Source organism: Thamnophis elegans, chromosome 12 (assembly GCF_009769535.1).
Source record: "Thamnophis elegans isolate rThaEle1 chromosome 12, rThaEle1.pri, whole genome shotgun sequence".
NCBI classification, from domain to species: Eukaryota; Metazoa; Chordata; class Lepidosauria; order Squamata; family Colubridae; genus Thamnophis; species Thamnophis elegans.
This window is the reverse complement of record NC_045552.1, coordinates 32,797,896-32,869,984: the sequence shown is the minus strand read 5'-3', so window position 1 is coordinate 32,869,984 and position 72,089 is coordinate 32,797,896. Positions and strand designations below refer to the sequence as shown.

Sequence of the window (72,089 nt, the reverse complement as noted above, 5' to 3'; positions counted from 1 at the left end):
TACCAAGGGGGAAGCTACAGAATGGATAGCGGAACAATGTGATGAGGCAATTCCTAAGTTTAGAGATTCCTTTCCTTTCCTCATGGGCGCCAATAAAATGCCACCATTGCTGTCAACTTGGCCATAAAGCATCAGAATGCTTGGCTCCAGCCCCAATGCCACAAACATGCGCACCAACTGCCACGGTGGTAAAGAGAAGGCCCCAGATGCTACCAGAAAAGAGTCATCTGGGGCAACAACCTCTGGAAGAGGATCCCCAACTTAAGGTGACAAAGAGTCCTACCAAGGGGGAGGCCTCAGAGGAGGAAAAGAGCAAACAACCTTTGGAAGAGGATCCCCAACCTAAGGTGACGAAGAGTCCTATCAATGGGGAGGCCTCAGAGGAAGAAAATGCTGAAGATGACCCAATGGTAAATGTACTCATCCGCCCCTTCGCCTTCCAAGTCAACCTCCAAGTACCTGAGACGGGGTGGAAGGGGAAGTTGAAGCAGTTGTGGACACCGGTTGCACTCGATGCTTAATCAGCATGTCGATTGTAAAGCAATTGGGCATAAGCACAAGACCTCTAGCCTATCCCATTCGGGTTGAGCAGGTAGATGGAACACTAATTGGAGGGGCCCAAGCCACGCTAGTTACTGAACTAGTGAAGTTACAAGTGGGCTGCCACTATGAGCTTCTCAGATTCATTGTGGCTCCAGAGATGCCAGAAAAAATAATCTGGGGGTTTTCATGGCTTGTCAAGTGGAAGCCTACGATAAAGTGGGAAGATGGTGGTAGGAAATTGATGATAGCAATAGCAATAGCAGTAGACTTATATACCGCTTCATAGGCCTTCAGGCCTCTCTAAGCGGTTTACAGAGAGTCAGCATATTGCCCCCAACAATCTGGGTCCTCATTTTACCCACCTCGGAAGGATGGAAGGCTGAGTCAACCCTGAGCCGGTGAGATTTGAACCGCTGACCTGCTGATCTAGCAGTAGCCTGCAGTGCTGCATTTAACCACTGCGCCACCTTGATTGTGTTCGAGCTGCTACCACCGGGGGAGGAAAAGGGCCAGCCAGGTAATGATTGAATCCAAGAGCCCAGAACCTGCAGCACCTGCAGCAGGGACAAAAACCCCAGGGGTCCAACAAGTACCAAAAAACTTGTTGGGGGAGCTCAGAAGTTCATCCCAGCATGAACTGTGCAGCAGTGAGAGCCAACGCGGTGGTGGAACAATACCTCCAGTGTTATGTTGACTATCAGCAAGACAACTGGTCAGACTTGCTACCCTTTGCTGAAGAGGCGTACATGATGCGGTCCACAGCAGCACGGGATTAACGGTTTTCTGGATTTCCAGTGACATGGAATTTGTTGCCATGCCTGAGATGCCTAGAGTAGCTCCCTTCTTCATGTCTTTGAATGAATGGATGGACACGTTAAAGAAAGGATGGGAGCATGCGAAGAAGGCTCTAGCAGATGCGGCAGAAGCCTACAAGAAGCAAGCTGATAAACACCACTTGCTCCAAACCCCCTTCCATGTGGGGGATGAAGTTTTTGTGTCTACCAAATACATAAGATTAAGAATGCCAAGGAAGGAATTTGATCCAAACTTTAGGTCCATTCCCAATAGTGAAGATAGTTAACCCAGAAGTCTAGGGAAAATTGGCCCAGAATTTCTTTGTAGCTTGTTGAAACCAGTAATTGGGTCTAGCATAAGACCATCCACCCAAGCTTTCCCACCTCCTGTGGTGATAGAAGGGGAACCACAATCTGAGGTGGAAAAGATTCTAGACTCCAGGCTGAATAGGGGTTGCTTACAGTATTTAGTGCATTGGAAGGGTTACCATTTGTCTGGTTTGGGTGAAAAGCTGGAACTTAAAAGTGTAGAAGTTAGTAGAACAATTCCACAAGAAGTTTCCTGATAAGCCAAATGGTCCCCTGGGAGGGGAAGAGGTAGTTAATTGTGTTATGTTAACTTTTATGTTATTCTCTTTTCAGGAAATGTTTTTCTTCTGAGGAGAGGCTGCCTGTGAGGTCTGCAGTTATATCCCTTTTAGGATCTGGGGCCTGCCACACTCTCTTATTTCATTATGCTGTTTCATTAGTGTAGTAGTTGGGAGGGGGGAATAGAAAGGAGTAGAATTGTGGAATGTGTTGTTGTCATTCTTTTCTAGAAGCCCAAGGTCATCTTTTGTTCTGTACCTCTGCACCTGACTGGAACCAGCTGGGTGAAGATGCCAGTGTGGAAGAAGAAGATTGGACCATGTGATGGATTTTTGGGTGTGGGGACAAGATCATGAACTTTCAACTGGGTAGGAATCCTAGGTAATTCCAGAATTGGGATTCCACAGATGTGCTAAGATGTCTGACTTATTAAATTGGAACTTTAAGGATCGTTTTGCCTTGGACTCTGATTTAATTCTGCATGATACTTGGAACGCTGACACATATACTGCATAAAGTCCTACCTGTAAACGACTACTTCAACTTCAACCACAATAATACACAGGCAAACAATAGATGCAAACTCAAAGTAAACCGCTCCAAATTCGATTGCAGAAAATACAACTTCAGCAATAGAATGGTCAATGCCTGGAACACTCTACCTGATTCTGTTGTTAGTTCCTCAAACCCCCATATCTTTAACCTTAAGCTGTCCACCGTGGACCTCACATGTTTCCTAAGAGGTCCCTAAGGGGACGTGCATAAGCACACCAGCATGCCTACCATCCCTGTCCTACTGTCCCCCTTGATATGTACTCATTTTATATGTTCATGGCCATGTTATACTTATTTATACTTTATTTATTCCATTTCTATAACTGACAAACTCAACCAAGTGACTCTGGGCAGCTGGACTTCATTTATTGTAGCACAGAATCTTACTTAGTGATTTATGCTGTATTGACTATGGCTTTTGATATTCATGTTTAACTTAGTGCCCAAAAGCAATTGTATACAGCAATATTTAATATTTTTAAAAGATAATATATCTTAATATATATTGGCCATTGGGGTTTGAAGGCAGGATAGAGGACATTGGGATTGTGTAAATAATGAATCAGCCACTGTTGAACATACCTGACAAAATATTCTTCTTTTTTTTTATTAAATGTTTTTTAATTTTAATTTAAAACAGGTACAGCATCTTTCTTTACATCTGTAGAAAATGTATCAATCAATTACAGATAAGTTTTGGTACATCTCCTCCACAGTCAACCAACATAACTCATATTAACTCAAGCATTATTATATATCCATTTTCATTTAACTGTAATTATTATTTAGAAATATTAATAAAAGTAATAATCTTGAACAATACCTGCCCACACCGGTGGGAAAAGAAAAAATCAAAAAAAAAAAAAAAAGGGCAAATAAAAAATAAAAAATAAAATAAAAAATAAAAAATAAAGATAATACAAAAAAAGACAAAAACGACAAGAGACAAGGCAGGAAAACAAAACAAAACACAGGTGTCTATTATGAAAAAAAAAGAAGTATATCAACTGGTTACAACATGCTTTGGTGCTTCTCTTCCATTAACTCATATTAATTCAAATATCTTAACTCGGATATTTACCATATCAACATCATTATACCTCCAGTTTTAATTACCTATGGTTATTTAAACGTCCTTCATCCTTAGCTATGCTAAAGAATTAATCCATAACACATGCTGACAATTCATTTACTTATTTGTAGAATCCTCTATTATCATCAAATCCTCATGTCCTATTTTAGCTGAACATCCATAATATTTAATTATATCATATATCATAACATTTTCCCAATATTGATTAACATTTGATTGTATGTATTTTATTTAGTTTTTTTAATAGTGATAATTATTGTAGTTAGTACTCTTTATGTATAATCTAAAGATGTTTTCTCATATCCAATTGTTAGTTATCATATCAACTCCACATTATATACATTACTATCAATATCAATTATTATTCAACTATATCTGTTACAAAAAAAAAGCAATTAGGTTTAGCTAGTTTTCAATTGTATTCTTCAATCTATCAGCCAGTTCCAAATTATATATATTACTATCCATATCAGTCATTATTCAGCTATATCTATTACACATTAAGGTAATCAGATTTAGCTAATTTTAAATTACGTTCTTCCATCTGTCAGCCAGTGTCTCTCCAGTGTCCATCTGTGTCCATCTCTCCAGTGTCCATCTCTCCAGTGTCCATCTGTCAGCCAGTGTCTCTCCAATAGCAAAATCTTCTCAAATCAATTGCCACGCGTTGGATAAATTTACCAAATGTTTTCATAAGCAAATCCAGACAAAGATATTTTCGCACCTTTGGACTCTGAATGCCAGTGATGAAATAATAATGTTGTCCTGGGCTTGTAAAATTTTCCAAATTAACTTTGATTCTCAAGGGTGGATTTTCCATTCCTCCTGCACTCTGTCTCTTTAAATGAGTCTTCTTTATAGCTCCCCCCCTCCTTTCTTCCTCTGAGATAGACCAGACACCATTTCTCACATTTTCCATTTGTATTTCAGGAACATTTAAACATTCAACAATCTCAGTTTTTACTTCATATTTTAAAATCAGATGATCCAATTTTCTTTCCAGCCTTTGATAAGAGTCAAAAAGCCCTCTACATGCGGAAAAAAGAATCTGAAATGAAATCTTAGAGGTATTTTGAGACGCCATGATGTGTCGCAGTTAAAAATTGCAAGCTCTTTTTTTTTTTTTTCCACAGACTTCGAAGCACTTTTCTTATTCTCTTGCAGGCTGTGCAATCTTATCTGATCGTAAACAGAGCCAAGTAATAAAGTAATAAAAATGTCAAATCGTGACGGGCTAATTAGTAGAAAATAAATTTTACGATCCACTTAGGGAGAGTCAGAGGGGGGAGGATGTCGTGGAGTTTCTTGAAGCATTTAAGAAGTAAAGTAACCACCAGCCATAAATCCATTAAAAAAAGCCAATTCGCCGCTAAGTTTTCCTATTCTTTGGTTTAGGTTAGCTTAAGTTTTTAACGCGAACAGTCTCTCTTGGATAATAAAATCAGCTTACCAGATGACATCACTTCTACCATTCTTAGGGGCAACCTGCAGTTTCAGTTAGCACGCAGCTAATCCAGAAAGGAATTGGCACGAGGAGTTAATACCCCCCCCAGAGACTTGCAGGTGTCTCTGAGGTCCTGGGTCTCTCCTCACCTTCACTGTCGTCTCCGGGACAGTTAGAGTTCAAAGAACCCGTCCAAAAATCCTTCGGTATAGAGGAATTTCAGGAGTAGCCTGAAACTCCATCTTCTCACTGCTAAGCCCCGCCTTCTTCTCACAAAATATTCTTCTATTCTCTCATTAGCATAATACTAACTAGGAACAGACTTTTATGTGCAGGAAAGGTGAGTATTTTAAATTATTGCAAAAAGATCCAATTAGATGGGTAGCTTTTTGCCCATGGCTGTTTTTGACCTCTAATCATAAATGTTTGAAGAAAATAAATCAAAACACTAGAAATCCATAATTATTTTATGGAAATATTTTATTCGTGTATCTATTTTATTGAGTTTGATATGGCTGTCCACTCCAATAGAAAATATAGCATATTTGTTTTCATACTAAAAAAAAAATCTCCACTGTCTTACTGTTAAATGGAGTTTTTAAAGCTGAATTTATTCTAAGGTGAGTGTATTGTTAGGGTTTGATTGCAGTGACCAGAAATGAAAATGTTCTTGTTATGGCTTTTGGTGCCAATAATAGGCACAGTTTCTTTTTGCTTTTTAAAAAAAATCTAAACTATAGCATCAAAATAGACTCAGTGAGTTTGCTTGAATTTAGCTGGAATTTGTGGTATGCAGCATATGATAGGTGCTAAAAGTCTAATTTGAATGTACCCTGAAAACTGGCATCTATCAGCTTCATTCACATTTTTACAAAGAACAGATGCAAAGAATAGATTACATAGATTACAATTGATAGTCTGATAGATTACAGGATGATAGATTAAAGTCTGATACTGTAGATTACAAACATGAAATCTCCCTAAAACAGGAGCATCTGGTTTTGGTTAGTAAAATGGCATGAAAAGCAAATTATGCTTTCTCACCTAAAACTCAGGGAGTCCAGTTTGAGAAGCAAATAAAGATTGCTGTGGCTTCTTCTTGGACCTTATTTGCAGCTGAATGTAGGGAGAAGAAATATGGATTTAAATCAGCTACAGTTGGCAATTGGTGTGTCATTTCTTTTTAATTATTTTTGAGAAGAGCTCGTGGATGTATTACAAGACTGCAACAACCTTGTTTGTTTGTTTGTTTGTTTGTTTACTAATTTAGTTATTTTACATGCCTCCCATCTTGTCAGAGATAACTGGGGGCAGGTTATAAATATTAAAAGCAACATGCATTAAAAAAATAAAATAATAAATAACAACAATAACTGATACCATTAAAATATAGGAAGAATGGGAACGCAAAGCATACAAGCCACATCCAGCCAGCTTTTCACCAACAGCTAATTTATCTCCACAAGTGGGGAAATTGAGTGGAACAAGACAATGGCACAAAGGTTGTATTGAAATCATAGGCTGTGGAGTTTTATTTTATTATTTATTTATTTATTTTGGCAAATAACTCAAGATGGCAAACATCCAACATGTTCCTCCTAGTTTCTGCATCACAACAATCCTGTTGGATGAGTTAAGCTGACAGAGGGTGTCTGGCCCAAGACCGCCAGCCCTACTTTCATGCCTAAAGTGGGACTAGAGAGACCGCCTGCTGCCAATTACCTCCCACAGACCCATTAGATCTCACAGGGTTGGCCTCCTCCGGGTGCCATCTACCAGCCAATGCCATCTGGCTATTACCCAGGGGAGGGCCTTCTCTGTGGCAGCTCCGGCCCTCTGGAATGAACTCCCCGCAGGGATTCAGACCCTCACTTCTCTCCAGGCCTTCCGAAAAGCCATCAAAACCTGGCTTTGCCGGCAGGCCTGGGGGTGATGAGTTCCCTCCCCTCTCGACATGTATGGTTGTGCGACTGTTGCTTATTTTTATTATTTGTATTTCGTTTTTATGTTCCCCCTTTTTCCCCTTTTGAATTGTTCGCCGCCTTGAGTCCTCCCGGAGAAGGGCGGCATATAAATAATAAAATTCTATTCTATTCTATTCTATTCTATTCTATTCTATTCTATTCTATTCTAGAACCCTCCATCTCCTGTTGATTGGCCCAAAGTCACCCTGCCAGCTTTTGTGCCTAAGGTAAGACTTAAACTCTCTTGCTTCCTAGTCTGGTGTATTAATTGCTAGACCAAAGTGGCTCTTACAATACTGTTACCCATAAAAAACATCAAGATGGCAACTGTGTGGTCAATCAAAGATCCCCTTTGAAGGTGGCAACACACTTTCAAGTGGCAACATGTTTTGTTAAAAAGTGGCAGAACTTTAAACACTCTATTATGATTGTCATGTTGACTTTTTTTTTTACTCCCCCCAGATTAATCTGGTTTGCTGGCAGTCCTCAATTTATGACCACATTTTGGGCCAGAATTTCCATTGCTAAGCAAGAGGGTTATTAAGTGACATGTGCCTGATTTTAGGACCCTTTTTTACCACAGTGGTTAAATGCATCACTGCAGTTGTTAAGCAAATCCAGCTTCCCCCATTGTTTTCCCTTTGGAAGTGGGCTAGGAAGTCACAAATGACAAACACATGCCCGCCCACCCCTAGGTTATTGCAACTGTCATAAACATACCATGGTTGCCAAGTGCTCAAATTTTGATAACATGAACTATGGGGATGATGAAACTGTCATAAGTGCGAGGATTCATTGTAAGTCACTTTTTTCAGTGCTGTTGTAACTTTGAATGGTTGCTAAATGAATGATTATAAGTCAAGAACTACTTGTACTTACCTTTTCATTATTGCCAACTGCTTCATTCATTCATTCATTCATTCATTCATTCACCTCAGCTTTTCATATGTTCCCTTTTTGGAATGTGTACTTTTTAGACTTAAAACAGCAGTGAAAAATCCTTGTGCAAGAATATTTATAGGAAGCACAGTGTGAGCAGATTAAAATGAAGACAGTATAGTAATTCAAAATATTTGTTTCCCTGGGGTTGGCACTAAAAATATTAGAGCAGACACAATCTGGCTTTCAGAAATGTTGCTTATTGACTTCCTGGGTGGAGCCTGCTGATGGTGGCAGCTTAAAATCAGCTGCCTCCGAATTCCTGGCTACGTACCTGTTTAGATGATCATCCATCTGACGTCTTAACAGGTTTTCTTATCTTTCAGGCAAGAAAGAAAGAAGAAATAGTTTTGCTGGCAAATGCTCTTCGATTTTTGCAGCTTTTGTGCCTGCAGAGAGAGGGGGGCTAGCCCAAAGCAGAACGGCGTCTGTGCTGGGAACTTCAAACTGCCTTGTGCAGAACAAAGTAGGTCTCCCCCACTCAGTTCAAAGCTTATCACGAGCTGAATCCGTTTGCGTGGACATTAATTGTTTATCAAGATTTTAGCTTCTTTTTTTTTTCTCCTCTGAAAATCTATTTACTTAGAGGCTTTTAAAATGGCGCCGAACAGGCTGGATTCTCCGGTAATAATGATTACTTTTTGTTAAATGTTACAAGAACACTAAAAGTTCAAAGGAGCATCCTTATCACTTGTTTTACAATCGGCCAGCAGAAGCTTTTTAATTAGTTTCATTTTTACAAGACTTTCACTCTCTCATTAATTTTGCTTATCTGGAATTTAAATGGTGATGAATCTGCTGAACTGTCTTGTTACAATGCTTACTCACTGAAAGTTTTGCCAAGCCTCAAATTTCAAAGTAAAGGGAGAAATTCAGCATCTTTACTTAAAGCTGCATAGTCAGGTAGCAGAGTTTTATTAATTGCAGAAAGATAAATTTTGAAATGGCTTCAAAACCAAATCCTAACTTGAAACTGTCGCCCTCTATTCCCAGGGGCACATCCCCAGTGCCTGGCACAAGGTTGCAGCCTCCGCTCCCTACGCCCCCTGCTGGAGATTTGTTAATGAAAGAATTCTTCTTGAGTGAACTAAGCCTGGCTCTTAATGCACAGACAATTAAAATGGAAGATAAACTTAGAGATCATAGAGAGGAGATAAAACAGGAGAGAAAAGAGGAAATAAAAGAAATGAAAGAGGAAATTAAAGATGAAATAAAAGGACTTAAACAGGAATTGTATGAGAAAATCGATGCCAGGGTTGTTAAAATTAAAGATGAAATGCTGAGACTTGTAACTGTATTGACAGAACATGTTTCTGGAATTGAAGATAGTCTAGAGGATCTTAATGAGGCCAATACCAACTTGACATTGAAAACAGAGGCGGTGGAACAAAAAGTGGAAAATGCTGAAAAAGAAATTATTATGATACAGTATAGACAAATGGAGTTCGCATTAAGGGTAAGGGGGCTGCGTGAGGAGAAACAGGAGAACCTGAAACAGATCCTATCAGAAGCCTTTGACCGCCTGGTGGGAAGACCAGGGACCAATTTCCACTGGCAAATCGACAAAGTTTATCACGTTAACTCTTGGGTGGCAAAGCAGAAGCAGCTTCCTCGAGACATCGTTATATACTTCACTACAAGAGAGCTTAGAAATATGGTACTACAAGCGTCTTAAAACACTAAGCTTCAAATTGGCGGTCAAGACCTGATTGTTTTGAAAGAGATACCACCTCAAATGTTAAGAGCCAGGAGAGACTACGCTTTTTTGGTCGAAGAACTCAGAAATCGTCAGATACAGTATAGATGGGATGCACCATTTGGCATTATATTTACATTTGATAGGCAAAGATATCGCCTCAACTCTGTATGGAAAGCCCAAGATTTTTATTATAATATTTTGAAGGCTGGATATCCTGCACCATCTGGACCTGGAGAAAGACCACAAGAAGGACAGGATAGACAGCAAACTACACAACCATCAGATAAGATGGAGCATCTCTCTCTTCTAGAAGCGCAAGGCGTTATGGAACAAAGACCTAGCCGCATGATTACTAGACGAATGGAGAAACAAGCTAAAAAGCAACAACATCAACAATCACCGGCCATCGATCAAGGAACTACAATAACAAGTCTGGAAGCAGTGGGAGGAGCTAGGCCTAAGGTCAAACAGGCCATGCAGGAAGCTCTAAAAATGCTTCAGCCAACCAAAGATGACAACTAAGATTTTAACATGGAATGTCAATGGACTGAATTCTCCACAGAAGAGAAAGAAAATATTTCACTATCTCAAACAGTTTAAGAATGACGTAATTTTTTTGCAAGAAACTCATATCAAATCAACTGATCAAAAATATTTTATGCGAATCTTTTAGAATGGCAGAAGGGTATCAACAAATTTGTATGGGCAGGAAAGAAGCCGAGGGTAAAGATGAAAATAATGCAAGATGTACGTGAGAGAGGAGGCTTGAAACTACCTAACTTAAAACTATATTATGATGCAGTGGCACTATCTGTAGTTAGTGATTGGATTCATTTAACTAATGTTAGAATATTGAATATTGAGGGACACGATCTGGTATATGGTTGGCATGCTTACCTGTTATTCAACAAAAAATTGGATAAGAATTTTAAAAGTCATATTTTAAGAAATGCTTTACTGCAGGTCTGGAAAAAATACCAATATAAATTAAATGACAAGATACCCATGTGGGCAATTCCTAGACACGCAATTGAAAATATGAATATAGCACAAAGACAGGATAGAACCACCTACAGACAACTTCTCACTTTGGAAAGGGGGGTTCTACAACTAAAATCTTTAGAGGTATTAAAAGAGGAGAAGGTAGTTCAAACATGGTTCCAGTATGGGCAATTACAGGCTAGGTGGAAAATAGATCAAAAAATTGGTTTTATCCAAGTTGAGGATAATCGGTTTAAACAAATAAGAGATCAAAGCTTAATGCATATAAAGAGGATATATAATGTATTAATACAGATGGATTCGGAAACAGAATTAGTTAAAGATTGTATGATAAAGTGGGCTCAAAACATTGAAGAACCAATAATGTTGGATACATGGGAAAGAATCTGGGTAAGAAATGTGAAATTTACACAAGCTCAAAATCTGAGAGAAAATTTTTATAAGATGTCCTATAGATGGCACTTAGATCCTAAAAAGCTGGCTTCTATGTATCCGAACTTACAGCCTAAATGTTGGAGATGTGGCTCTCTCGATGCTACATATTTTCATATATGGTGGACCTGCCAAAAGGTTAAGGCATTTTGGATAAAAATATGGTGGATTATGCAAAATATCTTTAAAAGAAGGATAAAGTTTACTCCTCAGCTATTCTTACTAGGTATATGTACTGACTTTACAGTGGTAGAGACTAACTTGATTCTGCATCTAATAACGGCAGCAAGACTGTTGGTGGCGCAATACTGGAAGAAGGAAGACTTGCCTACAACTCAAGAATGGACATTGAAAGTTACAAACTTAGCCGAGTTGGCTAAAATATTGGCATATCTTAAAGATCACTCAAATGAGAGATATAAACGAGACTGGAAAAAATGGATTGACTATATACAAAATAAATATGGGACCAAGAAATTCCAGTTAGCCTATGCTTAAGATCAGAAATGATTTAAATTGTTTAAAGTTGGTTCAGCAAGAAGAAGCTAAGGTCAATGTAGAATGTTATTAATTTTTTTTATTTTTATTTTTTTCTCAACAGATTTTAGACTGTGTTTGTTAGAAATCCATACTGTGTACGGGTTCTGGGAAGTCGGGGGGGGAAGGTGGAGGGGGGTTGGGGGAGAGGGTGGAGGGAGGGAGGGGTATATATTAGGCTAGACAAGAATTTGGTGGTAAACTAGAATTATTTTGACATACAAAAAATTGTACTTCGATGTCTTACTGATTGAGGAATGATGAAATGTTTGTCTTAAAAGAAATAAAACTTTTGGGGAAAAAAAGAAATGTTGCTTATTATTTGAGGACATTTTCTGCATTGTAGAGCAAAATGGGCTGACAATGCAAAATGATTCTCTGGCATTTCACTGAATCCATGAAAAGGTGTCACCCATAATGATGTTGAAAGCTATTTTGAAGACAGGGAGACCATACAGACAGGAAAGCATCACAGGAAACAGTGGCCAACAGTTTTGAGATGTCGTCTTGAGTGTAAAAGGAATCTTGGACTTATCAGCAGGACTTCAAGGTTTCCAAAGAGAAAGGTTTGGCTTCTTGGAGGATTTACTGACCTATATTCTCACTAAATCACCCAGGGGTATCCACAGGGTATGTCTAAGGCCCAAAACCAAGAATGACATATGAACATAAAACGAAGAATAATAGGGTTGGAAGGAGCCTTGGAGATCTTCTAGTTCAACCCACAATTCATCTGAGCTGAGTTCTTTTTTGTTTTCATACCTATAGACCAGAGTTCCCCAACATTTCCGGCTTTGCGGAACAGCTGGGGGTGGGATAGAGAGTACGGTTCCACACGAGCAGCCAGCAAGCACATGTGCACGTGCAGCTCCATTTGCATACATGGCATACGCACGTACATGCCAATGGTGGGCTGCCAATTTTTTTACTATCTGTTCAGGTGCACTCCTGTGCATGCTCGTGCACATATGACACTTCTGCACATGTGCAGAAGCGTCTGGGCGAGTGGGTGGAGCGTCCCGATGCTGCTACTACTGATTTGCCTGATCCGGGCTGAACCGGAAACAACCCACCTCTGGTACATGCACAGAGTGTCAAAAATGGACACTCTGGGCGGGTGGGCAGAGCCTGCTACTGAGCACCTGCAAAGGTAAGTGAACAGCAGGAGAGGGGAATCTGCTGTGCCATGCAATTTAGATTTAAATTTAAAATATAAATCGCATGGCACAGCTGATCATCGGAAAAACCGGTTCACCTGAACCAATAGCATTTTTACTATGGTGAACTGGTCCAAACCAGTAGCATTTCACCCCTGATTGTGGGGCCCGATGCTTGTCTGCCTGTTGCTTATAGGTTTGTGCTGCTTTAGCTAGCGCTTTCTTGACATTTTTCCATGCCACTTTTAGGGTTGATAGCCAATCAGTTGAACTGAAAGTTCCCTTGGGTATTCTGGCATAGGGACGAAGTCCATACTGCTTACTATTTTGAAAGGGGCTAATCCTGTGCTACTGTGAACAGCATTATTGTAAGCAACTTCTGAGAATGACATTAGGTGAGCCCAATTGGACAGTTGGTAGTTCACATAGCATCTCAGGTACTGTTCTACCCCACATTAGTACTTGGATGGAAAGCCAAGCTGAGGCCCTGAGATGACCCAATGGATCACAAGAACTCCCTCCAGAACTTAGCTGTGAACTGGACTCCTCTGTCTGAGATGATTCTGTGCAGTACAGAATGCAGGTGGTAGATGTGCTTCAGGAAGAATTTGGCTAGCTGGTGCACTGAGAATAGTCCACTGAAGGGTATGAAGTGTGCCTGCTTGGAGAATAAGTCAATCATAGTCTAGATCACTGTGTTCCCCCCACTCTTAGCCCCGCTCTTTGGCAACTCAACTGTAAAGTCCATTGTGATTTCCTCCCATGGCCTCATTGGCTCTGCCACCAGTTGTAGCAACCCGGAGGTTTTTCCTGGTTTCTTTTTCATAGTGGCACAGATGGTGCAGCTTTTTACGTAACTTTCCACATCTTTCTTTGTGCCAGCCACCTGAACTGCTTCTTCACTAAGTATAAAGTTTTTAGGAATCCAATGTGGCCTGCTGATTTGACATCATGGCTTCTCCAAAGAATTGAGATGCAGGGGGACTCGGGGACATAGAGTTTTGTCCCCTTCCAGAGTAGGTTCTCCCTTTTTTTCAAGATTTGTTGGTTGTCATGGAACCAGGAGTCAACTACTAGCTGGGGTTTTAGGTTAAATTGCTTGTGAGCTGTCCTTTTTGGTTGGTTCATTGTTGACAAGTGGTCACTAGGAGGGGATGCTTGGGGAAGGGGAATGATGACATCTATTACCTCCTTCCACCTGCTTTTGTATTGGAGCATGCAGTAGAGAGCATCAGCAGACTTGTTTGGGAGGGTTGTTCAGGATCGGGATGTTTCAGTACAGGTGTCAGGCCTGCAGCCATATTTCTTTTGGATCTTTGGCACCATTTCAGATAACTGGCCTAGGGCAACCCCAGGGACAGAACCCCTAACCGGTTCCAGCCCCAGCCACAATGCCCCAGCAGGGAGAACCAGAAGACCAAGAGCAGCAGCTGAGCTGCCCTCTTCCTCACCCCCATCCACAATGGAGTAGCCCTTCACAAAGCAGCAAAGGAGAAAAGCTTGGAAAGGTCATAAGGGGGGAGCTCCTCCTCCCAAAGATGATACCCTGCCAATAGCAAGACAGGGAAAAGTGCTGAAGGGACAGCTCCTCCAGAAATGGTGGGTGGAATGCTAATTGGAGGGGCCCCTGCCAAACTAATTACCGACTTGGTAAAGTTGCAGATAGGGTGCCACTATGAACTCCTCAGATTCATCATAGCTCAAAAAATGCATGAATCAATTATCTTGGGGCTTGCATGGCTGGATAAGTGGACACCTACCATAAAGTGGGAGGACGGCGTTCAGAAATTGATTATAAGCTTTGGGCTGCTATCAACTATCAAACTATCGAACCCAATAAAGCAGACCGCCCAGAGCCTGCAGCCCCTGCAGCAGACACAAAAGCCCCAGCCATCCAGCAAGTGCCAAAAGAGTACTAGGAATTGGCAGAGGTCTTCAGTGAGGAAGATTGTAACCATCTCCCCCTCATTGGACCACTGATTGTGCGATAGAGTTCATACCTGAGGCTACCCTACTGAAGCTGAAAATGTATTCCATGACTGAATTAAGGAAGTACATTGACCTCAATTTGAACTGGGGCCTTTATTAAACCAGCTAAGTCAGAAGTAGCAGCCCCCATGCTCTTCAAAGAGAAGGAAGACAGTGGGGTTCACCTCTGCATTGATTTGCGAGGGATAAATGCTTCATGCATAAAGAACACCTACCATCTACCCCTCATGAAGGATATATTGAACCACTTGGCTAAAGGCAAAGTGTTCACCAAACTGGACTTGAGAGAGGCACATTACCGCATACTTATCAGGGAGGAAGATGAATGGAACACCATCTTTAACTGCCCCTTTCAACCTCAGCTTCGCTACTTGCTTTCAGCTGCCATTGAAACGGGGAGGGGGAGGCATGGTATTTGGGAGAAGTTTTCAGTACAGGAGTGATTGTAAAAAGGGAGTTGTTCTCACTATCTACTGTGCATTGCTGCAAGGCCAACTGTCCGGCATACCAACCTGATGATACTTTTTGAACATGACACCCAAATGACACCTGAGGGATGTGAGGATTGGACTATGGGATGGGGTTACCAGGGGGAAGGAGTTGGGTCACATATTGATATCTATGATTACGCATGCTTTTGCCTCAGACCTTGTTTTGCTTAGCTGCTATCTACTCATGACCAGTAAAAGTACTCTTAATTCTGCAAAATGGAGTTGAGTGGTTTCTTTCTTGGTTACTGAGGGAGGCTTCCTTGACAGTCCCCTTGGCAGTTTCCAATTCAAAGTTATGCCATTTGGGCTGCAAGGGCCCTCTGTAGTCTTCATGCAATACATAAATGAGGTGCTACATGAGCACCTATACCAAGGGGTGCTCGTTTACCTTGATGACATCCTCGTTTTTTCTGAGACTTTGAAGAGCATGTGAAGCTGGTACGACAGGTCCTGGGAAAACTAGCTGCCAAGCTATAGGCAAAATTATCAAAGTGTGAATTCCACAAAACTAGATTACCTTGCCTATCACATATCCAGCGAGGGGATAGAGATGGACCCAGGGAAAGGGAAAGTGGTGTTAGACTGGAAACCCCCAAGTACTCGCAAACAGCTACAAAGCTTTCTTGGATTTGCCAACTTCTATAGGCAATTTATCCTGGCTTTTGCAGAAATTGCCCTGCCATTGACTGAACTGTGAAAAACTGGGCCTTCCCTGACAAAGCCAAAGGCAAACCAACTTTTGGACAATGGACTGTCAAAAAGCATTTGAGAAATTAAAATGGCTCTTTGCCCAGGAGCCCATCCTGCAACACCCAAACCCAGAACAGCAATTCATAATCCAGACAGATGCTGATGATGTGGCTGCAGCAGCAGTGTTGTTGCAAAAGAACAAAGAAGGGCACCTCTTGCCATGTGCTTATGTCTCCAAAAAACTCACTGCTACTGAAAGGAGGTGGGCCATTTCGGAGAAAGAAGCATATGCAGTCAGGTGGGCCCTACTCACTTGGAGACATTTCCTAGAATATGCCATTCAAGGTCTGGACTGACCATAAAAACCTCGAAGCCCTCAAAAGCCCTCGAAGACTGTCTCCAAAGCAAGTTCGCTGGGCACAATACTTCCGAAGGTTCAAATTCAAACTGAAGCACATCCCTGCAGAGAAGAACTTGCTGGCAGATGCCTTATCAAGAAAACTGCAATACAACAGTAAAAGGGAAAAAGTAGTTCACCCCATCCTTCCCTCTTCCCACCAAAAGGCAGCCCAAGTCACCACCAGAGGTCAGACTAACTGGCTGCCTACCCTCAGCCAGGACAAACTGACTGCAGCAATGAAATCAGCACTGCCAGCAGACCCCTGGCTCAATGACAACAAGGATATCCTGATGATGAGAGATGGCGTAGCCTGGAAGGGATCCAAACTACGTTCCTGTGAATTTGAGGCTGGAAGTACTACATCAAAGCCACAACACGAAATTAGGAGGCCACTTTGGATTCCTAAAAATGCTCCACCTCACCAGGCATCAATTTTGGTGGCCAAAAATGAAAGCTCAAGTGGAAGACTACATAAAAAGCTGTGCCATTTGTGCAACGATGAAAATACAGCCAGGCTGGATTACTGCAACGGGTGGCCAACTCTAGCCGATCATGGGAAGAGATCACAATGGACTTGTAGAGATCCCAGACAGTGGCAGTAATAAAGTAATTTGGACAGTTATTGACTTATATACCAAGCAAGCCCATTTCATCGCTTGCTCGGGACTACCATCCGCAAAGAAACTAGCAAAAATGCTTGTCAAACACATTTACTACCTGGATGGAATACCCATTTCAGACCGCAGAGTTCAGTTCACTGCCAAGATCTGGAGAGAGTTCCTGAGGTTCATTGGGTGGGTTTAGTGCAGCTTTTCATCCAAGTACAAATGGGGCAGCAGAAAAAGTCAATGAGATGGTGGAGCAATACATCTGTTATTATGTGGATTACCAGCAAGACAACTGGTAGGATTTGCTACCTTTTCCTGAAGTCACATATAATGACGCTGTCCACAGCAGCACTGGATTAACTCCTTTTCAAGTTACCAGTGGCATGGAATTTGTTCCCATGCCTGAACTGCCCAGAGAACCCGCTCTTCCATGTCTTTGACTAAATGGATGGATGTGCTTAAAAAGGGGTGGGAAAATACAAAAAAAGCTCTGGCAGAAGCAGTAGAAGAGTACCAGAAACAAGTTGATAAATACCGCTCACTTCAACCCCCTTTCCATGTGGGAGATAAAATTTTCTTGTCTACCAAACACATAAAGTTAAGAATGCCTAGCAAGAAATTAGGCCCTAAATTTCTAGGTCCATTCCCAATAGTGAAAATAATTAACACAGTTATGGTTCAGCTCAGTATGCCAAGAATTCTAGGGAAAATTCACTCAGTCTTTTATTGCAGCTTACTTTTTATTTTTTATTTTATTGAAAATTTAAAAAGCTTTTACAAATATTTACCTCACCTTCCCCACCCTCCCCGCCCAAACCCATCTCCCCCCACCCCACCCCCCGACTTCCCAGAGCAAATACAGGGTATTTGCAGGATATAAATCTTTAACAATCATATTCTAAAGTAAACTAAAAGAAACTTTAGCATCATCTTGCACTTGTACTTTAACTCCTCTTTTGTTAAACTAACTCTAAACAAATTATGTCATTCCTTGCTTTTTCAATCATAGGCTATCTGGTATTTCTTAGTCCCATATTTATTTTGAATATAATCAATCCATCTTCTCCACTCCAGTTTATATTTCTTGTCTGAATGATCCTTAAGATATGCTGATATTTTAGCCATCTCTGCTATGTTTGTTACTTTTAATGTCCATTCTTTTTTTTTTTGAGAATTTTTTTATTGTTTTAATTAAACAGAAAGAAAAAAAATCATCTTTCGTTACATCTTGTTGAAAGTGTATTGATTGGTTACAAATATATCCTGTGCGTTTCTTCCACAGTCCTTACATATACTTCATTTAAATCATGTTGTACATTTTAAATCAAGGAAGAAAAGTTATACATTTTATTATCCCTGTACCTTAATTCTCATTTGGTTACCATTGTTTAAACATGTTTTTATCTAGAATCATTTATATTAGAAGACACAACCATCTACTGGCGTTCATTTGCAATTTCAATATATCTCCAATACCATTACACCTTTATGACATATTCTAAAATTAATTCGGTTAAGAAGGATATCTGAGCATTCCCCCCCCAACACACCTGTATGTATCATTAAATATTAATGTCCATTCTTGAATAGTAGGCAAATCTTCCTTCTTCTAGTATTGCGCCACCAACAGTCTTGCTGCTGTTGTTAGGTTCAAAATCAAATTAGTCTCTATAACAGTACAATCAGTAGTTATACCTAACAAGAATAACTGAGGGGTAAACTTTATCCTCTTTTTAAAAATATTTTGCATAATCCACCATATTTTTATCCAGAATGCTTTAACCTTTTTACAAGTCCACCATATATGGCAATATGTAGCATCAACACAATCACATCTCCAGCATTTAGGTTGTAAATTCAGATACATGCAAGCCAATTTTTTAGGATCTAAGTGCCATCTATCTTGTAAAAGTTCTCTCTCAGATTTTGGGCTTGCGTGAATTTTACATCTTACCCATATCTTTTCCCATGTATCCATCATTATTGGTTCTTCAAAATTTTGTGCCCACTTTATCATACAGTCTTTAACTAATTCTGTTTCAGAATCCATTTCTATTAAAACGTTATATAACCTTTTAATATGCATTTGACTTTGATCCCTAATTTGTTTTAGTTTTATTGCAGCTTACTGAAGCTAGTGATTGGGTCCAGCCTAAGACTGTCCACCCAGTCTCCCCCTCCTCCAATAGTGATAGAAGGAGAAACACACTATGAAGTGAAGAAAATTTTAGACTTTAGGTTGTACAGAGGTCGTTTGCAATATTTAGTCCATTGGAAGGGGTACCTTTTGTCCAAAGCCACTTGGGTGAAAAGTTGGAATGTAAAAGCTGATAAGTTAGTAAAACAATCCCATGGTAAGTTTCCTGATAAGCCAAAGGGCTCTAACCGATGCGGCAGAAGCCTACAAGAAGCAAGCTGATAAACATTGTTCCCTCACTTTAGGGTGGGGGACAAAGTTTTTTTTTATCTACAAAATACATAAGATTGAGGATGCCTAGCAAGAAACTGGGTCCAAAATTCCTAGGACCTTTCCCAATAGAAAAGATAATTAACCCAGTTACAGTTAGACTCAGCCTACCCAGAATCCTAGGGAAAATTTACCCAGTATTCCATTGTAGCTTGTTAAAACCTGTAAGGGGATCTAGCATAAGGCCATCTGCCCAAGCTCCCCCTCCTCCTGTAGTGGTAGAAGGGGAAACACATTATGAAGTGAAAAAAATCTTGGATTCCAGGATGTATAGAGGTTGCTTACAATATTTGGTGCATTGGAAGGGGTACCCTTTGTCTGAAGCTACCTGGGTGAAAAGTTGGGATTTAAAAGCAGATGAATTGGTGAAACAATTCCATGAGAAGTTCCCTGATAAGCCAAAGGGTCCCCCTGGGGGAGGAAGGGGTGGTTATATATATAGTAACCTTTCTTTAATTTTCTTTTCCAGAAAATATTTTTCTTTTGAGGAGAGGCTGTCAGGCCTGCAGCGGTTCCTTTAAGAATTTTTGGCCTGCCACACTCTTATTAAGGGGGAGATTTAGCAAAGGGTAGAATGTGTTGTTTTCAAAATAAACAATTCCTTCCTAGAAGCTCAAGGTCATCTTTTGTCTCCCAAACCTTTACACCTGACTGGAAGCAGGTAGGTGTAGACGCCAGCATGGAAGAAGATTGGACCATGTGATGGACTGTGGGTGTGGGGGCAAGATCATGAACTTTTAACTGGGTGGGATTCTGATGTAACTTCCAGAGTCGGAATCCCCACAGCACTATGCCAACATGCCTGCTTTAAGCATAGTTTTGGCTTCGACTCTGATTTAATTTTACATGGTATTTGGAAACCTGACATCCTCATCATAAAGGATAGCTCAGTCAAATTGCTCCAAAAAGTCACCTTGGGTCCCAAGTAGGGATTTTGGGGTTCTGACTACTTCCCATCTACTTCAAAATTTCTAGCTCACTTATGGATCATCAGGATGGGAGCTGGGGTGGGGGGGGGGGTTGACCTTGGCTGTGTCAGCCTCTGCTTTGCTGTTGCTTCGGCTGCCATGAAACGGGGAGGGAGGGCATGGTATTTGGGAGGGGTTACTCATTGTGCTGGAGGAAGTTTCTGGAGCTCAGCTGCCTGTCGGACTACGCATGCGTAGGAGATTCCCGCCAGGACTAACGGCACCAACATTCCATCTTCGTGATGCCTTTTGAAGTTATCTCACACCTGACACTTGGGAGAATTATGATTGGACTGTAACTGTGATGCCAAGGGGTGGGGAATGGGCTATTCTATATATCAATCGCTTTCGTGCCTAAATAATCAGACTTCGCTTCGCTATGCCTTTAATCATTTATAATTAGTAAAAGTACACTTGGTTTCTACTCATGGAGTCTCGTGGTCTTCTTTCCTAATTATCTAATGGAGAGGATCTGACAGGCTGTTTTAGGGACTTTTTCCCACCAATACTCATCCCTTTCTGCTTCGGTCACTGAGGCAGGCATCCCAGACATCTCAGTTTCCATAGTTAGAGACTGCTGCACTTGGGTTCCAATTGGGCTGTTGGTTCCTGGCAGGCTTTCTTTGGAGATTCCATCCTCTGTCATGGTGGCCTGAGTTTCTCTCCATGCACCCCAGGTATTGGAGAGCAAGTGGAGAGTCCAGGGCTCAGGAATCCCGGTCATTTCTGATTAGTTTTTGGAGAGTTAGCTTGATGTCAAGGTTCTGACTGATGCCCTAATACAGTGATATACTAATGGCAAACCTTTTTGGCAACAAGTGCTGAAACGGGAATGTGTACAAACATTTTTGGCACCAAGTAGGAAAATGGGTGTGTGCACAAGCATGCAAATGCACATGCAAGCCAAAACCCAAATAATTTTCTGGTCTTTGGGGCATGCATGCACACCAGCCACCTGGGCTGCTGGTTTCTGGTGCACATGCGTGCACGAAGACCAGCTGTCTGGTGCACATATGCTGGCTCCACCTTGCCTTTCAGGCGTGCCTCTTACCACAATCTCTTACTGGACAGCGCATCTCCATGTGTGAGGAGCTGCGCTCTGGGGCAGCTTGCCTCCCCTCTGGTGGCTTCTCCTTCTCCTGGCTGCTCCAGCATCCTGAATGGAAGTGGCAGCACAAGAACTGATGCTGCCAGGGGCGAGGGAGCAGCAGTGGCAAGGACAGCCAGGCCAGGGCTTCCCTCCCTCCCCAACCAAGTGGACTTCTTGCATGACCCAAATCTCCAGCCCATGGCACTAACAGACGTCCGCAGTCCAGAGTACCTGGCCAGCTCAGGCACACGGGGCAGCCAGCTGCCCTGCCCTCTGCTCCTGCTCCTGCTCCTGCCAGGCGCTTCCTGCAGCCAGCAAGCACTGCCTTGCTGCCCTGTACTTGCCTTTGCATAGCAACAGCATTCCTCCTTCATCATGGTACATTTGCACTCAAGGCAGCCCTTTCCTCCCACTGCTTCGGTCTCAGAGCTGTAAGCCACATCTGGGAAGCGTCACAGCGGCAAGAAGTGGCTGAGTCTGATTCTCCGGTGCCTCATCTATTGCTGGGTCTTGCTGTCTGACAGTCAGGTTTTGTTAAAGATTTTTGCAGCAGGAAATGGTGGGTGGTGACTTCCATCATTTGTTGATGCAGCTGGGCACACATGCCTTGTTTGCTCGGGGAGATGCATGACCTATTCTCCACCCTGAGACACTGGCCTGGCATATTCCTTGCACCACTTTGTGTACTACTCTCTACAGCAGAGATTTCCAGTCCCACCCAGAGTTTCCCTCCCCCGCTCTCACCCTTATCTTCTCAGGCCAGGCAAGGAGTGACAGGGAGAGGAAGGGCAGGTCCAGCCAATGGTGGGATCAGTCGGTTTGCTGAACTGCACAAAAAGTTAACAACTGGTTCAGTTGAACTAGTGCAAACCAGCTGAATCCCAGGAGGAAACTGGTGAAGCAGATGTCCAAAGGCTCTCTTGATATCAGGCCCAAAACCAAGAATGACATGTGGTTCTTCTTCCCAAGCTGAGTTCTAACTGAGGACTGCACGTACAATATACTATGTGAACTATTAGGTAGAGGTTGTCTTCACCCGCTTTCTCTCACACAGAATATCTGGGCTGAGTTGCCTTTTACTTCTGTGGAATGCACCCTTCCCTCCAGGGGAGCTACCTCCTCACTAGAACCCATCACAGAGTGATCAAAAAAGTTAAATTGGTGGCTATGATGGTGGAAGTGAAATTCCACCTGTCTTTTTTTAATCTACATCATACAGGTGCATGAAAAATGGTGACACAGCTAAAAAATAGGCAGAGCTTTGGTTTCATCTCTTAAACCACCTGTTTCAAATTGCTCCAATTCCAGTCCTGGAAAAAAAACTTCACAACATTGGCAAGAAACTGTTAACAATTTTGTAGGGAGTATAAAATAAACTCCAAGAGTTAAGCCAAATATTTTACAAGGCTTAAAAGACAGAGACAGTTTTGCTCTTTTGAATTTCAAACTGTATTACAGTGCAAGCTGTTTGTCCCAGATAACAGGGTAGATTAAATCCTCAAATAGTAGAAAGTATTTCCTGGAAGAAAGTGACCTAGATAGTGTGCTCCAGAGAAATAGTACAATGAATAGCTAAGGGAACTCTGTATGTGTAGCCAAATGTAGAGGATTAGGGATGACATGATAGCAATCTTCCAGTAGTTGAACAGCTGTCACAGAGAAGAGGGGATCTACCTATTTTCCAAAGCACCTGAGAGCAGGACAAAATGCAATGGGTGGAAGATTGTTAAACAATGATACAATCTGGAACTAAGTAAAAATTCCTGACAGTGAGAACATTTAATCAGTGGAAAAGCTTGCCCCTCTGGAATTGTGGGTGCTCCACCACTGAAGGTTTTCAAAAATAGACTGCACAACCATTTGACTGGGATGGTATAAGACAGTGGTTCCCAAAGTGGGCAGTACCGCACCCTGGGGGGCAGTGGGATGATTAGAGGGGCGCTAAGAGGCAAGGGGGGCGGCAGCGGCAGAGAAGGAGCTGCGCTGAGCCTACAGCTTCAACTGGCTAGCCTGCCATAAATGCCCCTTCTTCATTGATCTACTCGATACTACCACTGCTACTTCTCGTTGCTGCTGCTGTCCGCCGTGGCAACTTAAGCAACAGCAGAATCGATCCTAACTACCAGCGGCCTCAACAACCACACAGCAAAAGAGAAAGAGAGAGAGAGGGAGGGAGGGAGAGAGGGGGGGAGAGACCGTGCAACCGAGCAGAGAGGGGGAGGTGAAACAACTAAATCGGAAGATACCGAGCCGCTCCCACGTGGCGGTTAGCCACATACCGCTCAGGGCTTGCCCCCCTCCAGACTGAGCGCCATGGCTCGGAATGCATGTGCTCCCTGAGCCCACCGCAGACATGGGCCACTCCCGTCCTCCCCCCTCCCCGTCCCATCAAATAGTTACTTCTGGCCTCTTGCATACCGCACATTCCTCGGGGTAGCCAGTCAGTCGGCACGCGCTCTGTCGATCTGCGCGCTGTGCACCAAGGGCGGCAGTACCATGTTCCACAGGCAGGGAGCCCTCTTTTCTGTGGGCGCGTGAAGGGTAATCCCGGGACAAAAAAGGGGGTGGTGGGTGATGTTCCTGGGGTGGGAAGGGGGCAGCGGGGCAATTGCCAAAGAGAATTTCGACATGGGCGACAACGAAGCAAGTTTTGCATGAAATCCAGGGGCAAACTGGTAGGAAACGGGCCGCTCTTTTTAAGTGTCTTTTAAGGCAAACCATCACCCCAAAACTACTGGAAACTAGAGCCAGGAGTTAATGCCACCGAAAAGGCTCCCCTGATACCGTAAATAGGAGAGGAGAGGAAAACAGTTCTGATGCTTTTGGAGCAGTGTCTCTCAACCCTAGCAACTTGAAGATGCCTGGACTTCAACTCCCAGATTTCCCCAGCCGGTATTCCCTGGCTGGTGAATTCTGGGAGTTGAAGTCCAGACATCTTCAAGTTGCCAATGTTGGGAAACATTGCACTCTGCTAAGTGACTTAAAACCAGACATTGGGAAACTGGTATCGCTACATCAAGCCCATCCATCACATTAAGAATTTACTGAACAGTGAAGTAGTTACTAAATTTTACTGAGTTTACTAAGTTACTAGTTACTAAGGTTCTTGATAAATGACTATCAGACTTTGAAAACCTAGTATCACTGGATCATGTTCAACAATTTTGTTGAATTAACATTAACTAAAAAGATTTTTAAATTGGATTTTGAATAAATGTGCAATTAATTGTTACAGTTTTGAATTTTACTGTTACTATCTTCCTTCCATTGTGCAAACCGCCCAGTCACATGACCCCCCCAGCCACGCCCACCAAGCCATGCCCACAGAACCGGTAGTAAAAATAAATAAATTCCACCACTGGGTGGGGGGCACTGAAGATCAGTTTGTAGCACTAAGGGGGCGGTGGACTGAAAACGTTTGGGAACCACAAGACAAAACAAAGACATCTTTATTGCAGTCAAAGACCAGCAATAGACATTACATTTTTACAATATATTTAAAAAGTACTGACATTAAAAATGGATAATAGCATCCCTGTTAAGAAAATACATGCTCTCAAACTATTTGGTTCACTCCCTGGTTTACATGGATAAAAAACCAATAAGTATAGGAGTAGATATAATGGTTCAGAAATTGTTAGAGATATCCAAATAATTGGTACAAGATGACAATTATAATTCTGTAACCAAATTCTTTCTTGTAGACATTGCAGCAACAAAGAATTTTGCCACTGCATGCCTGGTAGCCAGGTTTGTGTCCTAGAGGAGAAAGCCTACATAAAAATTGTCTGCCCTCCCTGGCAATCTCTATAAGTAAGGGGGAGAATATATGCAGACCTATAAACTCTGTATAGCTCACATTATAATAGAACATGCGAGATATCTTCAACATCTCCTTTACCGATATACAAACCCGTTCTGCTATTGGTGTTCTTACCCTGCTTGGCAACACGAGGGCCAAACTCACTGCACCTACCATTCCTCGAAATGAGCCAAGTCAGCAAAGTCAAGAGGAAACTGTGGAAATGCGGAATAGGTGGTAGCCTTTTGTTTGAAAAGAAATGTCAGTTCCAAGTCTCCGTCGCCCTGTGATTTGGGGTCATAGTCCACTGCTCTGGACTGTGATCCCAGTTCCTGGTCTAGGCACTTTTTTACATGGGAATGATGGACCCACGAGACAAGTCGTTCACCTTCAAGGTAGTATGTGTGGTCAGCAGCACTTGGAATGGGCCTTTCCACTTCTCCTGGAGCGAGGAGTTGAGCCTCCACATTTTCACTAGGACCCAGTCTCCTGGTTGAAAGGGATGCATTAGATGGTCCAGGCCCAAGGGTTCCTTTTCAGCATGTAATGAGAAAGAGAATTCACAACCCCAGCAAGGTGGCTCACATACTAATGGAGGGTCTCCTTCCCCCACCAAATGCATAGTCTCCCCACCTACACTTATAGAATGAATAGGCACGTCCATACAGAAGTTCAAAGGGGCTAAGGCCACTATGTTTTCGTGGGGCAATTCTGAGTTGTAGCAAACTATGGGAATGGCCTGCGGCCACTGCAAGTGGACTTCCTGACAGAGTTTGGATATCGCTACTTCTTTAGCCTTGTTTGTACGGCATGGAGAAGCCTCAACCTACCCAGAAAAAGTACACACAAAACCAAGAGATAAATCCCAGTTTCCAGGGAAATTTAGGGAAATCTATTTGCCACACAGCATCTGGGTATGTACCCTGTAGAAGGACTCCCAAAGGAAATTTATATCCTGTCTTTGGGTTGTTTTGTGCACAACAGAGATAGGCTGCAGCGACCTGATTAACAACAGCATGTGTGCCTTTTGCCAGCATGTATTGAGTGACAAAATCAGTGAGCACTTTTTTTCCAAATAGCCCCATGAGCATGTAAAACTCCAAATGCATATTTACTGTCATTAACCCACTTCCCTTTTACCAACTGGAAGGCTCTTCCTCTGACTAGGCATGGGATTCTAACTACTGATCCCCGCAAACAACCTCCTCATAAAATTCTTCCGGCAGTTCCCGCTCCTGCTTTTCCTGTCTAAGAGTCTCAGCGAGAAAAATTGTGTTTCTTGATGGAAGAAGGCGGGGCTTAGCAGTGAGAAGACGGAGTTTCAGGCTATTCCTGAAATTCCTCTATTCCGAAGGATTTTTGGATGGGTCGTTGGACCCTAGCTGTCCCGTAGAAGACAGTGAAAGGTGAGGGGAGATCCAGTGACCTCAGAGACGATCGCAAAGTCTCTGGGGGGCGTGGAATTAACCCCTCCTGCCAATTCCTTTCTGGCTTAGCTGTATGCTAACCGAAACTGCAGGTTGCCCCTAAGAATGGTATGAATGGATCCAACTAGTAAGCTGATTTTATTACTCAAAGAGAGACGGTCCGCATTAAAATTTAAGCTAATTGGAACCAAAGAACAGAAGAATCTAGCGGCGAATTGGTTTATTTTTTTTTTAATGGATTTATGGCTGGTGGTTATCCTATTTCTTAAACGCTTTAAGGAATTCTTCAACATTTCCCCCTGACTCTTTCTATGTGGGTTGTAAAACTAACGATCTGACACTTTTATTGCTTGGATGTGTTGGTCTAAGATCAGATAAGATCGCACAGCTCTCAGCGTGTTTTTACTTGCAAATATCTTAGAGTCTTTAATTACGACACAACATGGCGTCGAATTATATTTCCAAGGGCTCGCTTCATACACTTTTTTCTGCATTTCGAAAACTGTTTGATTCTTATCAAAGATTTGAAAAAAAATTGGACTATTTGACATTAAAACTTGAAGGAAAAGGTGAGAACGCTGAATGTTTGAATGTTCCTGAAATACAAATGAAAAATGTGAGAAATGACGTCTGTTCTATCTCGGAGGAAGGAAGAAATGCTATGCTGGAAAGGGGGGGAGCTAAAGAAACTACACTTTATGAAACATCATTGGCAGATTCCATAATTCCACCTTCGAGAATTAAAGTCAATTTGAAAAGTTTAACAAGCTTGGGACAACATTACTATTTCATCAGAGACATTCTGAGCAAAAAGGTGCGAAGATATCCCTGTTTGGACTTGCTTATAAAAACATTTGGTAAATCTATTCAACAAATGGCAATAGGTCTGAGAAGGTTTTGTTATTGGAGAGACATAGGCTGACAGATGGAAGAATACAACTTAAAATTAGCTAAATCTAATTACTCTTATTTGTAATAGATATAGCTGAATAATAACTGATATTGATAGTAATGTATATAATGTGGAGTTGATATGATAAATAATAATTGGATATGAGAAAGGAAGGTTAGAAATACTTTTGGACTATATATAAAGGTTATTAATTACAATAATTACCACTATTAAAAAATAAAATAAAATATATACAGTTAAATATTAATTAATATGGGGAAAATGTTATGATATATGATATAACTACATAAAGAAGGGAGAATGATAATAGACTATACTGCATGGAAGATGGACTTTTTGGTATTAAATATTATGGATGCTCAGCTAAAATAGGATATGAGGATTTGATGTTAATAGAGGATTTTACAAACAAGTAAATGAAATGTCAGCATGTGGTTATGGACTAAATCTGTGGCATAGTTAAGGTTGAAGGATGTTTGAATAACTGTAGTTAACTAAAAGTGGAGGTATAATGATGGCAATATGGTAAACATTTGAGTTAAGATTTTTGAATTAATTGAATTAATGGAAGAGATGCACCAAAACATGTTGTAACCAGCTGATATACATTTTTTTATATAATATATACCTGTGTTGTTGTTGTTTGTTTTTGTTTTTTGTTTTCCTTTCCCTGCCTTGTCTTTTGTTCTTTTTGTCTTTTTTGTTTTTTCTTTTTGTTGGGTTTTTTTTTTTTTTTTTTGATCTTTTCTTTTCCCACTGGTGTGGGCATGTATTGTTTAAGAGTAATTATTATTAATATTTTAAAATAATAATTACAGTCAAATGAAAATGGATATATGACGATGGTGATATGTATGAATATCCGTGTTAAAACACTGGAGTTAACATGAGTTATGTTTGTTGACTGTGGAGATGTACGAAAGTTTATTTGTGACCGACTGATACACTTTCTACAGTATGTAAAGAAGGATGTTGTACTTGTTTTAAATTAAAATTTTTAAAAAAAATTTAATAAATAAAAAATAAAAAAAATAAAAAGCCAAAAAAAAATTGTGTTTCTTCTTGCCCTTTGAAGTTGCTTCTTTTCTGAGATTTGAGCCCAATTTATATACACTTTGTATGCTAATTCCACAAGTTCAGAGATCGCCTTTTCTGTCTTCTGTAATTTTGCCCTAATGCCATCTGCAGACTGACCAATGAAGTTCATATTGACCATTCTCTTATTTTCTTCAACCTTGGGATCTAATTTGGTATATTGCCTAAAGGTTTGATAAATGCATTCTAGAATTCACCTCAATATTCATCCTGTTTCTGTTGAATGTGATAGACTTTCCCTAAGTTCATAACTTTTGGGATCCCCTGTTTGAGTTCTAAGAAACTAAGGTCTGATAGTTTTGCAGCCGAATGGACTGAGGTTCCCAATCTGATTCCTCCAGTAAACATGTCCAATCTGGAACTGCTGCATGATCCTTCTGCAAAACCTAATCCATGGTTCCTTTCACCATCCTTCTTTTCTCTGGAGTTAATAAAATTTTCATCAGACTTTGCAGTATGCTGGTGAGTTCGGAAAATGGATGCAAAAGGGCATGCATCTGATCTGGATTCTCTCTATAATTAGGAGTTTGATTTTTCCATTTATATAAATCAGCCATTGAGAATGGAGCATATATCTACACCTTACGTAGCTCCCCCTCAGTTCCTGGCAATACAATTTCCCTTAGGGGCAATTGGAGTTCTGTCTCAACTGTTCCCTTGGACCGGGTTTGTGGTCCAGTTGATCTGTCCCTTCACGAACCTTTTTGGTTTCCTTCCTCCTGGCCCCACCTACTGGGACAATTTGTTCTTTCTGACCAATATCTGATTCCCTTTCTGTCTCTCTGGTTCTACTCCTTCAGTGCCAAACCACTTCATATCAAGGATACACAGGTGGAGGACACTGATGTCAGAGACTCTCTTTTTTAAAAAAACACATCAACAAAGACAAACACACAAGTTAAAACAACACAGGAACTAAACGTTCCATTGAGACCCTCCCCCCCTTTTTTTCTTTTTTCTTTTCCCCTCCCCCAGTTTTTAGATTTTTGTTATCTGGGATCTCATCCCTTTCTTCTTTGCCTTCTGTAGGCTTGTTACTCATCCTGGTAACTGACTATATCTTAAGGGTTTTCTTAAGAGTGTTGTATTCTGTCCACCCAGGACTACAAACCTTACAACCCCTGGGGGCATCCCCTGCTTGTCTCAACTCGGCCTCTGTATGGTCAACTTCTGCCACATATCCTGAAGAAGCCTGGCTTTTGTTAGATATCAACAACTGTCATAATGGTTTCCACCAAGATCCTCTGTTCTGGCAGGAACAGAGGTTCAATCTCATTGGTCGAAGGGTCTGACTGCTCCCTATAAAAGGGCTGCTGTCAGACTGAACCTTTGCTGGATTGTATATAATTGTTCTGTTACAATAAAGAGTTGTTGTTGCCTAAGCCTGAGTGTGCCTTTCCTTTACCCAATTTAACACTGGCGACAAGGGTGGGATTGGAAGGCAACTAGGTGAACCAAAAAGAGTGTAGCAGTCCAGCAAGTAAATCCAGCCCGGAGCTCAGTGCAGCAAACTCAAAACGCCCTCAGAACACAAAATGGCCATGCATGCCCCACCGACTCTGTACGACCCAGTCACCAAGCACTGGGAATCATATATACTGAGGTTTGACTGCTTCCGCGAAGGCAATGACCTCATAGGCCTTTCTGAAGGCCACAAGAAGAACATGTTCCTGGGTTACTGTGGATGGGAAGTGTTTGAAACAGCCAAAGACCTATCTGAGCCGCTCCAATCGGTCACTTGGTCAGTGCTCCAACGGACGCTGAGGACACACTACGCTCCCAAGCCATCTAAGCACATCCACCGGCATGAATTTAATATTCACAATCAAAAGGAAGGTGAATAGATCAATGAGTACGTTGCGGCGCTAATAAAGGCCGCAGCGTACTGTGAGTTCAGAGACCTAGACAAACTCATACTTGACCGCATCATATGCGGTGTGCAGGACATTAATTTACAGAGGAGATTACTTGCCAAATCTAATCTCACTCTACAAATTGCCTTGGATGAAGCCAGGGCATCCAGATCTGCCATTAAGTCTACAGAAACCGTGCAGCTCCAAAGCACTCCACAAGACGCGCAAAAGAGCGCACACGTACATCGTGAGGCTACAAAGGCCGAGGGCTCAGAAAGCGAAGATGACAGCTGCCGCATGCGCAGTAGCCGCACCAAGCCAGCGCGAAAATCCAAACTGCGTTTCCACCTTGCGCAAGCTGCCGAGGAGACCATGCCAGATTGTCTTGCCATTTCCGCGACGCCATCTGCCAGTGTTGCGAGTGAAAGGAGCACATTGTCAAGGTTTGCAGAAGCGAGCACCCCACGACGACCTGGAATCCCAGAAGCCGACCTAACCTCCAGCAAAGGCCCAACCAAGGGGCATGGCAGCCATCACCACGGCATTCAGAGGGTGACACAGTCACCTACCACACCTCAATCAGCCAAGTCCGCACAAGGCAGCCAAAAAAGCTGAAGCTCACAGTCCTCATCGAGGGCTCTCCATGCGAGATGGAGATCGACACGGGGTCATCATTGACCATCATGCCATGGTTTACACTCAAGCAGGCTATCCCTAGCCTGAAGAAGCAGCTTCTATGCGTTCCTGACATCCGCCTTCACGATTATAATTGCCTGGGTCATTTCTATTACCTTTTTTTTATAAATTGGTATGATAATTCCTAACAGAGATGCTAAAAGTGGAGCCCACCAACTGGCATTCTTTTTTATTATTTCTGGCAGGATATTATCAGCACCAGGTGCTTTATTAGCCTTGAGAGCTCCGATCAACCGGGATATCTCTTCTGGTGTAACAGGGGGGCAGTAAGATGTTTGGTCCAAACTAATTTGTTTCCCCTTGGTTACATAGTCAGGGTCTGTATATAGCTCCCTAAAATATTCTTTCCAGGGATGAATCAATGTACCTGATTTGTTGGGGGTAGGGGAAGTTTCCCCAATCCTCTGGTGATATGACAAAAAAGGGATGTATTTTTTGTCCTGACTGAAGTAATTAGTCTGTGCCAAGACTCCTTAAAAGTACTTTTCTTTTCTTTTAGAAGGGTCTTATATTGTCCTTTCAACTGCTTTAAGTAGTGAGTTTGATCCTCAAAAGGGACATTTTACTTTCCTGTACTCCATATTATATATCCTTTTTAGTTGCACACAATCTCTATCAAACCATTTTTTATTCTCTGAGACCAGCCTTTTGGAGTGAGCTAGTGTTCTGTTAGTGAGAAGTGATTTCAAATTTCAAATTAAAGTTTCAAACCCCTCTAACTAAGATCCTCCAAACTTATTCCTTAGTAAAGATGTATGTAGCTCTAAGGTTTCTGGAACTAACATCCATTTAGTAACTTCCTTTGCATTTTTCTCATTCCATTTAATTTTTACCTGGGTATTTGACTCTCTAATCTGGGTAGGTAGGCTGTGCCTGCCCTTAGAGATTTCTGGTGTAATGTGAGAGTAAGGATTATTGGATCATGATCGCTTTCCAGTCGTGAGTCTATAAGGATTCCTGTCTTGGCCAGAGGATTGGAGAAGAAGACTTCCAAAGTCCCTTCCAACACTGTTATTCTGTAAATAGGAAGGAAAGGAAATCTGTTGGGAAATCAGCTCAGCAACAGAAAAAGTGAGCCATTTCCAAAGCAGTTGAAATCAAACATAGGGACTTCTGGTTGAAGTCGCAGTGAGAACAGCTGGAAAATTGCGAGACTCTGCTGAGCCCTGCGAAATCCAGTCAGTAGCTGCTGTTGGGAGACTCTACAGGATCATAGTTGCCTTGAACAGGCAGTGAAAGAAAAGGAGAGGTGTTTCGCTGACCACAAGGAACCCACAATTTCCTTGTGAAGTAAGCACTCCCTGAATGGCAGCAGGGAAGACTGCCATTTTTTGGCAATCAGAAATTTGGGAAAACCGGACAATAAGTTTTCTGCAGGAACGGTGTATGGGTAGATCATCGAAACTGGGTGAAATAATTATGAATTTTACCTTAAAGACTGGATATAACAACAAAAATGTTAAAAAATAACTTCTAAATTTAAAACAGTGGCGACCTAACACATGGAGGGGTGGGGAGAGGGACCGGAAATTGAAAGGCAGGAGAAGCTCTAAGGAAGCTATAAAAATACAGATAGCTTGGAAAAAAAGAACAAATAATTTGAAAAGAGAATTCTGGGAGAATTTATTTTGATTATTAGTGGTATTAAACCCCCTCGATTTGTTGGATAGTCAGCTGTTTTTGATATGCTGTTTAATGTTGGAGTTGGGAAAAGAGAGCCATCTACTGGAAGAAAAGAAGCACTATAGATTCAGCATATTCAGCGGAAGTTAATTTAATATACACAAAGAACAATACACAGAATAGAAGTAACAACATCTGGAGGATGGCCTAACTTTGACTTTATTGGCTAGAAGGCAATTGGGATAATTTGAGAGCATTTCTTTTTCTTTTTTTACATTTGAATACTTATAAAAGGAACTAACTTGCAAATAAATAAATTTTACCAAAATTGGACACTGGATTTGGATTTGAATGATTGGAGGACTTTAATTGATTAATTTGGATTTGTATTGGACTATTAAAATTACTGGATAGAACATTCTATGAGGCAAAAGAAGAAAAGGGCCAGAAGAAAAGAAAAATGAAAGAAAGCCAAATAAGACTTTAAAATTTGGATAATTGGGAGATATATAATTGTGGAACTATAAGGCTGTATAAGTATTATGAAGTTTAGATTATAAAATGTGGGGCTTTTGAGTTATAATTATGGGATTGATGAAATTTTACTAAGCAGGAGTTTTAAAACACTGAGATATTGGAACTATAGAAATACATTTTTTTGTAATTCTTAACAAATTACTTTAAAATGGATTCGCAAGAGACATTAGAGATGTATGAAGAACTAACAGCTATGTTAAAAAATATGCATGAATCTTTACTAGACAATAAGGAGATAAAGGGACTGTTTCAGAAGTGGTATTCAGCAGGTTCTGACCAGTTCTGGAGAATCGATAGCAGAGATTTTGAGTAGTTTGGAGAAATGGTAAATACCACCTCTGATTGTCCCTGCCCCTGCCCCCATCTATTCTCTGTCTCTCGAGTCCCAGCTGATCGGGAGGGAATGGGGATTTTACAGTATCCTTCCCCTTCCATACCCACCAAGCCATGCTCACCAAGCCATGCCCCAGAACCAGTAGTAAAAATATTTGAATCCCATCACTGGACTGTTTAAGGATACAGAAAAGGGTGTGGAAGTTGCTCAACAATTGGGGGGAAAAGAAGAACATGACATACAAGAATTAGAGGAAGAACTGGAAAAACGGGAAGGGAAAAATCAAAACGAGGTGCAAAAAGTCAAGAATAAAGAGGAGAAAGGATTAATAAGTAGAAGACAATCATATAATTTTTCAAAGATTTATAATAGAGCTGAGAAAAAAAGGGAAATATTTTCCCCCAAAAAAGTTTTGTGGATGAGTGTTCAAGTAGCACAGCAGAAAGTGACAAAAAGTACCCGGAAAAGAAAGTTTAGTAGGTATAAAAAAAAAAGAAAAGAAATACAAGATTTTAAGAAAGAAAGTTAAAAGGCTGATTAAAAAGTCAATAAATGATATAATTTCAAAGAGATTAAGAAATGATGGATGAGAAAATGTATTAATAAAAGGGGAAGATATATATAGATAAAATAGTAGTATATACATTAATAGACAATATATATTTGTTATAACCCAAATAAGTAAATATTAGTAGGTGGGAATTTAGGATTAGGTAATTTAATTATATTAATAACATTAATAATGTGTTAAGGTATATTGTGAATTTAAAATAGTAAGGATTAGAAATTATGGGGAGCTTGAGATACATTCCCAGGATTAATCAAATATTGTTAATATTTGACATTATTAGCAACCCTACACATTCAAAACATTGAAGTTATGGTGAAATAATGCATTTTTAAAAAATATTAAATGATATTACTTAGCAGAGGATAATAAATATAGGGCAAAAATGTAATTTATATTTAAATGAACTATTGGAAAAATGATAAAGGATAATGAAAAGAGACCAATATTGTTGAAGTTGGATGATTTGAAGTATACATATTTATTTGTATTACTATTATTTATGTGGTTTAAAAAGACTTGACCCAATCAATATACTGTCCATAAAATATGTATGTTTATACTGGAAATATTAAAAAACTACATAAAAAAGAAATCAAATATGACTGCATGTTGTCTTAAAGACTTGTTTGGAAACTTTGCAGTGAGAGATTTATGTGGTTTAAAAAGACTTGACCCAATCAATGTACTGTCCATAAAATATGTATGTTTATACTGGAAATATTAAAAAACTACATAAAAAAGAAATAAAATATGACTGCATGTTGTCTTAAAGACTTGTTTGGAAACTGATAAGGACTGGTTGCAGTGAGAGATTGGCAAGAAATGGAAAGAGGAAGGAGAACGGGATTTGCTTGGGTGAGACTTGACTCGGGAGGCAGAGAATAATAGAATAATAGAATTGGAGGGGACTTTGTAGGTCATCTAGTCCAAACCACTGCCCAAGCAGGAGACTGTACACCATTTCTGACAAATGGCAGTCCAGTCTCTTCTTGAAAACATCCATTGATGAATCTCCTTGTCTGGCCTTCAAGTGCTTTAGGAAATAAGTTGACCCTTCTTCTCTGTGACAGTCCCTCAAGTATTGGAACACTGCTATCCTGTCTCCCCTGGTCCTTTGCTTCACTTGACTAGCCATGCCCAGTTTCTGCAACCATTCTTCATATGTTTTAGCCTCTGGTCCCCTAATCATCTTTGTTACTCTGCACTCTTTCTAGAGTCTCAACATCTTTTTGTAATGTGGTCCCCAAAATTGGATGTAGTTTTCTGGGTGTAGTTTCACTAAGGCTTTATGGTATTAGTGGTATTAGTACCTTATATGATCCTGATGGAATCCATTCTTAATGCAGTTTAGGATTGCATTGGCTTTTTTGGCTGCCGCTACACATGGTTGGCTCAGGTTTGCCAGAATCAGTCAGAACTCACTGAATACCACCTCTGGTTGACACTCATATTTAATTGGTTGTCCATTAAGACTCCAAGATCCCGCTCACTGTTGAGCCAAGTATCACCCAATCTATATGTCTACTTTTGGTTTTCCTTGCCTAAGTGTAAGCCTTTACTTTTCTCTACATTGAATTTCATTTTGGTAGTTAGGGTCCAGTGCTCAAGTCTATGAAGATCTTGAGCCTATCATCCTGGGTGTTGGCTATTCTTGCCAGCTTAGTATCATCTGCAAATTTGATAAGTTCCCCTTCTATTCCCACATCTAAGTCATTTATGACTGTGCCTAAGATGGAACTTTGTAGTACCCCACTGCTTACTTCCCTCCATGTAGATGTAGTACCATTAAGGACTTTTCATTGAGTATGGTTTGTCAGGGAAAGGATAGAATTATTTATGTTAATTCTGTGATAAATCTATGATAAGTAAAGTCTTTAAATACTTTTTTGTGGCCATGGACCACCAAGACTTAACTCAAGATTTAAAGCACTAGTCTGCATAAAATATTTAATTGAATTTTTTCATGAAGAGCTTTCAAATTTGGAGAGAAGGGGATGCAAAGGGCCTTTGATTATGCCAACTGAATTATTATACTATACTATATTATACTATATTATTATACGTTTCTTGTTTTTTATGTCTTAGAGAAATGACTATAAAAGTATGATAAGAAGAACAAAGAACAAACTGTAGAATATGCAGAATATGCTTAAAAATATCCTGGTCTCTGACCCATAATAGTTATGAAGAACAAAGCGATTCTGATTTCTTCCTTTGGTCTTCTGCTGGATCATCAGCTAAAATCAAACAATGGCTACCAGAGGTTCATTTTGCTGTCACTGCGGGCTGAAGCCTTAACCACTTTCAAAACCAAGCCATTGATTGCAGAAAGGGCTGCTTTCTTACTTTGAATGAAGAAGGTAGTTCTGATCATCCATTCAAAAGGACAATGGTGTCAGAAGCAAATTTCTCTGTTTCCTTTATCTTCAAAGTGAAGGATCAGAGGGAGTATAAATCTGGGCAAAAGAAAATTCAAACCAAGTTTTTCTTCTCCCTTGAAGTATCTGAGCAACACCAGCCCCTCCAAACCCAATAACCAACAAAGGATGTCCCTCTCTTTCGGATGATCTTTGATGATGGCTATACCTGTTCTTCTTTTTATGGATTTTTTCATGCTTTACAACCTTGCCATCCTACTAAAACAATGTATGCTTACCTGAGGAAATTAAAGAGGCAAGATGGAAACAGGTAAGCAGAAATAGGAAGTGGCTTTGGAGAAGATCTGCATTACCTTTATTACCTGATCATTGTCCTTTTTTAAATAAAACAGAACACATACACTGGTAGGGTAAAATCCTACCAGTTCAGACTGGTTCGGGACAACTGGTAGTGGACATTAGGCCAGGGTCGTTAAACCAGTAGGGATTGCTGGCTGGTCACACCCCCGAATTGGTCCCCCAGTCACTGCTCACTCACCCCGCACCACTAGGCGTCGCGGTGAAATGATGGACATTCCTGCTCTCTGTAAACCGCTTAGAGAGGCCTGAAAGGCCTATGAAGCGGTATATAAGTCTACTGCTATTGCTATTGCTGCTGCTCCAGGATTGCTGCCGAATTTTGGTCTCTGGGTGGTCCAATTTTGACCTAAACCGGCATATCCTGTCGATCACAGAGACCCCACAAAGTCTCCGGTGATCCAGGGAAAGCTCCTTTTGCTGGCAGCTAAGAGGCAGCCACAACGTTGCTGAAACTGCAGACAGCTCCGCTACGTAAAGTGCAGGAGAGAAGCGTGTCGTTTTGGTGAGTGTGTTATATTTTTCTTCTATTTCAAAGAACACCCTATGTGAAGAAAATTAAGTTAAAAAGCTGACTGGTGAGAGAGTAAGCGGCGAATTTAATATATAGTCAAAGTGAAAGTTTCCTCTTTATTTTTCCTTTTTACTGCTGGAAGCTTGACTGGACTTTCAACGTAGTTCACTTTTAAATGGATATGGCTTATGTCTTTCTTTTTTCTTTTTTCATTTGGACCCTTTGGACAATTAAAATGCATCATTTAAGAATTTTCCCTTTGTTTATTTTGGTTTAAAGTATTCCTGTATTTTTTTCTTCTTAATGGATTTTTTATGTTTTTAGAAAATAAAACGCAGAGGAGAAAGTGGGAAACTAGTAACACTGCCATCTAGAGGCTTGATACATTGTTTTTATTTTTGCATTAAATGTTTGGAGAAAAGTTGTTTCCCTCAAGGACATGTTACTAAGTGAAGAACTGACAGTGAAAAGAACAGGATTGTTTATACAGGTGTTCCCTTTGAAATCCTCAGTGTCTGGAACTTTGTTTGGAAAGAATAAGATAAACAATTTTGAGAAAGCCTGGAGTGAGCTGGGAAAGGCTCTTACTTCCTTTTATTCCATCTCAGAAAAGCCTTGTAACTTTTTGGGATGTGTGTGTGTGGCAGTGTCTATTTCTCCTTGTGAAAGTTGTGCTTCCCCTCTGTTTTGTTTTGGCTATTTTTTTCTCTTGCTATTTCTTTGCATATTTTGGGAGATACCAGCTATTTTGTTTTCCATTGAATTGGACAAAGGGGGGATTTAAATATTTTTTCCGCACAATCTTTGCTTTTTCACATTGTGATTTTTTTTAATTTGGGGATCATTTTTAATTGTTTTTTCTTTTTCCCTTGTTTTCATATTTTTCCTTTTTTCAAATTGGATTAAATTGGATAAGGTTCTTCTCAGTACGTTTTCTTTTTTCCCTCCCCCTTCTTTACTTTTTTTCCTGTGGTTTTTTTTGGGACTATTGCCTCTTTTTGTTAATTCTTTTCCTATTTCTTATTTTTTGACCATGTTATGGTCATTTTGGACAATTGATACCCATACCTAGTGGATTAGAACACAGAAGAATTTGAAGATGAGTAAAAACGTAATAACCATTGGTTCTGCAACAACTACACCCTCCTCCTCACCAGCAGGAGGACAAAGATCAATACAGACGATGTTGCAGCAGGAAAAGGAAAAGGGAGTCACATTAGAGATGATTATGCAGGGAATTCAGAAGCTACACAGTTCTTCAGTAGTTCTGGGTAACAGAACTTCAGTAGTTTTGTCAAGTCATGTCTGCTTCTAGGGGGCGATGCTCATCTGTTTCTTAGGAAGTCAGCATTGTTTGCAGACACTTCCTTCGTTATGTGACCAGTATGGCTATATGCCAAAGGTGCACAAATCACTGTTATCTTCCCCCCAAGTAAAATCTATTTATAGACTTGCATTTGCATGCTTTTGAACTTCTAGATGGACAGGAGCTGGAGTAAAGAACAGGAGCTCACCCTATCCCAAGGCGCTTGGGTCTCAAACCCAGACTATAAGCTCAGCTTCTTCAACTGTTGAGTTATCGCATCTTATTTAGTTATACGTAGGCACAAAACCAAGTTATACCAAGCACAAACCCAAGCAAACATTACATATCCTGACATCTCTATGAAAAGACTCTTGAGCATTGGAGACTGAATGGAAAAGTATAGTCTTGGTGCAAAAATACTGTCCTGATAAAAAAAATAAACAAGTCATGGAAACAATGGGCCTTTGATCAGTTGAATAAAAAGGGGGGCTTGAAATCCATTTGCTTTTTAAGCACATGCTGTTAAAGAGGAGTCAAGCCACCCATTACATTCTCTGCACAAAATGTTTGCCATCAGGAGGGCATAGCCCCTGTGGGTGTGCAGGGTCCAAAGGTAGCACTATGCTCTTCACGTCTCCACCAAAAGCAGCTTCTTCCCAGATTTGCTGAAAACCAGCGTCACTCAACAGACTGCACAAGGGTGCTGACACGTTAAACGGAACAAAAGCTTAAGTCACACTCAGGTTTCACAAGCCAACAAATGTAGATCATCTGGACAGGTCTACCACAAAAGAAGGAAAAGGTCTTCTGGTCTGGGATGGGGTGGCTGGACGAGACTGTTCTGTAATTTTTCATTCATCTTGCTTCCTCTTGGGTTTCTTCGGATTACGTGACCGGCTCTTGGCTTTGCAGAGAGGACAGATGGGGGCGTTTCGGTGGATCTGTTGGTGGCAGGAGAGACATGCCTAGAGAGAAGAACAAAGTTGATGTGTTGGGATTGGAAAGGTAGGAGAGACTGTGATCCTCTTGGCTTGGACTGGTCTTTTCCAACAGGACTATGGGAATCAGAATTCCTAGAACAGGACTCTCCAAACTTGGCAACTTTAAGACTTGTGGATTTCAAGTCCCAGAATTCCTCAGCCAGCATAGTTGGCTGACGAATTCTAGAACCTGAAGTCCACAAGCCTTGAAACTGCCAAGTTTAGAGACCCTTTCAGTGGGACGCAGAGATGCTCAGCTTGGGAAGACTGACCCAGATTGGGATCATACAAAGCACTGGGTGATGGTTTGCTTAACCAGAATTTACAGACTAAACCATTAATATGGAGTTCTTGGTGCTTTCTGGGCTTGTCTGGTTGTAGACATTTTATTACCCGACTAGGTAACATCATCAGTGAGAGTGGAGTTTGCTTCTTTTTATACAATAGTTTGCACTGCCCATATTGGGGTGTGGTTTTTCTCCTTGATAATTCCTTGGTTAGGGTAGTGCTTAATTAAAGAACTACCTAATTAGAGAACTAGTTGATTAGGAAAACAAGCAAAAACCGGCCCATTTTTTTTGTCAAAACAATTGCATCAATACCCTTTTACGAGGCTTATAGAGAGCTCCTGGGGGCTGGGGGGGGGGGGCAAAATTGAGCAAAAAACAGCCTGTTTTCACTCATTTCTGCCTTCCCCAGCCCCCAGGAGCTCTCTGAAAGCCTCCTACAGGCTCTGCCATTTTGGTGAAAGGGGCGTGGTTTCATGGGGCAAAAAATCCTGTATTCAGTGTATAAGACGCACCCAGATTTTCCGCCTCTTTTTTGAGGGAAAAAGGTGCGTTATACTCCAAAAAATACGGTATATTTTCCCGGTTGTTCACCATCTGGACTGATTTGCTGTTTACAAGATAAGCTAGCAACTGACTTCTGTCTTTTGATCATATATAGCTCCCTTTCCTTCCTCTCCTCTTCCCTCCCTTCCCTTCCCTGGACTACTTCTCCCCACAATCTATCTATGAAAACTTTTCCTATGTCATGGTCCTGAATTCAGAGGTATGTCAGCCTCTGTTTTGCTGCTTGCTTTCGGCTGCCATTGAAACGGGGAAGGGGGGGCATGGTATTTGGGTGGGGGAATAGTTTCAGTGCAGGAGTGACTGTAAAAAAGGAGTGTTCGCACCATCTACTGTGCATGCTGCAGATAGAGTTGCCGCCAAGGCCAACTGTTCGGCATACCAACCTGATGATGATTTTTGAAGATGTCTCCCACATGACACCCGTGGGGTGTACGGATTGGACTATGGGATGGGGTTGCCAAGGGGGGGGGGGGCTGGGTCACATATTGATATCTATGATTACGTGCGCTTTTGCCTCAGATCTTGCTTTGCCTAGCTACTATCTACTCATGACCAGTAAAAGTACTCTTAATTCTAAAAAATGTTGAGTTGTTTCTTTCTTGATTACTGAGGGAAGCAGCCCTGACATTAAGCAAGATCTCAGTCTTGCACTCATCCCGGAGCTAATACCTTCCGAGGGGAGTGCAACAAAATTTCCAAACCCCTGGAGAATGTCCCAACAAGGCAGTGACCAGGGGGAAGATGAGGAAAACCTCATGATGTCCAAGGCTATGAAGCTATTTGAAGAGGCTTGGGAGAGGTGACGTTACCGTCGTGACTCTGGAAGAGAAACAGATCTCCATGAAACGGAGGAGAGGTCTGCAGAGGGCTTATACTGCCTGAGAGGAGCTGGGGGGGGTGGCAAAAGGGGGAACTGACCAGGACGACCCCACCAGCAACAGCCAGAAACATTCCAAGAGGAGGAGTCCCCCCCCCAGACGCCGGATGGCTAAAGTTCCCTCCCTGGGTGTGAAGTCTGGGGGAGAATCTAAAGATTTTATGGTTTCCCTCGGGCAACTGTGGAATTACATGCAACAGTTCGGAGACGATCTTCCAAATGAAGAGGCCAAGGTAAGAAAAATTACAAAGGCGTTGGAAAATAAGGCAGCTGTTTGGAGGGGGCCCCTGCAAAATGCTGACCTCCGCCCCCCCCCTACTGAGAGACTAGAAAAGATTTATGGCTGCTCTGAGTAAATGCTTTGATGATTCACTCACGGAGCGAAAAGCAAGAACTGAATTTAAAACCATTACCCAGGGAAACAAGAACGGTGTAAACAGGGGGCTCCCTCCCCCCAATTTGCAGCTCTGCTATGAACTGGCTGCAGAGATGGAGATTGATTTAGCACGTGACAATTATAGCGAAGATAGAGAGAGAGAGAAGGCTCCCCCACCCCAACCCCCCCAAGGAACTCCTTAAGGAGGGAAAAGTGGGTCTGCAGGCAAACCTAGATTGCTCATCTCTGTCAGTTGTGGGGAGGAGGGGCACCTAGCAGCAAACTGCCGCACCAAGATGAGCCCAAGGCCCTCTATTAGGGGGGAGAGGAGGCCAGAGAAACTGCTTGGGAGGAGGAGGGAGATCACCATGAAGGCATTGGAAGCTAATCGACAAGTCCACCCCGCCGCAGGGGAAGAGAAATCACCCTCCTCATTGGAGGAAAATGAAACCGAATCTGATGACGATCGTCTAGTAAGCTCCCGATCGGGCCCCATGACTATCCCAGTGGAACGTAAACTGCCCTCTACTAGAGCGCAAGAGAAAATGCTGGCCCTTTTAGATTCAGGTTGCATACGTTGCATCGTTAGCCCCGAAGTAGTGGAAAAATTGGGCCTAAGACTAAAAACTTTGAAGGTCCCAATTGCTTTTTGCCAGTTGGACAGCTCAATAGCTGGAGGCAGCCCAGCCCATTTTGTGATTGAGCCAATAGACATGTGGATGGGAACTCACCAAGAGTCAATAAGTTTTATTGTAGCTCCAGGGATGGACCGGCCTCTTATATTAGTCTTACCCTGGTTACGTAAATGGAATCCACGCATCAACTGGAGAAAAGGGTGGATACGCATCTGATCTGTTACACCCCCTGAGGGAGGGGGGGAGATTCCCAAATGAAACAATGCTGGCCCTATCCTAGCTGCCAGGGGGCAAAAATTGATGGGGAGGAGAAAATCCCAAGAGAGTATTGGGACCTAAGAGATGTTTTCAGTGAAAAATCATCTGATAAATTTCCCTCACACCGTGCCACTGATTGCAGCATTGATATTCTCCCCAGGGTAAAACTTCGAAAACCTCAGATTTATTCGATGACCCCCGTGAAATGGATGAGTTGAGGAAATTTATTGACAAAAAATGGGGTTTCATTAAACCTGCTAGACCCCAAGTAGCTGCTCCAATTCTGTTCAGAGAAAAGAAAAATGGCTCCTTTCGTTTCTGTGTTAATTACAAGAACCTGAACGCGGTCTCTGTTCAGAACCTCTACCCACTACCTTTAATGAAGGATATGTTGGCCCAATTGGGTAAAGGGAAGATTTTCACAAAATTAGACCTATGAGAGGCCTATTACAGAGTCAGAATTAAAGAGGGAGATGAATGGAAAACTGCTTTCAACTGCCCACTTGGTTGTTTTCAATTCCGAGTACTCCCATTTAGCCTGCAGAGAGCACCAGCTGTTTTCATGCAACTAATAAATGAAGTTTTGCATGACCACCTGTACAAAGGGGTGATGGTCTATCTTGATGACATCCTTATTTACACGGAAACACGTGAAGAACATGTGAAATTGGTCCGCTCAGTGTTCAAGAAACTCCGTGCAGCGGAACTGTATGCAAAACTGTCTAAGTGTGAATTTCATCAAGAGAAAATTGACTACCTTGGGTATCGCATCTCCCATGAGGGCATTGAGATGCACCCAGCAAAGGTCCAAGCTATCACTGAATGGGCGCCCCCCTGCACCCGCAAAAAATTGCAAAGTTTTTTGGGATTTGCGAATTTTTATCGTCAATTTATTCCCTCGTTCGCCAGCATTGCCCTCCCTATTACGAACCTCCTAAAATCTAAAGGGGAGGCCAAACCTAGACCAGGAAAGCCATTAAATTGGACTATGGAGTGTCAAGCTGTATTTGAAAAACTAACGCGCCTCTTTGCAGCTGAACCAGTTTTGAAACACCCAGACATGGATTCGCCATTTGTGGTCCAGGCAGATGCTAGTGATGTTGCAGTAGGAGCAGTATTACTACAGAATAATGCTGATGGGAAACTGCAACCTTGCACTTATAACTCTCGGAAGCTAACTGAGACAGAGAGACGATGGGCTATATGAGAAAAGGAGGCTTTTGCAGTCAGGTGGGCTTTGATGACCTGCCGACATTTCCTGGAGGGAGCTAAACACCCTTTTGAGGTATGGACTGATCACAAGAATTTAGAGGCGTTAAAGACCCCTCGGAAGTTATCTCCTAAACAGATGAGATGGGCACAACATTTCAACAGGTTCAAGTTCATTTTGAAGTATATCCCAAGGGGGAAGAACTTTATGGCTGATGCTTTATTCAGACTCCCTCAATACAACAGCTCAAAGCTTAGCGTGGTTCACCCAGTCATCCCAGCGAAGAGTCTTGCTGCTCTGGTGGTCATCAGAAGCCAGAGCAGCTCTAATTTTGAGGTCACAAAGGACCTCATCTTCAAACTCAAGGAGGGCCTTGAGTCCGATGAATGGTTTAAACATTCAAATGAGTGTACCATGAAAGATGGTCTACCTTGGATAGGAGCTAAAGTGTATGTTCCTGCTACCATTAGGACTTTGGTCCTACAACCGGCCCACGATTCACGCATGGCAGGCCATTTTGGATTTGTGAAAACTCTGCATCTCATTAAAAGGCAATTTTGGTGGCCATCATTGAAGAAAGACATTGAGTCTTATGCGGCCAGTTGCCCCACATGTGCTACTGCGAAACGCCCACCAGGGAAGCCCCAAGGCCTGCTCCAAGGCGTGGCCTATCCGGAGGCTCCGTGGAAGGAAATATCTATGGATTTCATTGTTGAATTACCAGAGAGTCAAGAGAATACTGTGATTTGGGTTGTTACGGACTTGTTTTCCAAACAGGTTCATTTTGTTCCTTGTTCCAAAATCCCGTCGGCTAAATCCTTGGGTAAATTGTTCATTATGCATGTATATCGTCTACATGGTGTACCGGACCGCATTATCTCCGATAGAGGGGTTCAATTCACCTCCTTATTTTGGAAGGAGTTTTTGAAGTTGATTTGCTCCACCCAGGGGCTAAGCTCCCCCACCATCCTCAAACTAACGGAGCTTGTGAAAGGACTAATTCTATTTTGGAACAGTACCTCCGATGTTTCATTAATTATCAGCAAGATAATTGGGTTGAGTTGTTACCTCATGCTGAAGTGGCCTACAACAACTCGGTGCACAGCAGCACGGGGTTTACCCTGTTTAAAGTAGTGTTTGGCCATGATTTTGTGCCTATTCCGGAGGTGCCACAAGAAAAGCCTCAAGTTCTGTCTCTCTCCAACTAGAGTGACCAGCTCCGCACAATATGGCCTTTGGCATACAGGGCATTGGATGCTGTTCATCGAGCACACAAGAAACAGGCTGACAAGAAGAGGACTAAACAAAGAGAATACAAGGTTGAAGATCATGTGTTTTTGTCTACCAAGTTTCTCCAAACAACCCAGAAGTCTAAGAAACTGGGTCCTAAGTACGTCAGTCCACTTCCTATTGCAAAGATTATTAACCCTGTGTCGGTGCGACTGAAACGGCCTAAATACCTTAACCGTGTTTACCTAGTGTTTCATGTCAACCTTTTGAAGCCGGAACACACTTCCTCTGCGAGTTCCTCTACCTGCACCACCTGCCTCTCTTTTCATTGAGAGAGAGCAACATTTTGAGATTAAAGAGATTTTGGACTCTCGGAAACATAGAAATCGGATTCAGTATCTCATATCCTGGAAACATTTTCCCCCCTCTCATGCTGAATGGGTCGATAAGTCCCACGTGAGGGCTCCTCGACTTTTACAAAAATTCTACTCTACCTACCCCAAGAAGCCATGATCCAAATTGATTTGGACATTTCCACCTTTTCCTTGTTCCTGTTTTACGTTGTTTGTGTGTTTGCTTGTTCTTTTTCTGCAGGGGTGATTTCCTTTCCTGACAGAGGGCCGGATGTCAGCCTCTGTTTTGCTGCTTACTTTCGGCTGCCATTGAAACGGGGAAGGGGGGGACATGGTATTTGGGTGGGGGAATTATTCCAGTGCATGAGTGACTGTAAAAAGGGAGTGTTCGCACCATCTACTGCGCATGCTGCAGATAGAGGAGTTGCCGCCAAGGCCAACTGTCCGGCATACCAACCTGATGATGATTTTTGAAGATGTCTCCCACATGACACCTGTGGGGTGTATGGATTGGACTATGGGATGGGGTTGCCAAGGGGAGGGGGTTGGGTCACATATTGATATCTATGATTACGCACGCTTTTGCCTCAGATCTTGCTTTGCCTAGCTACTATCTACTTATGACCAGTAAAAGTACTCTTAATTCTACCGAATGGAGTTGAGTGGTTTCTTTCTTGGTTACTGTGGGAAGCAGCCCTGACAGGTATGAGCATTAATAAAAAATATGAACCTGTGAAAAATCTAAGATCACAAAGAACAGAAAAGAAATACAGAACATTCATGATCCAGAGGGAGAAGATCATTTTCTGATGCTCCAGAGTTTTGGACCAAGTCTAAGAACCTGAAGTTCAAGGAAAATAAAAGGTTGCTCTAGTTGAAATAGCTGGTGCAGTCTCAGATTTGGGGGTCCATGGGAAAAAGGAAGGATCTCACAATGTCTAGTTTTACAACTAATTCATCTATATTAGTGTTTTTCAACCTGGGCTACTCAAAGAAGTATGGACTTCAACTCCCAGAATTCCCCAGACAGCCATGCTGGCCAGAGAATTCTAGGAATTGAAGTCCACACATCGTCAAGTTGCCAAGGCTGAAAAACAGTGATCTACCGTATTTTTCGGAGTATGACACACTTCCCCCCCATAAAAGAGGCTGAAAATTTGGTTGCATCTTATATTCCGAATGTAGCTTTTTCAAAGCTTTTTTTCAGCCTTAATGAGGTGCTAACGAGTGAAGTGATCTTCCATGCTTTGCCTGCTTTTCTCATTGCTGTGCTCTCCCACATTAGCGCCTCATTAGGGCTGGCATGGAAGATCAGTCACTGGTTAGCATGTCATTAAGGCTGAAAAAAGCTTTGAATATTTTTACTGCAGCATACTCACCCCTTTAGATACTGGTACATCTAAGTGAGGCTTGGAACAGTAGAGACAAACAAAATTGAGTCTGTGCTTCAAAAACAATTTCTTTTGCAAATTGTGGCTATCTTCTTTGAATTTTCTCATTGAAGTATGTCCTTCAATTTTTCTATGGAGCAGATAATTTGCTAGTATTACTGCTCCAAGTTTCCAGAATAGAAATAGCACCGATCATGCTGGTGGATGATCTCAGATAGAGTTTAGATAGGGAAGCGTACTCCTTTTTGGTCCAAATAGACTTCTCACTTGCCCTCAATAATGATTGTTTGTAATGATTGTAAGTGATAGTTAATCAGTGTGTGGCCTCACTTGGAATACATAATCTAGGGGATAAAAAGCGCATGAGTTCAAAACCAGCAAACCTATTTGCTGAAGCTGACCACACTAAGGACGCTAGTCAGATGAATACCTGGTAGACAGATTTTTTCCCCTATTTTCCTCCCCAAAAACTAAGGTACCTACTTATACTTCGAAAAATACAGTATATACAAAAAATTGTAACACTGAACTTGCGCCTACTTACCTTCATTGGAGGTGGCTGTTGTCTGAAAGTGGCCGTCTGCCTCGTATCCTGTTTCCGGGCCACTTGCAACTGTTGAGCAGCTGCTGCCGCTGCAGCCAAGGATTCTGGAATTGGAGGTTCCTGTGGCTCCGTCTGCCATTCAGCTTTCTGCTTTTCAAAGTAACTAGACAGATCATAAAGCCAAAAAACAACAACATCCAATTAGGGCTGAAAGATTTAGAAACCAACCAGCTCTTTTATTTCACTTCTATTTTTGTAGAGCAAATAGAATAAGCTATCTCTAGGATCTAGTTTTCTCCCTGCAGCATCCTGTCTCTATGAAATATGAAGGAATGGGGGGGAGGGGGGTGGCGGGGAGGGTTATAATTACAGAATCACCCACAACAGCTAAATCCATTTTTTAGTCTCAATAAAGAAGAATATTAGTAGCTCAGTGTTGAAATTAGAGGTCCTTAGTGTTCTCCGAAGTTGGTTGTTTTCTTGCAGATATTTCATTACCCAACTAGGTAACACTGTCAGTTAGAGGAGAAGAACTGAGGTGTTCTTGGTTGTTTTCTTGCAGAGTTTTCATTATGAAACTAGGTAATATCATCAGTGTGCTAGACAGTCCAGCATTTTTACCTAGTTTCATAATGAAACATCTGCAAGAAAACAATCAAACTCAGAAAGCACCAAGGATCCCTCATTTCAACACTGAGCTACAAATACTCCCTTTTATCAGTATTCCCAATATACTCTTTCATGAATCCATGGACTTCTTCACTTTCCCCGCCAGACCCATAATAGACTTTAGAACATTAAGGTCAGTATCTTCTCAACTTACTCAAGAGAAAGTTTTTCTTCCTCTTCACACAAATCAGGCAACCTTTGCAAACCCAAAGTCATTCTCAGAGCATCCACATGTTCTTTGAGAGGCTTGTATTCCTCATGGAGACGGCGTGTTGATTCCAGGAGCTTGTTCAGGTCATTCTCGGACTGTTTGATCGTGTTTTCCATCTGGAAGAGAAGCAGGAAATCCAGTCTTTGAGCAGATCTATCCCTCGTAGCTTAATGACTGATCCTAATCCTCCAACTTGAGGTAACTGAGGGTGATAGTGGTGGCCTCCCTCTAATGCTAGGCTTTCTTTTCTCATGTAAAATGTTCGAGACAGCAAAAAATAAGGAAGAGGAGGGAGGAGCCAACGTTGCAGCGATACGGACGTGCGGTCTCGATGCTCTGAGACAGCACTGATACTTTTGCCGCTGGGTGGTCCAATCGGACCAAACTGTCCCGCAGAGACGGTGAACAGGAAGAATACATCTTGCTGATCTCAGGGACATCGCAAAGTCCCTGATGGATCCAAGAGAAGTTCTTCAAGCTGGCGACAAAAAGTCCAGCCACCAGCTGATGAAGTCGGGGCAGCTCCAAAACAGAAGGATATGGAAAGAGAAAGTGTTTCCAGCTGGTGAGGAATTTTTACCGTTTTAAAAGAGACTGCCTATAAAAAACTTAAAGTTAATTTAAATTTGAGAACAGAAGAAATAAGCAGTGGAATTTGAATGGTTTTGGACAGTGGGTTATCTTACTTTTTAAATGTTATTTTTATGGATGGAATTTATGCAAGCCGTTTTAAAAACGAATGGATTAAGTTTTCTTCTTCTTTTTTCATTATTATTTTTTGCAACCTATGGACTAAAATTCTCCTTCTTCATTACTGCGTGTGTTTTTTCCCTTTTTCTTTTCTATTTCATTCAAGAATTTGACTTTTTTTAAAACTTGGAATAAAAAAGATACAAAAAGCAACAAAGAAAATTGTAACAACAGAGGGAAAGACGACACTGCTACTCGGAGGCTGGAGGTTTGTGTATTGGAAACAAAACACTTTTACTTTCCTCACTGATTATTCTGGCTTGGCACTTCAAGGCTTTGTCTATAGAGAGTGATAAGAAGAAAAGCATGCAGATGTTCCTTTGAAGTATATCTTTAACCAGAGAAAAGTGAAAATAAGACCTTATTGTGAATTTATGCTTAATCTTGTAAAAACCTTCCAAGCCAGAGCAGCAGTGCTTGTCAGCTGGAGATAATGGCACAATCTCAACAGCAGAAAGAAACTTTAAGTTTGCAAAAGATATTGTTAGAAATTCAGAAACTATCAAATACATTTGAGAGGACGGAGAAGAAATTGGAAAATCTAGAGCATCTAACAGTAAAATATGATGAAGAAGTTGGAGATGTTTATCAAGTAGAAAAAGTGGAGGTTAGAGTCCTAAAAACCGAAGAGAAAAATGACCACAAAGAAATTAAATCCGCTGATATCTATGGTGATTGGTTTGTGTCTGGAAATGGAAAGAGTGGAATACGGAAAGAAGAATTAAATGGAGGGGAACTCTACCCCAGATGGCAAGATACAGAACAAGAAAAAAATAAAAGAATTTATGGATTTAAAGAGAAATTTTGTTAGGAACATCATTGAAAACACCACTGACAATTAAAGATAAGCTGATTAAGGAAACAGAAGAAGAGCATCGAAATTACATGAGAGACTTAATAAGCAATGAGTTGCAAAGAGGAGTCCATACAAATTTGATTAAGGAGATGATTAGAGGACTGATACCACAAATGCCAGAAGACATGAGGTTGTTTTGCTACTGGAAAGATACAGGTTGATAGATGAAAGGGTATAATCTAAAACTAGTTAAACTTAGTGAAATTTAGTGACAATAGATATAGTTAAATAAATAATTGATAATGATAATAATGTACATATACATATGTATTGCTATGATAAGTAATAATTGGATATGAATATTGAATGGTACCCATGAAAGGAAGATTAGAAATTTTTTGGTTATATATAAAGGTTAATAAAAAAGAACTAAGTTAAATTTAATTAAGTTTTGTTTATTAGGGGGAAATGTTATGATAAAGGACACAGTCAAATAAAGGAGGGATCATGATAACAACGTATATATATATATATGCATGGGTACAACATAAGGAAAGTGGATGTAAATTGTAAACAGTGATTTGGAAAGGAGGATTAGAAATTTTTGTTACTAAATATTACGGATGTTTAGTCAGAATGGGCCATAAGGATTCAGGGTTATTGGAGGATATTAGAAATAGCAAATGAAATGCCAGTGTGTGGTTATGTTTTAAATCTTGATATATTTTATGATGAAGGACGTTTAAACAATTATAGCCAAATGAAAATGGAGGTATGATGATGGTAATATGTATAAATATATCTGAGTTAAAATAATTATGAGTTAATATGAATTATGCTTGATGATTGTGGAAGAGATGCACAAAAGTCTTTTGTAACCAACTGATACACTTTCTACAGTATGTAAAGGAGGATTCTTTGAGTTGTGTCTGTTTTGAAAATTATATTATATATATATATAAATAGGGAAGATCTTATTTCATATCCCCACCCCCACCCCCGGCTTAGTGTGCTTTAAAACTGCAACCTCCAGAGTTTTCAACCAGCCACAGCACTTTGGCAGGAAACGCTGGAAAATACAGCAAGGTCACCTTGAGAATATAGCTAATCCTCGACTTACAACAGCTCATTTAGTGACCATTTGAAATCACAATGGCACTGAAAAACACGTACAACTGTTGCAGCATCCCCATGGTCACTTGATGGAGTATTGCAGACTATCTCTGCAATACGCTATGGTGTTCAATCCTGACCAGCTCAAGGTTGACTTAGCCTTCCATCCTTCTGAGGTCACTAAAATAAGAACCCAGATTGTTGCAAACCGGTTAGAGAGGGCTGTAAAACACTATGAAGCGGTATGTAAGTCTAAGTGCTATTACTATTGCCATTGATTAGAATTCAGACGCTTGGCAACTGGTTCATATTTATGAATGGCTTAGTGTCCTGAGTACACGTGATCCCCTTTTGCGATCTTCTGACAAGCAAAGTCAATGGGGAACCCAGAGACACTTAAACTGTTATTACTTACTTAACCGTTGCAGTGATTCACCTAACAACTGTGGCAAGAAAGGTCATAAAATGGAGCAAAAGTCACATAATAACTGACTTACTTAATGCCAGAGGTTTTGGGCTAAGTTGTAGTTGTAAATTGATGACTATCTGTATAAAAATTGATAGCAACATTTGCTGCAAGACAGGGATTTAGATCCTCAAGCCTTTTCCCCTTTGTCCACTGATGAAACCTCAGCAAGGGCCCCTCTGACTGTATCAGCACCCAGAAAGTTTCAAATGGAATCTCTTCCCTCCCTCCACTTACAACATTGATGTCAGCATGGATGAGTCTCAGTTCCTCCACGTGAGCCATCTTTTCCTGCAGCAAGAGATCCATCTCCTGCTTGTACTCCTTCAGGTGCCTCTCCTCAGATTCCAGAGCCTCAAATTCTGCCTTCAAGCGAGCTTTTATCTTTTCCATCTGCAGCGTTTTATTTCTGGGGGGGGGGGGGGTAGGGAGAGATGGAGAAGACAGAGAAGCTGGGTGACATTTTCAGGGTCGCCAGAAGGTATTTGATTGTGCCTCACTGCAAAGAGAAGAGTCTGGCAATGAGAGAGAAATGGAAGCCTAGCTTCCAAACAACGAGGTCTGCAAGGTGCGGTTGTGATGTCAGGATAGTCATTGTGATGATGGACTAAAGCTCTACATATTTGCAACCTACCACGTTGACTGTCTATGGAGTTTCTCAGTCATCCAGGTCATGGTTGGGCCAAAGGTGCTGTTTTCCAAAAGACACCGGGACTTTCTTGGGTTTTTTTGAAGACATTTCGCTTCTCGTCCAAGCAGCTTCTTCTGGCCAAATGGTGGAAAATGGAAGGATCAGAAGCTTCTTGAATGAGAAGCAAAACGTCTTCAAAGAAAACCAAGAAAGTCCAGTTGCCTCTTGGAAAACAGCACCTTTGGGACAACCGTGTTCACTGTTTTAGCCACATCCTGTTCAACTCATGATTCCTGGCATTTTGTAGCTTGGATTTTGTGCAAAAGCAGCACAAATGAGGTTTCTCCATTAAGCTACAGTTAAACCATCCATGGTTTAGAGCAATGTGTGACCCCCAATACCCAGATTCATTTAATGAATCTGGGTATTGGGGTTAATAGGTTATTCATTTAATTCGCTTGGTTTTGGATTATGTGGTGCAAACTGCACCATCGTTGGAAAAAATCAGGGTTTGTAATTTGGTGGAATATACAGATTCCACCAATTTTAATACAATGTGTGGATTCACAATTAAAGACAAAGGGTGCCTCAGAGACCATGCTTAGTCTGGAAGTCACCATTCTGAACTGGAATCCCATCATCTCAAAATTCCTGACTGGATTTCGTCTTAAATCTTTTTGAATCTCAACAACAGTTTAAAAGAACTTTTCTGTTGTATTACGGGGCATTAGAAAACTTCCTGATTTACTACAGATAGTCCTCGACTTACGACGGCAACTGAGCTCAAAATTTATGTTGCTAAATGAGACATTTACTAAGTGTGTTTTGCTCCATTTTATGACATTTCTTGCTACAGTTGTTAAATGAATCATTGCAGTTGTTACTTTAGTAACACAGTTCTTAAGTGAAAATGGCTTCCCCATTGCTTGTCAGAAAGTTGCCAAAGGGGATCACATGATCCCAGGACACTGACACTGTCATAAGTATGAGTCAGTTGCCAAGCATCTGACTTTCAATCACCTGACTATGGAAATGCTGCATCAGATGTAAGTGTGAAAAACAGTCCTAAGTCACTTTTCTCAGTGCTGTTGTAACTTTGAATAGTCACTAAACAAAGGTTGTAACTTGTTGAGAATAATAAAAATTACAGGTAATCCTCATCTTATCACCATTCACAAAGCAACCATTTGAAGTTACGATGGTGCTGAAAAAAGTTACTTATTCCTCATACTTATGACCATTGCAGCATCTTTGCAGTCATGCCATTGTAAACTGGGCACTTGATAAACCAGCTTGCATTTAGGATGATCACAGTGTCCCCGGGATCACACGTTTGTGATTCTGACATGCAAAGCCAATGGGGAAACTAGCAGTGAAGATCCCAAATCACAATTATGTGATATCTCCTTCAACAATCGCAGCAAAGAGGTCATAAAACCAGGTGCAGTCACCTGATACCTCACTTAATGATCACATTGCTTACTGCCATTTTTTTCAGTTCCCATTTGTGGCTGCAAACTGAGGATTATCAGTTATAAATAAACGATTAGGTAAAGGTTCCCCTCGCACATCTGTGCTAGTCGTTCCCGACTCTAGAGGGCGGTGCTCATCTCACTTTCAAAGCCCAAGAGCAAGCGCTGTCCGAAGACGTCTCCATGGTCATGTGGCCAGCATGACAAAACACCGAAGGCGCACGGAACACTGTTCCATTCCCACCTATTTTTCTACTTGCATTTTTTATGTGCTTTCCAACTTCTAGGTTGGCAGAAGCTGGGACAAGGAACGGGAGCTCACTCCATTATGCGGCACTAGGGAAACAATTATTTGCCTGTATTTTAAGAAACTGGATTTCCCATTTTACTCGATTTTCCATTTTGCTTCTACTAAGCAAAACTGCTTTGCTTAGCAGAACTTTGGGGCTTAACTCTCTGTTAAGTGAGTTATGCCCCATTTTATGACCTTTTTTATCTTTCTTTGTTAAGTGAATCACTGCAGTTGTTAAATTACTAACATTACCTTTAAATTAATCTGACTTTCCCGTTGACTTTCCTTGTCAGAAGTTACAAAAGATGATCACATGACCCTGGGACACAGCAACCATCATAGTATAGTCCAGTGATGGCAAACCATTTTTGGCTTGTGTGCCGAAAGTGGGAGGAGCGCAGGGAGGTCGTACGTGGGCGTGCCGCACCAATAATGCAATGCGCAACCCCCAGCACCCATGCATGCATGACAGGCACTCACCCCCATTTTTTGCATGCTTTTTTCGCCCTCCCCAGGCTCCAGAGGCTTTATAGGAGCCTGGGGAGGGCTAAAACAGCCTCCCCTGCCCCCAGAAGCTTCAAGAGCTTCCCTGAAGCATCCAGAGTGCAAAAAAACAGCCCTACAGGCAAACCGGAAGTTCGGGAACTCTTAGGGCCAGTTTAAGCTCTCCGGAGCCTTCAAGGGTTTTCCGGAGGCTTTCCTGAAGGCTCCGGAGGACAAAAAACCTCCGGAAGGCCCCTGAAGGCTCCAGAGGGCTTAAATCGGCCCTAAGAGCAAAGTCTGTTCCCGAACCTCCAGTTTGCCCATAGGGCCATTTTTTTTAGCTCCAGAGGCTTCAGGGAAGCTCCTGAATCCTCCAAGGGCCTCCGGGTGGGGGGAGGCTGTTTTCGCCCTCCCCAGGCTCCTATAAATCCTCTGGAGCCTGGGGAGGGCGAAAAAATGGCCTTAAAAAAAGGCTAAAGTCATCTGCGTGCCCTGACAATGGCTCCGTGTGCCACCTGTGGTACGCATGCCATAGGTTCGCCATCCTGGGTATAGTCTTTATTGTCATTGTACAAAATAAATATAACGAAATTGGTTTTAGCTTCACTGGTGCAAAATTATAGCAGAAAAGAAAAAAGAAAAAGAAAGGAAAAGGAAAAACTAGTCATAAGTTTCTGTGTGTGCATGGAGTGATTGTGGTTGTGGAAACTACCCTATTTTCCCAAAAATAAGCCCTCCAGGAAAATATTGCAACGCAGCAGCAACCATGAGGTGACCACGCTCTCTGCCTCCTGCACCTCAAAAATAACAAGACCTCCCCGAAAATAAGGCCAACAGCTTATTTTGGGAGTTAAAAGAAAATAAGACCCAGTCTTATTTTTGGGGAAACACAGTATTTTTAAAATAGGAATCAGTTACCAAAAATTCAAATTTTGATCATATGATTATGGGGATACTACAATGGTTGTGTAAAAATTGGTCATGTCACTTTTTGCAGTGTCATTTTAACTTTGAATGGTCACTAAATAAGCTGTTGTAAGTCAAGGATTACCTATAATGGGACACAGTAAATAAGTAAACCCACATCTTGTTCATCCATGCATTGAGAGGTTTCCTCCCAGATACTGGTCCAAACAGAATGCATCAAAGGTTCTCTTTCCCTTCACTCCAAGATCCATGCCTCCAAACTTCAGTCACAAATGGAGGGCCAAACCATAACAATACAGGTAGTCCTCGACTTTCAACAATTTGTTTAGTGACTACTTTAAGTTACAACGGTGCTGAAAAAATGATGTATGACAATCTTTCACACTTACGACATTGCAACATCCCCATGGTCACATTATCAAAATTCAGACGCTTGGGAACTGGCTCATATTTGTGACAGTTGCAGTGTCCTGAGGTCATGTGATCACTTTTAGCGACCTTCTGAGCAAAGCAAACTCAGTTGGGAAGCCAGATTCACTTAACAACTGTGTGACTAATTTCACAAGTATAGTGATTCACTTAACAACTGTGGCAGGAAAGGTCATAAAATGGGGCAAAACTCACTTAACAAATGTCTCTCTTAGCAATAGAAATTTTGGGCTCCATTGTGGTCATATGTTGACCACAATCTCCTTATCAAGTTTCAAATGACCCAAAGCCTCCTTCCACAATTCCAATGTGTTCTTTGACAACTGGAATAAATCTGTTTCCTGCCTGTTTTTCCCAGCAGCTCTTTGCCAGGGACATTAAGCTCAGCACCTTCCCTGCTCTGTTCACAAAGAGCTCCCTTATCTATGGAGATTCACAGTCATCCAGGTCATGATTGTCCCAAAGTTGTTTTTTCTAAAAGGCAATTGGACTTTCTTTGTTTTTTCTTGATGAGTTTCACTTCTCATACAAGAAACTTTTGTTCTGTCCGAATGGTGAATGTTAAGATTTATATTCTCCACCATCCAGTCAAAACTTCAGAAGCTTCTTGGATGAGAAGCATGATATTTTCAAAGAAACAAGAAAATCAAGTTGAAAAACCACCTTTGGGACACAGCCCCCCTGATTAGTTTGAACCATGTTAACTCCGTGTCTCTGGGAGATCTTCAAGGTTCTTTCCAACCCTATGGTTGTATGGAACCCAGCCGGGGCAATTCGCTCAATGGGTTGCGAGTCCTCCAAAACTGGATTCTTCCGAGAAAAGAGAATTTGCAGCTGAGAGTGTTTTGTGCAAAATCAGCCGGCGTGTGAACGCTGGGGATGAGAAATCCAGGTGTATTCCTGTGGAAGGAGGAAAAAGAGACCCTCGGCTGGCTAGAAGACATCCCTCCCCCCGTGATCCGTTCTCTTGAATACCCCCCCCCTGAAAATGGGACCAAAGGGAGGGGATGAAGCGATGAGACCCCCTCTCTGCACATTCTTACCTGATTTCTTTGATGCTTTCGAGTTTGCACATGATCTCCTGCTCATCAGCCATTCTGCTGCGCTCACAATGCGAGCCCCTCGCGCAAAAGATGTAAAACCCCGTCGGGGAAAGGGGAGGAAGGAGGGAAGGGGGAGATGCCAAGACAATAGACCCCGATGCACCGCCCGTGCCGGGCTCCTGGGGGCGGAGTGCAGCTGCGGAGAGCAAAACCTCTCGGGACTTGCAGTTCCAGCCACTGTAGCCGGCCAGGCTCCCGCGGCCAGTCGGGACTACATGTCCCGCCATGCAAAGCGCGTAGCTTCTGCCAGCTGTCTTCCGGCAACTATTTCTTTTTTTAAAAAAAATTGCATCTGTCCTGTTTCATTTTGCATTTGTGTAGGTGAGGGTGATAGGTCGTTGCAGGAAGGAATTATTTTTCCCCAAACAACGTTAGAGGCGAAGGAAAGAGAGAAAAATTAGCATGCCGACCTCCTCTGCTTTTGCAACTCAAATGAGCCCAGTGTCTCTCAATTCTGGCAACATTAAGAAATATCAACCTTAACTCCCAGAATTCATGAGTGGTTGGAGACTTCTGGGAGTTGAAGTCCAAACATCTTAAAGTTGTCAAGATTCACCCAAAGGCTCTGTTTTCCAAAAGGCAACTGCACTTTCTTGGTTTTTCTTTGAAAACGTTTCACTTCTCATCCATGAAGCTTTTTCAGTTCATATATACATATATGCTTTTTTATTTTTCCATTTTCATAACATATAATTGCATGTATACTATTACATAGCCAACATCGTATTGTATTATTAAATGTTTACATCAATTCATCTTACCATCAACTCCCAAAAACAATTATTGGCTCTTCTGCTCTCCATATACCATATTTGTACCTTATACATCACTTTCTTCTCCCTCTCTCCTTCTCCTCACTACCTCCTTTCTTCCCTCTGTCACCCTTCTCTTCCCTACCTCCCCTTCCTCTCTCCTTCTCCTCTCTCCCCTTTCCACTCCTCCTTTCTCTCCTCCTCTCTCCCCCCCCCCCGCCCTCTCTCCTATCCCTCTCTTCTTCCCTTCTCTCCTCTACTTCACACTCTTCACCTCATTTATTTGGTGTATTTCAGCTTCTGAGCGAGCTCAATTTTATGTTGATGGTATTTATAATTCTTTTCAGTATACATATTTAATTTTAACATATATCTTCCTATTTTTTTTAAAGAGAGAACAAAAAGGTATACATATGTAGATTATACTTTTAAACTCCCCCCCGCCCCACCGCTGGCCTAATTTTGGCCTAGATGTAGACCTGGTTACAATTCCCAGCTATTCTCATCATTATGTTTATATAATTATATATCCTTACACTTTGTAGTTCTGTCTTTAAATCTCAATAGTTTCCCATTGTAAGTATATTTTATGTTCCCTCTCCATTTTTCCATATCTTGTTTTAGATTACCCTTAATATTATCTAATCTGGTCACCTTATATAAAAGTGAATCACAAACCTCTGCTTTACAATCTCCCCATATCAGCTTCATATTTGTCCATATTCCATATGTTTTAACCTTTATTTAATTATATTTCCATTATCCTATTCAGTCAGTTAGCAAATCTATTTTATTGTCATATTTAGGAATAAACAAACCCCTTAGCTTTATATTTTCCCATATAACAATTTCTAGTTGTCTGATTTTTTCTTAGTAAGACTTTTGTCCCACTTCTCTATTCCTGCCTTCTCCCTTTTCTTTGTTTTGACATATCCACCCTCTTCAATTTTCCCCAAGCCTCCGGCAAAAAGATCTTTTATATTTTCCTTTCTTGGGGCGTAACCTCCTATCTCAATTTTCCTTATGCCACAGTCAACCTCCAAAACACTTTTTGTCTGCTTTTTATTCCCTTTTGTTGGGACAGATCCCCTCTTTACAATTTCCCTTGTAGGAAGTTATCACCCAGCCCTCTCCCAGAAAAATGAAATATCCTAGGAAATATTGAAAAGGCAGAATATTTCTCTGGATGTGAAAAGAAAGAAACATGTTTTAAAAGACAGAATAGCTGCCTGTAGCTTTCTGCCCATCCCCACTTTATCAATGCGCCATTAAGAAGGCCAAGCTAGTCCACTTTACATAATAAAGGCTTCTCCACTTCAGCTCCAGGGCGATGGGATTAAAGCATGATAATATTGGTCCCAACTGACCACATGGCATCTGAGAACTCAACCAAACCTGGATTCAAAACACAGCCTAGAGAGTTGCCCCTGCATGGCCCCATGGGAGTCTGACAACCAATCAGAATACATTTCTTACACAGGAACAGGAAACAGAGAGGTGGGACTGAACAGGTTATAAAAAGCCTAGCAAGCCCCTCCCTCAGCCTTCTCTTCTTCTCCACCAACATTGAAGCATGTGATCACCTTTTCTGTTCAGGACTCAAGCCATGTGGCCCTGTCCAACAATAAACCATCTTTCCAAGCAGCCTCCATGTCTCCAGTGTCTTTTTCCCCACTTGGAGCCGAACCCAGAAGGGCATTTCTTTCATTACCCTATTCCACTGCCAAGTTCTGATGAAAGAAATGTCCTTCTGGGTTCGCCTCCAAGTGGGGAAAAAGACACTGGAGACATGGAGGCTGCTTGGAAAGATGGTTTAAGTCCTGAACAGAAAAGATGATCACATGCTTCAATGTTGGTGGAGAAAAGAGAAGGAAGGATTGAGATGCTGAGTCCCTGGCTTTATGCCCTCTCTGCCCTTTGATCTTGACCTTGTATTCTGAAGTGGAGAATTCTTTATTATGTAAAAGGACCAGCTTGGCTTTCTTAATGGCCCATTGACAAAAAGGAGGGGGGAAGCAGGAAGCTGCAGGAAGTTTCTCTTTAAAACGTTTCTCCCTTTCACATCCAGGGAAATATAATATTCTGCCTTTTCAACATTTCCTAGGCTGGGTGATAACTTTCCACACCAGGATTAAAGCAGCCATAAAGTGAGATTTGGACATTAAGTGTGAAACCTACTGGGTCAGGCTGGACAGCCTCTTAGAACCCCTTTACTTCTATATTAAAAGTCACATAGACAGAGTTGGAACTTCCAATAGAAACAGGAAGCCTGTGCCTAACCACAAGATGTCAAAATCTATGTTAAAAGTCCTAGGTTCAATTAAAGTTCATTATTGACATGTACTCCATAAACAAAAGGAGAAGTAGCATCCCATCTCCTTATAAGGCTTTCTCCTCAAGGTAACCACTAAGAAATGTGTTAAGTATTTCCGTGTTGCAATGCTTTTGAGAATGTATAAGAATGCGTGCTTCGATAATGAAGGTTGTTCAGAACTTGCAATGTTAGCCATGGGCTAGCTTTCTGAACCTGGCTGCCAAATAAACTTTTCCTGTATCCTGAGAAGTCTAACGCCTGTCATTTTCTGCAACAGGATGGTTTGTTATCTTGGTCAAAAATACATAGAATCTTCATCTTAACAATCATTCATTTAGTGACCATTTTAAGTTACTTCAGCACTGAAAACAGTGACATTACTGTTTTTCACACAACTGTAGCAATATCCCTGTGATCTCATGATCAAAATTCAAATGCTTGGCAACTGTCTCATATTTTGTGACCTTCTGACAAGCAAAGTCGATGGTTATCACTTAATAAACACATTACTAATTTAACAACTATGGTGTTTCCCTTAAGAACTGTAACAAGAAAGATTGTAAAGAGGACAAAAATTCAACTTTTTTGCTTGCCAAGAGAAATTTTGGGCTCAGTTGTGGTCATAAGTCGAGGACTGCCTGTAATGATGAAAAGCTATTGCTATTGTGGAAAGTAAATATAATTCATCTCCTTCTGCCACTCACAGCTTGCAAATATTCTGCCCAACCTTTTTGCAGTTCTCCAATCTGTCTCTTTTGCTCTTCCAAAGCTTTAGCAACTGGATTCTCAGTTCTTCTGAAACCATCCCATTTATTTTCTCAAATTAAGTCATCCCCAGAGAGAACACACCTACTCCAAACATACAGCTTGAAACTGATTCAATTTCTGCTTAACCCATGACTGAAACCAAGGAGCCTCACTAACTGAGTTTAATGGCACTTTCCCTATCATTCCAGAGATGGTTATTCGCAGAACAGTTAATCATTGGCTGACACAGAAAGCTTTTCTCCGTCTATCAGTGTCAAAAGTTCTGCAATGGTTTGGTCTGTCAATTTAATAACAGAGGGTTTTTTCCCCAGGGAATCTGACTACTCTTAGATTCTGCAGTGTCCTGGGATTGTATCATTCTTGAGTGGCACAGTTTTACCATGCTAGCTGTGGAATATGGAACTTGTAGTCTGATGTTGGGAAGGATTATATTACACTGAGCAGCCAACATGTGCATTGCAGGTTATTGCCATGTTTGGAAAAGGAGGGTGAACTATAATCAAACCCCAACCCCAAGCCTACTGAACCATTGCATCATCACATAAATCACAACCCCCACCCCCCATTTTATTACATAAAATAAAGATCACGCAATTTTTCCTCAGAAAGCATTTATTGGGTTCAGCTTCCCCAAGTGAAAAATCAAAATTACTGCATTTGTGAATAAACATTCACTTCTTTATCTCCCTTTTACTAGGAACCCCAAATCTAATAAGAAAATAATTCCATGGGTGTCTGTAAATAATAAATCCATACTGAGAGCAAATCAGCTATAACTTATTCCATAGTTTTCTTGTGCTTGGTGGCAATTATGGAATATGTTTTGGCTGATTTGCTCTCAGTATGGATTTATTATTTACAAATTGCTTGAATTGTTTTCGTATTAGATCTAAAGGAGTATGTAAGGGCTCCTCTCCTAACTTAAGGAAGTGAAGACTCTTGAAACGGATTATTTCAAAAGGAACCTTTAATTAAGAAGAATGGAAGCCGTTAAAGGCAAAGCAACATCTGAATTCCCTTGGACAATGCAAGTAGAATTAAAGTAGTAGTGACCCCTCCCCTTTGTTAGAATGCAGATTCTAGCCAATACACAAGTGTGAAAATGTTTCCTTTATCAACAGCCCTGAGAGCGGAATAAACATACATTCCCATGGCTATCTTTCATTAGACATTAAAGCAAAACATCCCACACAGCCATCATAAACATTCCCCTAAAGGTGATGGGATCTCAGGCATTTCGGCGGCAGGAAACCAGTTGTAAAATATCAGTTGTCACAGCCACTGCCAATAAATTGACTCCCGGGCCCCCTCCTCCCAATTGAATGGCAGTATCACTTTTAGGAATCTGACAGACTATTCTTTCAGTTACATTAGTGTTACCCAATTTTGGCAATGTCTATGGAGCTTCTCAATCATCCAGGTCATGGTTGTGCCAAAGGTTCTTTTTTCCAAAAGGCAATTGGACTTTCTTGTTTTTTCTTTGAAAATGTTTCGCTTCTCATCCAAGAAGCTTCTTCTGACCAAATATAAATCCTTCCATTTTCCACCATTTGGCCAGAAGAAGCTTCTTGGATGAGAAGCAGTCATCTGATTGTTAGCACTTTGAGGTTGGTGGAGATCAGAGGTGAGATTCACTTACCTTCCCTATGGTTCACAAATGTGAGCATGCTTGCACTTCCATGTGCCTCATCTGCACATGCGCACTGCCTTCTCTACATGCGCAGCGCTTGCGCATTACACGAATGTGCACGAACCGGAGAGAATCGGCTAAATACCATCTCTGGTGGAGATGACTGCAAAGAATATAAATCCTTTCATTCCCCACCAATCAGTTAGAACTGAAGAAGGTTGGTCGATGTGAAGTTCTCCAGCTGGACTGATGTGAGGGATGTGAGCTCTGAAGAGTCTCACATGAACCCTGTCTGACAAACTGTCTCCGAGATCCGTTTTTGGATCAGAACCTCCCTGTGGGGGGGAGAGGTGAAGAAGGGGCAGCATCTCATCAGACCCAGAGGGAGTGCAACAGGTCTCTCGTAGGTCAGAGATTTGCCCTCTGAATTGGAGCCGAGGCGGCAGCATGGCAACATGCTGCATAAGAGCTGGCTCCAGGCCAAAGCAGCTGAACATGAGTGTGCAGAGGCGAGATGAAAGCCTGGTAAGATCTATTAACCCACAGTTATAAATCAGAATTTGAAAAAGGCAAATAATCTTGAGAGTATAAATAATATTGATGGACAGATCAGGATTTTTGTGAAAAGAAAGAAGGGGAAAAATGAGGGTTGAATCACTAGCCCCCAAAAGAGCTATTGGCTTGAAATAATTTGGACAGAAAGAAGAAAGAAGAGAAATGACAAACCCATTTAAACACAACCTACTTAAACACAAACTCTAAATTTAGTTTTGGACTTGAAAAGTTTGTGTTTTTAAAGGAGTCAAGGAGTGTGAAGATTTGCTTCATCTGAGTGTCTTTTAACTGACATATCTTAAGCAACTCCAGTTAATGAGAACTGGAATGCAACAATGGAGAAAGATCAAGAAAAAAGCACCATCTCCTTACTGACAACTGACAACCTAACCTTGCCTGTGTGGGAAATTGTAATTAACCAACTGCCATAAATCAGAACTTGGAAATGCAGGAGGGAAGAGAAACATACCCAAATTTGGCTCTATGCAAATTTGTTCCAATTAATTTATTTTGAGCAATTATAATCAATGAGAAGCAGAAAATAGCAAGGAAAAAATAATAATAAAATCAAGAACTGGGGAAATATGAAGTCTTTTTTTTTCTTTTTTGTCTACAAAAGATCAAGATGGCTCCAATTTCTCTTCTGTTTTCACAGTAGTTGAATTAATTAAATTTAAGGTGGACCAGAACTCTGAAATAAGAATTGCATAACTAACTGTAACTTTGGGACTGGACATTATGGAAAGGTGGGAATTTGAAGAACTACATGAAATTAAAACAAATATGCATAAATCATTTAAATCATGCCTAAATAGAATTATGAATTCAGAGAAGCAGGTATTTAAGGAAGAAGGGAAGGAAGCTGGAGGGAGAGATGAAGGGGTAGGTTGGAAATAAAAAGCAGATGAAAAACTCCATCGGATTGTAGGAAGTTATCACCCAGCCCGCTCCCAGAAAAGTGAAATATCCTCGGAAATATTGAAAAGGCAGAATATTTCTCTGGATGTGAAACGTAAGAAACATGTTTTAAAAGACAGAATAGCTGCCTGTAGCTTCCTGCCCATCCCCACTTTGTCAATGGACCATTAAAAGGCCAAGCTAGTCCCTTTACATAATAAAGAATTCTCCACTTCAGCTCCAGGGAGATGAGATTAAGGCATGATAATATTGGCACTTTACCCAACTCACCACATGGCATCTGAGAACTCAACCAAACCTGGATTCAAAATGCAGCCTAGAGAGTTGCCCCTGCATGGCCCCATGGGAGTCTGACAACCAATCAAAATACAAGCTCAAGATCAAAGGGCAGAGAGGGCATAAAACCAGGGACTCAGCATCTCAGCCCTTCCTTCTTTTTTCTCCACCAATATTGAAGCATGTGATCACCTTTTCTGTTCAGGACTCAAGCCATGTGGTCCACAAATAAACCATGTCTCCAGTGTCTTTTTCCCCACTTGGAGCCGAACCCAGAAGGACATTTTTTTCAACAGTTGGCGAGCCACAGATGGGACTCCAAGCTAGCCTAACCATTGGATATGGCCCAGGTAAGCCTCCCATGCCGGCACAGACCCCATTGAGTCTGTGGGTAGACTTTATCTTGGCCTTAACCATTGGATCTAGGTTTTAAAGGGTTTTTGAATGAGCTCAAAGGCTGCCTGGAAAGAAGGTGAGTACCTCTAAATTTTATTTCTCTAAATTTCATTTTAAGCATGGCAAAGCATGGGAAATGTGTGTATGCCTTCATGTGTGTGAGTGATGATGAAATCTTTCTCCCAATCACAGCTGGATCTTGGTTCCTTTGTGTGTTTTACCAAGAGAGCCTGGAAAGTATTAGGGTCAGGCCAGAGCACATGACCTTCTGTTAGGGAAAGGAGAGTGTGTGTGTGAAAATGGATGGAAAAGTGAATGAAAATTTTGTTGTTGTTGTTGCTTTTGTCCTGTGAAAGCAAAAAAGCAAAGGCCCATTGTGCGTAAAGAGAGAAGGAGGTGCTGGTACTAACTGCAGAGGGGCAGAGGTCTGTCCCAGATCACCTTTTTGGATCTGGAAAACCTTAGCAGAATTCCCTACTAGGAAAGGTGCTGAATACTTCATTGAGGGAATCGAAGTCCTTCCCAGAATTTTTTTTCTTCCGAAAACCTACGGCGGGTCACCCAGCTAGGCCAAAGTGAGCCCTACATGTAAAGGGTCATGGGAAGCGTTAGCTCGTGGGTGACAGAAATTTCCTTTGGAGATTTCCTTGAAACCTGGGACGCCAGGCACATGCCTATCTTGGTTGGCATGGAGAGCAAGGAAACTGTGTGGCAAATGGGCTTTGCTGAAAGATGATACAGGAAAACTAATTTGGCTACATAAAGATACTTAAAAGAGAAGGGGAAATGTTGGGGTTTCTTTCTTTCTCTTGTCTGTTTGTCTCTTCCTCTGTCTTCTATGCAACAACGTGGTTTGTTTGTTAAGATTTGTGTCTTCCCTAATTTAACAGATTTGTGCTGGGAATGACTAGGATGTGTAAACCTGAGAGTTCTCCCCCCCTCCTCTTATTTTCTCCTTGTCCTTGTGTAAGTCTTTGTGCACCCTCAAGGTAATTGTAACTAAAATGTCTTCAATCCAAAAAGACAAGAATTTTAAATTGTTCAAAGAAAGAAAAGAGTAAACTGGCAGAAAACTGGCTTTCGCTCAGTTTGTCGGGCCCAGAAAACTGAGTAAAGGGGGAGGGGATCTTTATTTTGTGTCTGTCTGGCCAATAGAAACAGAGTAAAGAGAAGTATTTTTTTTCTTCCTTCCTTCCTCGTACCTTAAAGTAACAACACAGGAAATGTTTTAAGTTCATTTACAAGAAAAGTTTGATCCTTACAGTTATTGTGTGTTTAAATGATTGTACCTGTTCACCCCTTTCCTGAAACATGTGAATCCAGACCCCCATTTCTCATCTGTGATATCCCAATAATGTTACCAGTTTATCTGTTTAGTAACTGGTGGGTTTTTTTTCAAACTCTCCCTGCAAGCTATCTACCCCCCTCCTCTAATCCTCCAACAATGCCTTTTCTGTGGGGGAAGGGACCTTGTTCTCATGTCTTTCAGTCCTGGAAGATTGTACTCTTCAAGGTGAGTATAGATTTTTTTTGGGTGGGGAGGAGGAGAGTGTTGCCTTGTGTGTGCATGTATGAGATGAAGGAAATTCCTACTAAAGGTTTGCCTTCAACCTGAGTAAAAATCCTCTGCACATTTATCTGGCCAACCTACTCTATTGGTCCTAAAGTAGAAACCTGGCCTCCAGAAGACAGTTTTGATTTAGATTTTGTCAAGAAAATTTCTGATTTCTTGCCACTTAAACTGCTCTCTGAGTTTCCCCACATGCTTGGAGAATGAGCCACATGTTCCCCAAGGAAAGAAATATAAAGATTTAAAGGGACGGAACCTCACCCAGGCCTGAAAGTGTTATTCCATGGTATTTGTGCATGTGTGTGGGTGTGTAATCATTTCCAGACCTGGAGGGAAGTTGACATTACTTAATAAAAGAAAATGGAGCTCATTGGCTTATGTACAGCTCCCTGAAATAATTGTAACAACTGCTTTGCATGAAGAAAGAATGAAATGGGATTTTTGTATGTGAAATTAATTTACACAAGTAGTCTGATTGCAGTGCAAATGTGAGTATGTTGATGGTAAAAGTTGGTATGAATGTACTTTGATTCCCTTTCATATAAAGAAACAGTAAGTTGCAAGGTTGTTTAATGGTATGTATGTGTATGTATGTGTGTTATCATTTCCAAACCTGAAGGGAGGGTGAGATCCTCTAATAAAAGAAAATGAAGCTTGGTGGCTTGTGAAAAAATCTTCCTGAAATACTTATTATGATTGGTTGGCATAAGCAAGTATGAACATCTGATTGCAGTATGAATGTGAGTATGTGTTCCCGATGCCCCAGGGAGTGATAAGTGAAGGGATCCAGAGACCTGGAATTGCCTGCGTGAATTTCCCCCCCTTCTTCCTTCTGGGTCATTCTTTGGAGGAAGCAGGAAAGGCGTGGAGAGTGAGTGTCTGCTCATTTTACCATGAGTGTGTGTATGAAATGCCCCCAGTGATACCTGTGAATGCCTCTGTGCATCCCCCCTTCTTTCCCTCCTTCCTTTTGGGTCATTAAAGGCAGCTGCAGTTTTTCTGCTCACCTTAACCACTTTTTTCTCACTCTCTTCTGAGAAATTTGGAGTAAATGGGAGACCTGCTCCTGCATCTTTACCTTTCACTGTTGTGATCTTTTCATCTCCATATAAAGGTATTCTGACCCCCCTCTGTGCTCGTTCACAAACGACTGCCACACACACAGCTTGCAAAAGGAATGTCTTTATCAGTCCCGGCTTTTGCTGGCTGCGAGCCCAAAAGAAACATAGATAAATGGCTCTTACAAAAAGTCTTCACTCAAACGAAATACCAAACAGAGTTACATGAATCCAGACACTTAGCTACAGGCTTCTCTCAAGGGTTACACACCATCAGTCTTTTATCCACAGGAGGAGATCCTTAACGAGCCCCAGCTGCATTGTTATCCTGCATCCTGAAACAACTCACAGGTTTCTGCTGAGTCACAACATAAAGGCTATGCAGTTACAGTTCCTTGTCTGCTCTGAATACAATTTTGATTTTTTCTTCTGGAAATTTTTGAGGTTTAAAATGCTTAATTAAACCTATAAAAAGAAATGATTTTGACATATTTTGCTTACATTTGTAAATGTTTTAACATACTTAATGAGAATTTGCTTCCATCTGAATGGAATCTGATATTTTGGAGTGTTGACTTAAAGTACCTCTTTTTTTTAATTGCATTTTTTAAAAGCTGTTCTTTTTCTCTCCCTCTTTTATGCCTGAGTGCATTTTTAAATGCTTATGAGTCTAGGTGTTCTACCCTATGATTTTGCTTGTTTGTTTGTTTGCAACACAAGTTGTTGTCCCTCTTGGAAATTTACTCATCATTGCAAAAGTGGTTCAATCATAGAGGCAGTGGGAATGTCCTGTTCCATGAAATCTACATTGTCTGCCTTCTGAAATAATGTTTGGATTTCCACACTTGGACAGAATGGGTGAGATTCCATAACATGAGACTAAAGATATGTCTGTAAAGAACTGTATTCTTGGCCTCTCTCTTTTTTTTTTACCTCAGAAACAAAGGACTGCTAGCTCAAACCATAACTCTCGAATTGGCTGCTGGCGATTGCATCCTGATAAAACCTGACCTGAGGAAAAAACTTAGCCACACCTGGGACAGACTCTACCAAGCCTGACTAACCAATAGCAATAGCAATAGCAGTTAGACTTATATACTGCTTCATAGGGCTTTCAGCCCTCTCTAAGCAGTTTACAGAGTCAGCATATTGCCCCCAACAATCTGGGTCCTCATTTTACCCACCTCGGAAGGATGGAAGGCTGAGTCAACCCTGAGCTGGTGAGATTTGAACAGCCAAACTGCAGAACTGCAGTCAGCTGAAGTAGCCTGCAGTGCTGCATTTAACCACTGCACCACCACTCTTACCAGCAAGCCAAGCCTAAGGCCATCCAGCAGACATGAAAGAAAGAACACTAAAATGGACAAGTAAAGACCAAAAGACTCTCTTCTATCCCCAGAAGACAGCGGTAAAGACTGGGAGGAGGGATGAAAATTGATTGTAAAGTTTTCTTTCTTTGCTTCCTTCACAGAAATTCATTATAAGGTTTTCTTTCTTGTCTCATTTATATTGTAATCAGTTTGATGTATTCATGTAAGAATTTCTGTCTCGTGAGAGGGAAATTTTGTCCAAAATGTCTGTATTTTCTGTATTGTAGAAGCAGCTACACACACACACATAGAGAGAGAGAGAGAGAGACCCCATTCAGAATTAGATTGAAACTATCTCCTTGATTCTCCTTCACACAAAGCTTCTCCTAGGTTGATTTTTGCCCTGGCACAAAAAAGCCTAAGCAGAATATATTTTAAAAAACTATACATAAAAGAGAAATCAAATATGACTGCATGTTGTCTTAAAGACTTGTTTGGAAACTGATAAGGACTGGTTGCAGTGAGAGATTGGCAAGAAATGGAAAGAGGAAGGAGAACTGGATTTGCTTGGGTGAGACTTGACTCGGGAGGCAGAGAATAATAGAATAATAGAATTGGAGGGGACTTTGTAGGTCATCTAGTCCAAACCACTGCCCAAGCAGGAGACTGTACACCATTTCTGACAAATGGCAGTCCAGTCTCTTCTTGAAAACATCCATTGATGAATCTCCTTGTCTGGCCTTCAAGTGCTTTAGGAAATAAGTTGACCCTTCTTCTCTGTGACAGTCCCTCAAGTATTGGAACACTGCTATCCTGTCTCCCCTGGTCCTTTGCTTCACTTGTCTAGCCATGCCCAGTTTCTGCAACCATTCTTCATATGTTTTAGCCTCTGGTCCCCTAATCATCTTTGTTACTCTGCACTCTTTCTAGAGTCTCAACATTTTTTTCTAATAGCAATAGCAATAGCAGTTATACTTATATACCGCTTCATAGGGCTTTCAGCCCTCTCTAAGCGGTTTACAGAGTCAGCATATTGCCCCCACAGTCTGGGTCCTCGTTTTACCCACCTCAGAAGGATGGAAGGCTGAGTCAACCTTGAGCTGGTGAGATTTGAACCGCCGAACTGCAGCTAGCAGTCAGCTGAAGTGGCTGCAGTACTGCACTCTAACCACTGCGCCACCTCAGCTCGTAATGTGGTCCCCAAAATTGGAAGTAGTTTTCTGGGTGTGGTTTTACTAAGGCTTTATGGTATTAGTGGTATTAGTATCTCATATGATCTTGATGGAATCCATTTGTCAGCACTCCTTCATTGGATAATCAGGAAAGAAAACCACGAGACTCCATTGATAGAAATCAAGTGTACTTTTACTAATTATAAATGAACAGAAGCGTAGCAAAGCGAAGACTGATTATTTAGGCGTGAAAGCAAATGATATATAGAATAACCCATTCCCCACCCCTTGGCATCCCAGTCACAGTCCAATCATAATTCTCCCAAGTGTCAGGTGCAAGATAACTTTGAAAGGCATCACCAAGATGGAATGTCGGTGCCGTTGGCCTTGGCGGGAAACCTCCTCCGCATGCGCAGTAAGACAGGCAGCAGAAACTCCAGAATCTTCCTCCAGTACAATTAGTAGTCCCCTCCCAAATACCATGCCCCCCCTCCCCGTTTCAATGGCAGCCGAAGCAGCAGCAAAGCAGAGGCTGACACCATTCTTAATGCAGTTTAGGATTGCATTGGCTTTTTTGGCTGCCGCTACACATGGTTGGCTCAGTGTTAGCATTCCAAGTAATGTACCCATATCAAAAAAAACTCTGAGACAGGTAAATTTCTTAAAGAACAGTTTTATTGGATATCATATTGGCATAGAGTGGCGGAAAACCAACTCTAAAGGTTCCCATAGTTTACGCCTAATTAGAAGTAAAGGTTTTCCAACATTGGACCATGTGATGAGAGGGGCGGAGCTTCACGTCACAGCGTGAAGACAAACTTTCAGGCTTCTCCTGAATGTCTGTCTAATTCAGATCATCTGGACAGTTCTTTTTGGACCTAAGCTGTCCCGAAGAGACAGTGAAAAGTAGGGGGAGATCCAGTGGTCCCAGAGACACCCACAAAGTCTCTGGTGAACCGGGAAAAGCCCCCTTTGCCAGTGATCCCGAGTCAGCCACCAGGCTGCTGAAGCTGCTGACAGTTCCTACACGCAAGCGCTGGAGAGAAGCATGTCGTGTTGGTGAGAGTTTTTAAACCCTTTTTCTATTGGAAAGAGAACACCCTAAATTTGGAAACTTAATTTAAAATAAGGCTGACTAGAGAGAAAAGTGGCAGATATAAGTTGGCCAACTTATTGGTCTTTCCCCCCCCCTTTTTACTTCCAGAAGCCGGGCTGGACTTTCATTGTAATGTGGATTGGCTTTCTGTGGTTTTTTTCTCCTTTGATACTCTTAATTTTGGACTTTGTGGGAACACTGAATTCATTTAAATCTTAAATGCTTTGAAGATTCCTTTTTTTAAGCTCTTTTTCAGCTACTTTTGTTATTTTTAAGAAGAAGTTGAAACGGAAGATTTAAGTATCGAGAGTTGATACAAGTAACACTGCCATCTAGTGGACTTGAAACATTGTTACCAGAGAGAAGCGTCCCTTGTAAGCTATTTGGTTAAGGCTGAAAGGGCAGGAATACAGTTGTTTACACAGCTGTTTCCTGTGAGACTTTCAGTATCTGGAAACCTATTTTAGACTAAATAAAAGCGTCAAGGGAAGCTAAGAATGATCTTGGAAAGGCTTTTATCTTAGAAAAAAGACTGAATTTATTTGTTCTAGCTTTGTGGCAGTTCTTATACTATTCTTATATCATCTTGCTGGGGAGATGGTGACTTTTTTTTCCTTTGGCTTTTTGACTCCCCCCTTCCTTTTGTTTTAGTGGCTTGAAGTATCTTTTCATTTTTTTTTGCTCTCTTTTCCTTTTGAAGATATTGGACACAAATGGATGGCTTGCCTTAAAATTTGAGCAAATTGGACTGAAGAGATTTTTTTCTCTCCTCTCCCTTTCTCTTCTCCTTTTTACTTCTTTACCTTTCTTCTTAACTGAGAGATTCTCACTCTTTCCTCCTCCATCTTTCTTTTTCTTTCTCCTCTCACTTTATTTATAATCTCTCATCTTCATAAATTGATGTCTAAACTTCTGTGATATTACCTGCACTAGAATATAAAGGGGAAAAAACTGAGAACATGAGTAGAAAAGTAACACCTGTTGGTTCTACAACGACAACCCCTGGCTCCTCACCTGCGGGAGGACAGAGATCAATACAGTCAATGCTTCAGCAAGAAAAGGAGAAAGGAGTAACCTTAGAGGTAATCATGCAAGTGATACAGAAATTACAAGCAGGAGCTGATAGCAAGGATGAAAAGTTAGACACCATTGTAAAGAAGTCTGAGAGTATAGAAAAAAGAATTGAGACAATAGAACAACAAAATCAAAGCATAGAACAAAAAGTTGCCAAAAAGGAAGGAAAAATGGAAGAAATGCAAAACTGGATGATGAAATATGAAGACAGAGTCCAAAAAAATCAAAGAAAAAGTTCAACAAGAAGAGAAGGTTGAGAAGTTAGACAGTAGACTGAGCGATGTGGAAAGGGAG

General features: G+C 41.3%; 1 protein-coding gene across 3 annotated transcripts; it reads right to left on the bottom strand.

Moving 5' to 3' along the window:
• Positions 1 to 37,923: 37,923 nt before the first annotated feature.
• On the bottom strand, positions 37,924 to 57,030 carry ZC4H2 (zinc finger C4H2-type containing). Of its 3 annotated transcripts, none has more exons than XM_032228235.1 (5): positions 56,847 to 57,030; positions 51,807 to 51,978; positions 48,388 to 48,560; positions 47,565 to 47,745; positions 37,924 to 39,821 (listed from the first exon to the last, which is right to left on the bottom strand). In XM_032228235.1, exons 1-5 carry the CDS (start codon positions 56,897 to 56,899, stop codon positions 39,708 to 39,710), a joined length of 693 nt encoding a protein of 230 aa, XP_032084126.1. In that variant the 5' UTR covers positions 56,900 to 57,030; the 3' UTR covers positions 37,924 to 39,707. The 3 variants fall into 3 exon arrangements, with proteins under 3 accessions (XP_032084126.1, XP_032084127.1, XP_032084128.1); XM_032228236.1 differs by having other exon boundaries at positions 47,565 to 47,727; XM_032228237.1 differs by having other exon boundaries at positions 39,735 to 39,821; positions 47,565 to 47,711.
• Between the last annotated feature and the right edge of the window lie 15,059 nt (positions 57,031 to 72,089).

What these genes read in the sequence shown, in the direction of transcription:
- ZC4H2 (XM_032228235.1), bottom strand. Translation starts at nt 56,899, where the DNA reads ATGGCTGATGAGCAGGAGATCATGTGCAAACTCGAAAGCATCAAAGAA. An exon ending in GAAAGCATCAAAGAAATCAG is followed by an intron (nt 51,979 to 56,846) that starts GTAAGAATGTGC and finishes CCCCCCCCCCAG; the next exon opens with AAATAAAACGCTGCAGATGG. An exon ending in AACAGCCACCTCCAATGAAG is followed by an intron (nt 39,822 to 47,564) that starts GTAAGTAGGCGC and finishes TCTTCTCTCTAG; the next exon opens with GCATGTCTCTCCTGCCACCA.